Source organism: Gallinula chloropus (assembly GCF_964237585.1).
Source record: "Gallinula chloropus genome assembly, chromosome: 2".
Taxonomy (NCBI): domain Eukaryota; kingdom Metazoa; phylum Chordata; class Aves; order Gruiformes; family Rallidae; genus Gallinula; species Gallinula chloropus.
The window spans coordinates 62385457-62457545 of NC_140086.1; the positions used below are offsets into that span (position 1 = coordinate 62385457).

The window sequence follows — 72089 nt, forward strand, 5'->3', positions numbered from 1 at the left end:
TACGCTGCTCGTGCTGTTAAGGAAGAATTATTCTCTTGTGGTGTGATGCTTAAAAACACCTGTGGCCCCTAATAGCCTCCAGCTTCCTCCTCATTTAACATACTTTTGTCTCCCCTCCATAAGCAAAACTCAGCACACATACTCAACCTCTGATTCTCCTGACTGCCTTGAGTATTCCTCCTGTATTTTTGCCAGCTCTGCTGGCGACGACGCGATTGTACGCACGGCAGTCTGGATCTCATCATCACCCCTGTCAAACCAAGTATCTCCGTTCCAAGTTTCAGGGTTCGTACTACACGTTAATCTAGGAACCTGCCTGACTGGAGCAGAAGGTTGCACCTTATCTATCAGCCCGTTCACCCTTTCCAACAGCTATTTAAGATGATAATTATCACTCACAATTTTTTATCAACTCGGACTCCTAGTTTTTCTCCCATCTCCCTCTGAAAGGCCAACCATGATTTCAACACTTCATTTTCCAATTTCAAAGCTGCATATCCTACATCAGAAACTCATCTGGGAGGAGGGGCTTCCTTAGCTTCTTGCTGCACATGAGATAAACAGGCTCCTAAAACTGCAAAAATGACACCTTTACCTTTTCCCACTCTGACCCTTTGCAAAGCCTGACACTGCTCATCACATTCCACCATTTTCTCCTATTCCTTCTTGACTTTTGAGCCCATTCCTTCCCAGCCTGGGAATGGGCATGTTTTGGGTTTTGCAGGAGTTTATCCATGGCAATCCTATCTGTGATGGCAATTTTTCTGTTGCGTTAAAGGGTAAAGAAGCTTGTCAGAAACTAAGCCCCTTACATTCCAGCTTGTCCTCAGATGTCAGAGGGGCTGGGGGCGGCTGGGCTTTGATCCTGGGTGATTCCCAATTTGTCAGTCTAAGTCTGGTCATGTTCAATATCCTGAACTATCACAATTACAGATGCGTGAGTACTACGAGGCACCTTCAGTCCCGTCACTTTGAACCAACTCACACGGACAAACTGAAGGAATTTGGGTCACATTCAATGGGAGCTCTCACAACTAGATTAATGAATTGGTGCAACAGCAGCACATGTTCTTAGGGATAGACAGTGATAAATACATTGCAGAACACCTGCAAGTACCACAAATATGAATACCAGAGCTGACTGCAAATGTATTAACTCATGAAACAACTCTGTCGAGATTTTGAAGTTTCCCAGGGAGGCGCTCGGTATAGGTGAGTGCTTGAACCTCACCCAAGAGGCATTCCTATGGGGGAAAGAGAGGTTCAGACCACTGACTGATCCCAGAAGTCAGCCATGGCATTCTGATTTGTCTGTGATGGTATCTTCCCTAGCATCCCCCCGTTATTAAGCCTTTTTTATACTATTTTCTTACTTTCAGGTGGAGTTTGAGTGACCCTAGTCACACATACCTTTGTTATGACTGGTGTAAGATTTTCCCTCTTCACTTTTGAAGTTATAGACTTAAAAACAGCATATAGACAGCACAGGCTCAGTGAGGGGTGGCCACACCTTGAAGCCAGGTAGCCTTTGGGATTTGGGTGTGTTTTGGAATGAGCAAAGTTCACCCAGAGGACATGATTTTGACAGAAAATGAAAGAACTGCTGTTTCAGGGCTGGCTCAGCATAACAACTATGCAGTTTATCACTTCCATAATGCCATTGGTACTATCAAGTTCCTGTCCCTGTGGAGTTATCACAGAGCCCGGCCATAGTGTCTACACTCCACCCCACCCTCTGTGCTGCTTCTCTCAGAGTCAGTATATCAAGTCCCCCCATCCAGTGCCTGCTAAATAGATTGCAGGTTCTGTTGTCTATGGAACAGATTACTTGCAGATCCACCCTGGATGTTTCCTCAATGCTGTGCTTTCCCTTAAGATGTGGATATAACTTCAGTCTCAATAAGCCACCTCCAGTAATAATTCCTCAGGAGAGAGAGGTAGAGAAGAAAAGAAAGGACTACACACTTTGCATACAGAAGAGGAGGTTTGCAAGCTCTTTTTTTGTCATTTTGTTTACACTGTTGTCTTACAGAATCACAGAATCATAGGGGTTGGAAGGGACCTCAGGAGATCATCGGGTCCAACCCCCCTGCCAAAGCAGGTTCCCTAGGACAGGCTGCCCGGGGAGATGTGCAGATGGGTCTTGAATATCTCCAGAGAAACAGAATCGACTTAAATCAACCGAAGTAATATTTTCTGTCTCATGGACTGCATGAGCTCCACATTCCTATGCTCCCTCCCTCCTTTAAAGAGAGTAAAAAAAAGAGTATTGACTTTTACCCATCCAACACTGTGTCATAACTGATCTCTCCCGTGCTGTGGAGCAATATTCAGTACTGACAGCCACGGAAGACTTACGAAACCTCAGGGTGAAATCTCAGGTATTTGTTATGACAATGAAATTCTGAAAAGTGCAAAAAAGGCAGTCAGAATGTGGGAAGCCTCCCATAAATTAAAATTATATCTAATTCTGCTCTTAAATCCTTGTTTCTGGCTGCTCTCCAAGACCAGAAAACAAGCAGCAGTTTGTAAGAGTGGGAGCCAATCTGAATAACCATGGGTGACTGACACATACAGTCCAAACAAATCCATTTACCACTCAATAAATGAGACTAATAATTAATTCTTCCTAGAAAGTGAACATCTGGTATTTCCAGAAATCACATTAGATTTTTCCCTAGTCATTAATTCGTATTTACACCTGGTTCCTCTGACAAACACTTATATAATCAAAGGAAAACATTGATCCATTTTATTAGGCACGAGAAGCATTTAATTTTATGCTGCATGCAAGGGCAAATGTAAACATTTTGAAACAGTGGGGTTTAAAATATTTACTCTGAATAAAGAATAGTAGCAAGCTGCGAATACATAATTGAATCAAAGTAACAGTATGTTATCCTACTAATCTGGAAATAAACTTTACTCCCATCAAACACCATCGCTCGTTTAAACCACTTTCATTGCCTAGTGTTTTCCTTGTACCTTTTTCCTTTATGATGCCACTGTTTTCCTATTTTAAGTCAAACTGGGGTTTGTGCGACTGTAAGAAACCAGAGAGTACAAGACCAAGAAAAAACCCAAAGAAAATCAAGACCAACATGAAAACCTACAAACTTTCTAGTAAGCTACCTGAAGGATTTTTAATCGAAGGATCAACAGAGGGGAGTGTGATTTTTTTTGCTAACAATTTTTTAAAATTAATTTTTAAATTTCATTTTTAAAAATTTAAATTTTAAAAAATTTTAAAAGATTGAAACTCAGTGAGAAAAAAAGACTGCAAGAGGTAGTTTATTTTTTAAAAAATGTTAAAGAAAAACTAAACTGTTCTGCTTTTGAAATTCATACACTGTAGTTTGGACTTGTAGCTGCAGTGACTACCTTTAACTATTTCACCCAGGTACTTGTGAAAAAGGAGTCAAATCCAGTAACAAAGTCCCACACAAATCTGAAGATACAGACTACAGAAAATAAGAGTTAGGAAAACTCAAGTTTACAGAAACCTGAATCCCTAAAGCATTTTTCCAAATTTACTAAACCAGAAAGTTTTTCTAACCCATTCACTATGGAAATGGGAGGAAAAATACCCCAAACAATCACAAACCAAAGCAAAAACATGGGTTTGTGTCCAGAAGTTTTAGAACCACGTACCATAGGAACACTACTTTGATCTTGGCATGCTACAGCAAAGAAAACAAGCTCAATCTGTAGGCAGTAAGTCAGAATTATGAGATAGATGTTTCTTCTCATTTGTGCTAACTGCGGATCTCAGTCATATACTTGAGAAACATGTTCAGGTGTTGCTCTGCTGCCATGGCGCTATGTAAGAGCAATAAACATCTCTACTTGGAACTCTTAATTATAGATGACAAACTATAAATCATTAGCTTGTTGCAGCAGCAGAAGCCTCAAGATGTGATCCATCATGTCTACATCTCAAGAAATAAATTAATCCCTCCGTTTTCTTTAGCAGAAGGCATAGATTTATTACATGTGTTTATGAGCATGATAACTTTGGCAAGAAACAATTAGGGCTACGTTTGCCTTGAATATCACTTTCATCCATTCTTCTGCCATTGCCTATGCCGTTTTGCACTGATACCATTTGATACCCATGTTATGCAAGCATAAAACCACACAAGATGCAAAGGAGTGGAGAAGCAAGCACTGTGTCTCAATACAGAGTGATATATCACAGGGGTGTTTGCTCAGACAAAGAACAATCTTATTCATGAATTTCCAAAAAAAGTTCACAATATAATCCAGGTACATGAGACTGGTAAATGTGCACTGAAAAGCATCAACTAATTAGAGCAGAGTGCATGTGTGTGTATCTGTATGTATCAGAGAATCACAGAACTGCTTGGGTTGGAAGTGCCCTCAGAGATCATCTAGTTCCACCCCCCCTGCCATGGGCAGGGACACATGTATGTAGTCCATATCACCAGCTACTGTAATTGAGGCAGAAGCAGCTCTTTAGAGGTTCACACCCTCAGACGTTACAAACAAGCCTGAAAAGCATTTGGAAATTTAACAGCCCCAAATGAACAATGGCAATCGATCTTCAGCGACGGTAAGACAACAATCGTAATTTGACAGGGGAAAAAAAATCTGACAGTTGAAATCAGTTTAAATCCTCAGGTACTGCAAAAGGGTTTCCCACAAGTATTGTATTTCACCATCCTCTAGACTCACTGACGTCGTTTTACAATATACTGGTAAAGGTCGGGCATGCAGGCAGGAACTTCCCAATGGAAGGAAAAAACTGCCTGGGCTGAGGAGCTGCTCTGCCAGGAAGAACAGCAGGTGAACTTGTGCCTCACCAGGTACTGTATCCACAGCAGGGCTGCACTGCTCTTCAGCAACAAACCTCCTGGACCAACCTTAGTGTGATCACCAACACGAAGCTACACGCCGTTACCAACGGTTACAAACAGAGGCCTTTATAGTCCAGCTGAGCAGAAAACCCTCAAATTGCAGACTGAGCCTATGCATACTAAAAAGGCAATGAAAACGGCTTTGCTGTTTCCAACAAGAGAGGCATTTGATACAAAGAGCATTCAGGGGGACGTTTTGTCTCTCCTTTTTCGGAAGGTTTTAATTGCCAATTGCATGCAGTGACATCCCCGACAGCACAGAGCTGTGGGTTCGTGACAGGCCAAAAGTCACACAAACAGAGGCACGGGTGTATTCTGCCATGCTAGTAGCAACTGGCCAGAAAAAAAACCCCAAACCAAATAAATCCTGCTACTTGACACAAAAACATCCCACGAGCATGGCATACCCGAACAAAGCTGTCACAGCACAGGACAACTGAGAAGAGCAATCGACAGTAATACCACAGCTGCTCAAAAACCAACCAACCAACCAGCTTTCCAGTCCGGAACATGATGCACATTCTCACAGGAAGCCTGATATTGCTGCTGGTGATGGAGGATCTCCACTGAAAAGGATCAATGAGATTGTGTAATTTAGATTAATCCTCCATAGATTTCCAGGAAGGGGCTGTGCTTTCTCATACGTTTTGTGAAGAAATAAGCTCCTGACTTAAGTGAGTTTATAATCCCACGCTAATTAAATTATAAGGTGTGAGTTGTGCCTTGCTGCAGCAGATCAGATATTTCCAATATGAGGCTCAGGTCACTAATGCCATAAATCCAAGACTGACAAAAACCCCCAACAGTTTAGTAACATTTACCTTCCCTCCCCAGCCCTCAGAGAACCAGAGCCTACTGAGTAGCTCAATGGATATGTGAGAGGGTCCTGGGCATCCTGGTGGACAGCAGGGTGACCATGAGCCAGCAATGTGCCCTTGTGGCTAAGAAGGCCAAGGGCATCCTGGGGTGCATTACAAGGGGTGTGGTTAGTAGGTCAAAAGAGGTCCTTCTCCCCCTCTACTCTGCCCTAGCGAGACCGTATCTGGAATATTTTGCCCACTTCTGAGCCCCTCAGTTCAAGAAGGACATAGAATTCCTTGAAAGAGTCCAGCATGGGGCCACCAAGATGATTAAAGAAGTGGAACACTACCCTTATGAGGACAGGCTGATGGAGCTGGGCCTCTTTAGCTTGGAGAAGAGGAGACTGAGGGGTCACCTTATTAATGTTTATAAATAAACGGTGAGAGTCAGGAGGATGGAGTCAGGCTCTTCTCAGTGATGGCCAGCAGTAGGACAAGGGGCAACTGGTGCAACCTGGAGCATAGGAAGTTCCATGTGAATACAGAGAGAAACTTTTTCAGTGAGGGTGATGGAGCAATGGAACAGGCTGCCCAGAGAGGCAGCCTTCTCTAGAGACATTCAAAACCCCCCTGGCTGCCTTCCTGTGTAATTTAGTCTAGGTGATCCTTCCAACTCCTAAAGTTCTGTGATTCTGTGATAAATATTGACAGTTCTGTTGTATCTACATCCAGTTGCACCAGACTGGTGTTACCAGTCTGAGCCTGCTCTGTCCAGCCCAAGGGCAGCAGCAGACCCAGCTCTCTTCATTACACACACAAGCTCTGCCAGTTGTAGGTTTAGTGCCACAGAAGACACAAACACCTTTGCGTTGATCCTTGCGGCAAAGCAAAGAAGACTTGGATGGATACAAGGCCTAACACAATCTTCAAAAGTCATCAGCAGCTTATCCACCGCATTAAACTCTGTGTAAACAGCCAACCTGCTAAAAAGCTGGATTAAGTTTCCTCACATTCTCTGCACAATTGATCCATAATCATCTCAGTGCGTAGTGAAGCTTGGTATCCTACTTTTTCCCCCTGACTGCAAATTGCCTGTTCAGTTCCCTAACCTGTGTTTCAGCCAACTTTGTGCTCCATGGAAAAGGCTGTTTGCAGTGTCTAGCTACCCCAGAAACAAGAATGCAATCATGCACGGTATGCTGCGACTGCACTTGAATCCTTTGAGAGGTATCCTTGTTCTTTTCTTTCAGCCTTTGGGGGATACATAAATGGAGAGCTTAAACTGAGCCCATGTCATAGGTTCCCAAACATCTGTAGGAGATACCAGGGGAGCTCAAAAAGCTATTTGAAACAAGCTTTCTAAACTCACCACAATTAAATGTCCATGTACAAGTGTTAACATCAAAAGATCCTCATCCAACTTGGAAATAATTGGCAAATCAGCTGCCAAACTTTCTAAAGAAGCTATGAGTGGGAAGGCCAAAGACCCAACTACCTTCTCCTCCAAAGAGCGGCCACAGTGTCCATGCTTTCTCTATTAGTCTGTAGGACTAATTAGTTAATTCAGTTTCTAGAACTGCCATATACTTTTTCTTTAGAAGGCAAGAAAGAAAGTAGTGCAAGTAAGTAATAAAATTCTGATGAAGAGTATACTGAGGTATATCCCAGTTTCATGGGGTTGTCTTTTTTTCTACTTCAGTATACTCTATATACATATAGTTGTGCTTAAATTGCTTCTAGCAGAAAAGTGTCATGAAATTCTGAGATTAATTAAGCTTAAAAATATAGCACCATCTTTAAAACAATGTACCTGCACTTCTCCTGCTTCCTTCCTCCATCTCTCTCAGCTTGTTCTTTAAGGCTCAGAAAATCCTGTGGTCCAAAACGACAGGAATACTTGTAAACTATTGCTAACTTGTAAGTGAAGTTATTATCTACAGCTGCTTTCAAAAGATGCCAGGTACTTTTAAAGTTCTCTCTCTTCCTACTTTACACTTTTTGCAGGGAAGATTTCCATTTTGTTGTCTAACCCTGATGATACACAGGGCCTTGCATCCATCGCTGCACAGATGCCAGACTGTGGCTGTCCCTCTTAGCCCACACCACTTTCCAGATTTCACTGAGCAGAAAGACAGAGGCTACTGTCCAACCAGCCAGCAAAGAACATCCACGTAACTGCAGAAAATGAGCAGTGCCATTAACTTTGACAGCCTGAGTGCTTAGGCATAGGCACACATCTGTTGTAAAATCAGATCACTAGACTGCTCCTATCAGTTAAACCTTTATAAGCATCCTCTCAAGGCTAAGAGCAGAAAAAAACCCACACTGCAGTAGTGAAGAAGTGTATGGTACTTATTACTTGGGAAAAATGGCAGACTTCAGTACCAAAGAAAGTGACATGCCTGTCCACCTGCCTAAAGAAAAGTATTCTTGACTTTCTTTTTCCTCCAGAAACAGAAGTTCAGTACCTGAACACAGGGTTCATGCTCCTTGAAAACGCACACAAAGGTAAGCTGAGTATTTCAGCCTCGCTCCATCTGCCTGTGCCCACAATCACCCACTGCAATCCAGAATGGAAGAACATCAACAGGATCAGCTACCGTGCTGCACGCACAGCATAATTTATTGTTGCCATCTCCATTCCCCAGAAAGATGCTTTTGAGCATGTTTATTGTTTTCTCTTCCTTTGCATCCATTCCTAAATGCACCGGTACCGGAGGACTTGCAAAGGAGGCTTTAAATATCAGAGGAAATCAGGTTGGCATCTTCCCCTTCAGGGAAACCCTGAAAGCAGAGGTGGTGGTAAGTGCTGCTTGAGCAATTCCTCACAGGTTGCACTACAGCAAGAGACCCAAAGAAATCTGCAGCAGAAGGCACAATAACGAAAGGTACCTTCCTAGATATGTTGCTCGTAAACAGAGAAGGTCTCGTAGGGGAAGTGAAGGTAGGTGGCCGTCTTGGCCTTAGTGACCATAAAGTAGTGGAATTTAGTGTCTTTGGCAAAATGAGGAAAAGTGCCTCCAGCAGATTTTGGGCTGCTTGGGGAACCATTTGGTAAGGTCCTCTGGGAAACTGCTTTTGAAAGCATCAGAGTCCATCAATACTGGTCACTTTTTAAGTACCATGGGAACAGGCAACCCCAAAATGTCAGAAATCAAACAGGCCAGTCAGGAGGCCGACTTGGCTGAACAGGGACCTTCTTCTAGAGCTCAGGTGGAAAAAGAAAGTTTACAGCCAATGGAAGCAAGGTCAGGCAACGTGGGGAGATTACAGGGATGCTGTTTGCCTTTGTAGGGAGAAAATTTCTGCAGCCAAAGCTCAGTTAGAGCTGAGGCTGGCCAATACTGTGGCAGACAATAAAAAGGGAGTTTTCAAATACATTAACAACAAGAGGAGGACCAGAGAGATCATTGTTCTGTTACTTGATGAGAACAGACACCTTACTAACAGGGACACAGACAAAGCAGAGTCTTTTAATGCATTCTTTGCCTCTGTCTTCAACATAGTCAATGGGCTCTGGGACTCCACATGTCTCAAGTTAGAGGACCGTGACTGCAGTAATGATAAACTCCTAGTGAACCCTGAACTTGTGGGCCATTTGCTGCTCCGTCTGGATCCATATAAATCCATGGGCCCTGATGAGATTTATCCCAGGGTACTCAGGGAGCTGGCTGATGTCATTGTGAGACCTCTCAATTATTTTTCAATGGTCTTGGGAAGCTGGAGAGGTCCCAGTTGACTAGAAGCTGGCAAGCGTTGTCCCAGTTTTCAAGAAGGGTAAGAAAGAAGACCCAGGTAATTACGGGCTTGTCAGTCTCACCTCAGTGCCTGGTAAAATTATGGAGAAAAATCATACTGGGACAATGCAGTCACTGGTCACAGCCAACATGGGTTCAGATTACAAGTTCATCCAGGTGGTTGACCAAGGGAAACCAGTTGTTGGTTGTTTTTTGTGGGGGGCGGGGGGAGGTTTAGTAAGGCTTTTAGTATGGTGTCTCACAGTGTCTTGCTGGACAAAATGTCCAGCATACAATTAGACAAAGCCATAATGTGCTAGGTGGGCAATTGGCTGAAAGGTCGAGCCCAGAGAGTGACAGTAAATGGGGTTACATCTGGCTGGTGGCCAGTGTCTAGTGGGGTTCCCCAGAGTTCCATTTGAGGTCCAGTTCTTTTTAACATTTTCATAAATGACCTGGACTCAGGACTAGAGGGTGTCTTATGTAAATTTGCAGATGACACCAAATTGGGAGGAGCTGTTGACTCTGCTGAGGGTGGAGAAGCCTTACAGAGAGACCTGGGCAGATCAGAGAGCTGGGCAATCACCAGCCCCAGGAAGTTTAACAAGGGCAAGTGCTGGATTCCGCACCTGAGAAGGGGCAACCTTAGATGCACACACAGACTAGGGGATCAGACACTGGAGGACAGCCATACTGAGAGGGATTTTGGGGATCTTGGTCAACAGCAAGTTAAACATGAGCCATCAGCGTGCCCAAGCAGCCAGGAGGGCCAACCGTATCCTGGGGTGCATCAAGCATGGCACTGCCAGCTGGTCCAGTTTATTAGGAGACCAGCAAGTTAGCTCAAATGCATGAACATTAACAACAAGATCCTAAATTTGAAATACTGCATAAAGGATTTTTGCCTTAAACTGTTCTAAAAATGCACTAGACTCTTCAAGTTTGCACCAACTGATGGAAAAAACCGATCTGACCAGGAAAGGAATAAAAGTAAGAAGCAGCAATGCAATTCACACAGGTCTCTCAGAAACCATCGGAAAACAAGCATTTACGGGTTCTAAGCACTACAGGCTTTAAAATAAGTATTTATGGGCTCTAAGATAAGAGTTTACAGGCTCTAAGATCAGGACAGACTCAGACTAAAATTCAGCCCAAAGCCAAGGTTTTGCAGTGAAGATCTGCCCTTCCAAAGCCAGGATTTATTGGCGAAAGCAGCAAAAAGAGCTATATAAACAGCATTTCCATGCTTCTCTTCCACCTGTAAAGGAATTCCCACCACACCATCAAAACCAGCCCCAGAGCTATCCGTACATCTGCTTACACGTCCCCTTCCCTCGCTCCGTTCTCTTGCAGCTGAGCAGTGCTCGAGGATCGCAGCGAGAGCATTACAAGGGCAGCAGGAGGTAGTGATTCAGGATACGCAGGGCCATTAATTGATTATTTTACATTTAGCTCCAGTAGGCAATCATAGCAGCTACATGCTGAGCCATGGCATTTACTTTCTAAGCAAAGACTTTCTTAAGTGAATGCTTCTGTACTTCCAAGACAGCCTTGCCTTTTTTCTTTTTTTTTTTTAAATAATCTTTTAAAAGGAAAAACATATCCTGCAGAAAATTGTTCCTTGTTCAAAAACTACTTCCAACTGTGAGGAAGTACTGTAATTTCACTGGTACAGCTACAGCACACAAACCAACCTGTATATATTCATTCCATTCATGTTTTAAACTCTGTTACCAGCGTCTCTGTAGATGCCTCCACCTTGCTGCCTGCTCTCCCATTCCATAACACTAACACAGATTCACAAGACAAGTATTTTGTGTTATGAAAAAAACTTCATCCTGCTTATAAGCCTAAGTCCAGCCTTCTCTTCACAGACCAGTGTGCTGCAGAGGGCCAGCATTTTTCCAAATTCTTTTAACTTACAAGGCGTGTAATGCCACGGTCCTTTGCCATCTTAGAAGTTTCAAATAAACTCTCACAATACAGACATTCACCTCATACAGAACAGAAACATTTCACAGAATTACTGAACCAATCAAGGTTTTTCAAACAAACATATCTGGAAAGTTTTACTATTTCCTAATGCTAAAAAACGTGGATCACCCCAATTACCGGGGGTGGGGGAAAGAATCTCATTGTAAAGAGAGATTATTCCAACCAAATTAATAAATACTTAAATGGCAACTATGGTATATTGCTTTGATCAAGATTTTATACAAAACAAAAAGCCTGTGAGAAAGCCCAGGTCTGATATTTTCCCCATTTAAAAATCAGAGTTCTCTCCATTTTTCTGGCAGTAAAGCCTAGTTTGTTCTTGAGGGAGCACGGCATTTGTCTCCCACCCCCACTTCATTAATTAACCTTAGCTAGTAAGTCCAAATAAAGCACCTGTAGCTTCCATAGTATCAGCTGAGACTGGACCATGTAGCTTACAGCACCTAATTCTGCAGGAAAGTGAGTATCAGGATGTTGCACAGCCAGGTTTCAGTACAGTTGTTTGTTTGTTTTAAATCCTGCCTAAGCATTCTTTGTGATGTTTCATACCAGCTCTTCTGAAAACTACAAAACACCCTTCACATGAGATCAAGTGCATTGTTTCAGCAATGCAGAATAAAAACAAGGACATGAACAAGCAGCTTTCCACACAGGAGACGCTTTGAAATGTGCTATAAATGCAGATTAGCAGCAACAAACACTCATTTAGGAGGGTCGGCAATCTTCTGCCCTATTGCATTGTTTTAATTAGGGAAGGAGGTGACAAAAGGAGGGGGTGCTGGAAAAGAGAGATGGATTAAGCATGCAAAGTTTTAGTGGAGCGTGTAGCTGAGAAATACGAGAAGTGTGCATAGTCCAGGGGTGGGCTCAAACCTCAAAAGTTCACCTGAATCCTCAGTAGGTATTTTTGCTTTGCCTCAGTGAGTCACTGTGCCAGTACCATGAACTTGAACTTTCTATTTGTTCATGGGAATGGGAGTTTTCTTATCTTTCCCTAGGCAAGTAGGGGAAAACAAGCAGGTGGACAAAGAAGATCCAGCTGATACAGTCTACTCAGATTGCTAAAGGCACTTCAGAAGACTTTGAGAAGAAAATAAACAGCCATTGGTAGACTGTCACCTGGTTTAAATAAAGGGAATAATAAATTATTATTAAATGCTTAAAGAGAGAAAAGTATCTATTTGTTTGCCTACTCTAATACCCCAGTGGAGGCAAAATACCTTGCAGTTCCATATATTCAAAAGCAACCTGAGAAAAAAGAAAAGGTACAAATAAGGTATACAACAAAGTTTGCTAGCAATATTGTCTTAAACTGGGAAGGTAAGGGGAAGTGCCAACAGGAAGGAATTTCAAAAATATCTCCTATTATTATGTGAGCAAGCAGTACAACAGCAGACATGAACCAACACAATGATGCAATCATTTAGGTTGGAAACAATCTCTGGACATCAACTCTAGGTCAACTACATCAGTATGGTCAGGGACTTGCCCAGCTTAGTTTGGCAGATTTTGAAAGTACTCTTCCATGTAAGACCATGTGCTCCAGTCTCCAACCATCTTCATGGTCTTTGCTGGGCTTGCTTCAATATGTCACTGTCTGTTTCATATCACAGAACTCATCGCTGGACACCGTACTGCAGAAGCAGTCTCACGAGTGCTAAATAATAGAAGGGCTTCATCACTTCCCTTGATCTGCTGGCCACAGTCTTGCAAAGAAACCACAGCACATGGTTCAACCTTCCTCACCAGGAAGGCATGCTACTGGCACAGTGTACTCACTCAACACCAGGTGAGGCACATAAAACCCCCAAGTTGCATACGTAGTTGGGAGCTGCAAACCAATGATCACGGGAAACAGCAGAGTTCGTGTTCTCTATGAAAGTATCAGCCCACTCCTTTTGGTCAGTAAAAAAAGCAGTGAGGTGTTGGCTACCATCTGAGGGGGACCTGAGAGATGCCTATAAAATTTTCAAGCCTCTCCAAGGCAGCAGTTACAGGCATTAAATGAAACTAGAAGATGCCAAGCGCTACGACAAATAAAGGAGATACCAATTCACACATCGTGTGATGCAGCTGAGGAGCTTCTTGCCACTAGTTATCATGAAAACTAAAAAATTGTGGTCAAAAATAGGGCAGACAAACTCATGGAGGTGGGGGGGAGGTATATCCAGGTTGGATTACTAAATATAAAAACATCTGTATCTCGAGACATATTTGTTTCAAGATGAGACAAATCACAGGAACTTAGAAGACTTCTTGACAAAAAGTATGCTCACGTACTTGCCTTAGACTTAAAAAATCTTACCTAGGCATCTGCTAAAAACAGTCTCAGACCGAGAAAAGGACAGATGAAACTGGTCTCATCTACCACACTGTTCCACTTACAAGTGGATGTATCACACATAGGTTATGTAAGAACTGAGGTACAGCTGAATCTGCCAGTTCACAAGCACAGATAGGGTTTAAACACACACAAAAGGGAAACACGAAAGGCTGGGGTGGAGCTAAATGCACAATCTCTTATACCCAAAAACAGCCTAAGACAACCCTACACAACTGGGATGTGTTCCAGTTTTGTTAAATTTAGTTCAATAACCTATAAGCATTTGAATTCTGACTAAGACACACCACAGAAAAATTTGAGGAAGAGAGGACATTGTGGAGGGAGGACACAGATGAAGAAAAAATTTCGATCCACATGTTCAGTGAAAAAAGTGGCTGTGAAAGTAAAGTCTGAAACCAGGAAAGAGCAGTTGTCTCTCTCTCTAAACAGGAGAGACCTTTTCAGTGCTGGAATAACAAGGAAGAAAGAAACTAGGAACGGATGGGAGAGCCACAAAACAAGGGACAGAAAACATGACACCAAACTAAAAGGAACAAGAATACAACAAAGGCTTCCTTTAGCTCTCACATTTCCTAACTGAGACTACAAATCTTCATTTGCATCCAAGAAAGCAACCAAGAAAGACGGGGCGAGTTCTTATACCCGAGAGATATGAGACTGTAGGAAACAGTACTGTCAGGAGAGAGATGAACAGCAGGCTGAGGAAAGAGAGGGAAATCAAGCAGGGAGAAGAACAGCACAATACAACAATCATCACAACATTTTTCTTCATTCTGTAAGTTCATGAAAAACACATTTTTCACAGACTGGGGCTCCAGTGAACTTCCAGTCCAGGTAAAAGCCTACAGCCATTTCTGTAAGTATTTGAAAAGGGAACAATACAACACAGACAAGTATCTGGAGCACTCGCTCTATGAATGGTGCAGATCATAGCTGTAATTTGGGTCTGAAGGGTAATTTAGTACATGTAGTATCAGTCCTTTTGTGCAGTATATAAACTCAAGAATTCAATGACCTTGCACTTCATTTTCACAGAATCACAGAAGCACTAGGTTGCAAAAGACCTTTGAGATGATTGCGTCCAGCCATACCTGTCCTCTACTAAACCATATCCCTGAGCATCTCATCTACCCATCTTTTAAACACATCCAGGATGTGTTTAAAACCACCTCCCTGGGCAGCCTGTTCCAGTGCCCAATAATCCTTTCAGTGAAGAACTTTTTCCTAATGTCTAATCTGAACCTGTCCTGGCGCAGAGCATGATACGTTGAGTTATGTAACATTATGAAATGTTTTTTGCACTCTTCATCAGTATAATCTACATTGCCTTAAGTAATGATCAAACAGTGCCCTCTTACATCTTTCATAGGCAAACTATTCTATTCTGTTAATTAGCATAATCTAAGAATTATGGATGGGAAAAGTCATGTTGCATAAATAATAAACCTGCTCAGAAATCCTGACTTCTAGAGTTAGAACAGCAGGTTTAGAACAAATTCTGCTGTGCAATGGAAGAATTTGAGCCCTAAACTAATTTGTCTTGTTAAAGAGGTAACTTCCAGAAGACCTTCGCTTCTTCCTGATACTTAGCGAGAAGTTTTGCTTGTTAAACATCAAATCTTCTGTAGATCTTGGTGGGGTGAGTGAGCTGAGTAATATCATCAGAAATTGAAACAACTGGGGAGAAAAAACCCACCACAACCTCCAAACTGAAAACCAGTACCTACTAATAGTACTGAAAGAAAATTCATAATATAATAAGATAATGCAGGGACATGTTTCAATAGAGAGCAAACTTCTAATTCTGCAGGAAAATCCTCCTGAAACAATAACATCTGACTAAAAAAGTCAGAGTTTTAATGAAATAAAAAGCTTTCAAGATGGAAATAATAAATAATCCAGTTTTATACTTTATTATGTAAGTGCAAACGGAGAGTAACAAATACAATCAGTAAGAAAAGATTATGTCATCTACATAATCTTTTCTATCTACTAGACATAGATGATGTAATAGATTATTTCTCTCCGCCCCCCCAAGTCAGGCTCCTTAGAATCAATCTTACTAGGTCAGTTTTTAACAGCTGAACTATTCAAAAGCCTTAATTAAGTTGATCTACTTTTATCAAAGTAATTTTTTGTTCTGGCCACCCACATCTTATGGCTCTATACACTACGGATTTTCAAAATATCAAGAAGTACTGGCTTGACAATGGCTTTATTCTTTAGGATGGGTGAGGGAGTAATTATTTCAGTCATTTTATTGTAAAGCACTTTGCAGAAAAACAAAAAAAAAAGGGTTGAAAAATGTTAAATGAAACTCTGCAATTTAAATGTCTTGACATTTCAAAAAACGGTAAATTTTAAAAAGCAGTAACCATACTCTTTACAAAGCTACTAATGAAAAAGACTTATGATATCTCAGTGTTTTATAGAGAGACAGTAGAACTTTTTGAAGGCATCAGGAGGACTGTAACAGGGGAAGAGTTGAGCCTGCAACAGAGCCTGGCCACTTGACACAGCGACCAGATCTGATACCGCAGCTATCAGGGCTTGAACCAGTTGCTTTCTAGAACCACGCATTACCAGCTTCTTTGGAGTTCACTTCAGATACTCCTTTATAAACTGACTTTGTCATCTCTGGTTTCACCTTTCCTCTCAGAGGGATTCTTTCCTCCTATGGGTCCCAGAACAGGTTGCTGGCAAGGGGCAAAATGAGATGTTACTTGCACTCAATGTGTGAGGTAACAGCACATCTGCTCTTCTCTCAGAGGCAAACACTACTAAACACAGGTACTTACAGAAATAAAGCCCTCCAAAAAGTGGAAATGGGATACTATTAGTGTAAAAGAAAGCAGCAGTTCCTCTTCCTCCCTCTAGTTTTTGCCAGGTGGGAAAAAGACTACAAAGGACACTGAGGAATATATACTAAGCATTCTAAAGAAACACAAAGACTGCACAAAAGACTTGCATTATTAGATTACCCCCTTTATAGCAGTCATTTTGATTGACAGACGATTATATTTCCACCGAGTCTTCCCCTAATCCCCGATGCAATGTTTTGTTCTCTGCACGCACACCTTTGCCCTGTTGGCCAAAGACAATCTGCTTTATGCTGCAGTGTTGTCTTTATTCCCATGTGCTCCAGTGCCTGATGATGGGGCTTCGAGACATTATTGTTTACGGTGCCCCACGTAGAGCTGATAATTATGTGCGTTTGCACGAGTCCGCGTGGTCCCTATCTACGCCTTTATTCAAAGACACGCCAAACCAGCAGGGTGCACCACAGAGATCCCACCGAGTCTACAACAGGAACCTCGCTCTACCTCCCCTAGAAGGAGCATCTACTGCTGTGAGCAATTCAAAGCCTTTAAATGGCATCAGCATGCAAGAAAATGGAAAATCACATCTCGACGTGTACCACAGGCTCAAGTGTGTTTTCCAGCTGCTAAAATAAATTTCTCTCCCGTGCACGACAGAGAGCACTGGAAACAAATCACACCATGCAAATGCCCGATTAAAACCACCTCCACTGAGTGCAGTATACAGCACGCAACGAGCCCCTAACAGTAGAGCATCGAATGTGTCCTCTTTGGGAAGCACCGAGTCCAAAGCATTACCGTCATTTCCTAATAACACCATCAACAACAGTTTATAAGCTGTTCAGCAACCACAATTTCTTCCCTAACACCATAATGAATTATGCTCAGCTTCCAGTCTTCTATTGGAGTTTGCTGTTACAATGCAGGTGTTGTATGTAGTTCTTGCTACCTGCTGGGATCACCTTTCAGCTGTCACTGTGGTGTTGCATCCTACGTAAGGCGGGTCTACTGACTGCAAACAGCAGCCTTCTCATTCTCAGTAGGGAACAGAAATTCCAGGTCAACATTTAGGTGTAAAAGCACCCCCAACATTAAGCACAAAAACCAACTCTTTGACAGTGATGGCACAGCAATCTCAATAAGGTGCAATAGGGTTTTGGAAATTAACCAGGAAAAATGCAAAACAGAACAAAAAGGCAATAAACACTCTTAAATGGGATCATGCTTCTGTTTTAACAGCAACAGTGGTAGGAAGATTTATGACTTAGCTATATTCTTCACAATTCACAAAAGACAAACAATCCAGTCTCCTCAAATATATACTGTCGCTTCTCCTTTCCATGTGACAGTTTAGGATTTGGGGGGGATTGTTGCTTGTCGGATGGGTGCTGGCTGGTGATCCAGTTCTTGCTTTAGTTCCAAATAAAATGTTACTACCCAGGAATGGGTGACTCAGCATAAAACACCAGCTCAGTATGACAGGTATTAAATGATGTATTTTGGACACTTTTACAAACCACAGGAAAATTTAAGAGTCATTCAACTTGTGCTCTCCTACCTGCTTTCACCAGCGTGAAGTCAGATACTTGGGAGAGGTGGGGGGACAGTAAGAAACCACCTTGGCAAAGGTGGCACTCCCAGAGGCATAACAAAAATTATCAGATCATCCAAACAATGTAAGAAAAATAATACTTAGGATTACTCCTTCAAATTTATGCTTTTGGAGGTTTTTAGAGTTTCTGAGTCTACCCAACTTCACACTCTGCAGAAAACTGAGCAGTTCCAAGGGAGAACTTAGACAAGAAATGGTATCAAAGACAAATATAGAAGTCATCTGCAGAGCATGGGCAGTGAAGATTTTAAAAATCTATAAAATCTATTCTCAGTTCATTGATCAAAAATTTGCTAGCATAAAAATAATTTCAAAGCAACCTCTTGCTTCAGCCTGAGATGAACAGTAATGCTTCAACCATACAAATTAACTATGAGGCCGTGAGATGTACCCCATTTTTTTATGCAAACCTTAGCAGCAAATTCCAACTCTGACCCTACTTGCACATTTTACAGTGGAACCATCCTGACTCTCCATATAACCTATAGAAATGAATGCAGCAGGATACAGAAACACTGGGATTGACCCAGGCATAATGAAATCAAGGAGCCTGGCATAGAATTCACAGGGGGACAGGAGCTGCTAGATGGTAGTGAGAAGTCTAATGAAAAAACATCACTCAAGGCAAAACGTACAGAAGCCCAAAGGTCACGGTGAGTGCGAACTAGAGCTGCACACACAGTAACTAGTTCTTCAGTCAGTGACTCTAGGGCAGTGATAAGCAAGCACATAAAATCAAATGAATCCTGACTTCCAAAGCCAAGATTGCTCGGCCGTGTAGCCACATGGGGAGAGCAGTTACTAGGAAAGGGTATTTGCATGACCACTCCTACGTTTACTGCTGCAGTTGCAAGATATGCTGCCTGGAAGGCAAGAAGGGAAAACAACATGAACTTCATCTTTCTCAGCCCAGCAAAACTAGCCCCAGCTACTTTTCAGAGTTCTCTTCAAGCACTCATTTCCAATTGCCAACCTTCACTTCTCAGAAAAAAAAAAAAAAGGGGAGGGGGGTGTTTCTACAGAGACCTTACCAAATTATCTCTCTGATAGTAACCCTATTAGGAGCCATTACAAGGAGATGCATTTTACCCTTACATGATGTGACTGCAGGTCTTTCAACACAAGCCCAGTGTTTTCTATCTAACGCTAGAAAGACATTTTTTTTCAATAAGCACAGGAATAAACTTCCTCATAAAGGTAATAAGGGAAATGTGAATACCGAAAGCAAATTATGTATCAACAGAACCTTAGACCTTTCAAATACATACTTGTGTTTAAAATGCTTCTCATGTACATCTTGCTGGCATCACAACCTTGTCCACAGATATGCTTCTGTCAATATTCTCAGTGAAAAAAACTGGGAGTATGGGAGAAGAAGGTGGTGATTATTTTTTTTCCCAAAAAGTCAAACTACACATTTGCATAGATACTCAAGGTGAGATTTTGAAGTAGACAGTACCTTTCAAGCCACCAGTTAAAATAGAGTCAAAGAGATTCAATGTGGCCTTCTTTCATTATCAGATATTCTACCTTGGTTATTTCAAAGCAGCAGGACAAGATCAGCCACATAACTGAAAAGCAGGTTATAAACTGCTTGCATGTCAAAACTGATGTCTCCCCACAGTTAAGTGAAGACTGTAACCCAACTGCAGGTTTATGCTACTGCAGGATGGAATTTCTGGAAAAGGATGATGAGGCTAGCTTGCTGCATCACCTTTAGTAGCTCTAGAGGCAGCAAAGCTGAAAGGACATGACTGCTGAGCTATTTGTGTATGCCTGGAGGTGACATTCTCAGGGCGAAGATGCTGACAAACCACAGAGCCATCCATGTTGCACCATTCTTGATCAATTTAGAACATCTCTGCCTGAAGGAAGCACTTTCCACAGTCTTAAATTAACTTAAAATGCAAACTAGGAAAAGCATTGCCTATAATACCAACAGGAGGTTTTTTTTAACTCAATGAATAAGATTAACCAATTTCAGTGCCAATTACAAAATTCCTTTTAGTTTAAACTCATTAAACTCCCTTATGCCTTAACATTCTTAGGGCTACATGATCAGTATGCAATTTCTTCTACTGAACCAATCAGCTGCAACAGAACTTCAGCTAAACATTTTCACAAGAGGACCCCCTCCCTTCTCCCCACGCCTTATTTCACAGGCTGAAAATTCTACTTGCTGAGACACATCTCACTTGCCTGTGTGACTTCTCTCGCTGTCTGTCATGAAGTTATAGGAGTGCAATGTGAAAACAAGCATTAGTGAAAGGAGGCAGGAAAAATGCTGGCTTATGATTTATGGCTAGGTGCCTAGGAAGTTCACAAAGTCCCTGTTGCCCCATTGCAGCTACTGTAAGTATTAAATTCATGCATCAGTTCACATTTTCCTTACCAATGGCTGAAACCTGTTCTATAAACTGTCCAGTTCTGCCAACAGGAAGCAGATGCCACCAGTGGGACATGTTTTGCCTAAACTTTTCCAGTTTACAAGTTTATATGATACTGGAATCTTCTGTCCTGTTGCTTTAGTCTGCTAGGCAGCTGTTTTCACTAAGGACATCAGGAACCACCCCACACCTCTGTAAGGTATTGTTATAGTTTTGTGTAGCTGGGTTCTGGTGAAAGAGTGGGGATGCAGAGATGGAACCTGCAAGAAGCAGCTAGAAGCTCTCTGAGGGCCCCACAGAACAACCACCAGCTGGCTCAAGGCAGGAGTCGTGGCTGACCAAGGCCGAGCCCATCAACGATGGTCACAGCACCTCTGGGGATCACATTTAGGAGAAAAAAACCCACGAGTAGCCGCTTTTTCCCACCAGCAAAGAGAGTGAGATATAAGAAACTGTGCAGACACCAAGGTCAGTGAAGAAGGGGGGAAAGAAGATGCTCCAGGTGCTGGGGAGAAAGATGCCCCTGCAGCCCATGGAGAAACCCCATGGTAGAGCGGGTGTCCCACCACAGCTCATGGAAGAGGATGGGGAGCAGAGACACCACCTGCAGCCTGTGGAGAAGCTCCACACTGGAGCAGGTTGAGACATACAGAGAACACTGTGACCCGTGTTGGAGCAAACCCCTGCCAGCACTTGCAGCCTGTGAAGAGAGACAGAGACACAGACATGAGCGAGGGAGAGAAATCTGCGCCGGAGCAAGTTTGCTGGGGGATTTGTGACCCATGGGGGAGCAGACTGAGGCAGTCTCAGCCTGAGAGACTGAGACATTCTATGATTTATGACAGCTCACCATATCAGTGACCCAGGCTGGGGCAGCTGGTGAAGAGCTGAAGCACCACGGGAAAGGACTCATGTTGGCAGAAGTTTGGGAGGAACTGCCTCCTGTGGGTGGGACCCCACGGTGCAGCAGGGGAAGGGTGTGAGAGATGCCACACCCCACACCCCCCCACCTTCCCAGCTAAGAAGGAAAACAGCTTGTGAGGAACTGACTGAAAGCCCCATTCCCCCAGTCCCTGTCCCTGCCCCTCCCCATGCCACAAAGGATGCAGGGGAGGGGGACGTCGGAAAGGGAGGAAATCATGACTAAAGTGAAGTCTGCTAAGAAGGGAGGGGTGTGGGAAGGTGCTTTAAGATCTGGTCACACTTCTCATTATCTGACTCTGGTGTCACTGGTTGTGCAGTGCAGTGTAATAAATTAGATCATTTTCTTTCCTATATTCTGTGCTGAGTCTGTTTGCTCCACGATGCTGATTGCAGAATGATCTCTCCCTGTCCTTATCTCAATTCCTACGTCTCTCAATATATATTTTCTCCCCCATCCAGCTGAAAAGAGGAGTGGTGGAGCAGCTTTGGTAGGCACCTGGCTTCCAGACAGGGCTAAACCATCACAGATACTCAGTTCCTCAGTTTCATACTTGTGGGAAGAGATGAAACAAGATTTATTGTAGTTACTCTGTGGCCAGACCATTCCTGACACTAATGAAGATTAAAAAAAGTCTTGGCAGCTCCCAGAAGCAAACCTGCCAAACAGCAGACAAATGAACAAGGGACATCCCCAATCCCCTCTATGGATACCGTTTGGATTAAGATAAAATAGAGGCAGAACCTAATGTAAAAAAACATGGGAAGAAACAAGTGAAGAAGCAAAAGCAATAGGAAACAAGTAAGAAAAGGAAAGAGAGGTTGAAACCTGAAGTACAGAACCTTTTTCCACCTTCAGCTGCAATCCTCACATGTGCCATTGCTACAGTGACCTTTTGCTTGTGTTCTCCTGCTGCAGTTTCCAAGAAAAAGCTGTGAAGATTCCCATTTGTTTGCTGCATTCGTTGTACCAGCCTCACATTGCATTGCCCCAACCCTCAACAGAGGTCCACCGCGCAGGAGACTACCAGTTACCATCAGTAACACAATTAAACCACAGAAGTTCTATTCCAAAACTCCAGTAAATTACTGCCCAGTAAATTGCCCAGCTTATGGTAAATTTTGCATTCTGAAAGACAGAAATTATCCTGGAAATAAAAATACACCTCTGCATAAGGATTGCAACAAACCAGTGGGTTCCATGGGGCAGCCACACTGACTTTGTGCTTCAACCCAAACTCCCATCTCACTCCTGGGACTCATCTCATGACAAGCATTTTGAGGTCTTCATTCTACCTTGGTGCAAGAAGGTTCGTGGACTCAAAAGCCTTCCATGTCTCTCACCTGCCTCTAAGCACCTTAATGGCAAGGCAGGAATCCTGTTACTACAGTCTTGCACTACCTTCATGGGAAAGTAAGAGCTACATGGGAGAAGACGAGGGGGGGAAGGATTCATTTTCTGCTAAGGCAGCAGAATTTGTGCTGCTCTCCATGGGAAACACTGGCAGTGACCAGTGCCTAAAGGTTACCAGCTGTCACCTGTACTATACCCCCCCTCAGTAGTAGAGAAGTTTTTGCTTCTTCCCACAAACACCTCTACAAGAGGTAGAGCAGGAGAGGGAAGGAGAGAGCCGGTAAGCATATGCCACACGAAACCACTCACTGAGAACAAATAACAAGGACAGCCAGCTACTTTGGTGCCTCGAGAAGCAGCACTCTGACAGTAGAAAAAAATGAATCTTAACTGCAGGTGACCTTGCAGAGATGCCAGCTGCTGCCAATGGGAAAAATAAAGAATGGACTGTCATGGGCCATCTCCACAGTATTTTGTGTGCAAGTTAGCGTGTGTTATTTTATATATCAGGTCAAAACAAGCAAAGGAAACGAATGAGACTGTTTTACACAGGAGCTGCCTCAAATGCCAAATGCACAAGGTTAGTAAAACATGCTGGATACTTCCATAGGGCTAGAAAAAGAATCAGAATCAGTAAAAGGAGTAAAATGAGAAAGTGCTCTGACTGAAGTTTATTGCAATGATGCGACATAGGCTGCTGGGAAAGGTGGGGATAAAAAAAAATGGGGGGGGGGGAATTGCAGATTTAAGAGAGGCAGCAAGTTATTGACAGCTACAGAACGTATGATTACCTGGAGCTGTAAGTAAGTTTTCACACAAAGATAGGTAGAGAGTACATATTTAAGTATGTCTACTCTATAAGAACATAAATGTAATGAATTCAGCAAAAATTATTAATGCAGGACAAAAGGGGTGAATAAACTTCTGTTATTCTTGTCTCTGAAAGAGAAGAAATCACTTTTTCAGAGAACAATCCTGGAGGAACAAGTAGCTGCTACAACAGCCAAACCATGTGCACTATTTACTGTTGGATCAACCAGTCATAGATTCAGGGCAGTCTGATAATGTCTGAGAATTACTTTCTATATAAATTCTGGCCAAAAAAAAAACCCACCCAAAAAAAAAATAAAATCAAGACTGGCTTTACACTAATGCCCATGTATTTCCTGGGAATGAGTGATTTGCTTAAATCAGATTTTTAATAGTCAAAGCAAAGCTATCGATACAAATCAGGAAACTTAAATAATCCTCCTCCTACTGAACGTAATTCTACCCAGTTTCACTGCTAGAGAATTTATTTCAGCTCTGACAGAGATATGGGCTTATAAAGGACATCTATACTGGAAGTCCGTACTGCTGAATTAGTAGGAATAAACATAAAGTCTTGAGCTAAAGCCCCGACTGAAACTCCAATTTTAATAAATCCTGGAATAAATGTCCCATGTAGCACAAATATGGATGCACAGTTGGATTTGCAGATGGGCATCTCTTTAGACTTCAAAATTTGCAGACATCTTCCTCTCTGCACTGCAATGTTACTGTAGGCAATTTGCAGAAAATTACTGTGGGTGCAGAATGAGGGACCAAGGCAAATATATATATATGTGTGTGTGTGTATTTAGCAACCTCAATGGAAGGCCCCAAGTACATTAGAGGTTACACTGTACTGTACTTAGTCATTGTGGAGAGATGCCAGGAAAAAAGCCCCTGTCTCTCAGAAGCGATAAGCTCTGGGGCACTGTTGGGTTTCTTCCCAGTCTGATGAGAATGAGGCGATGTAGGAACGTACCCATCAGCAACAGCCACAGTTCTGAGTTCATGTTTTTGAGAAGGAGCTCACTGTTACAGCTGCCTTCCAATGGAACAGAGCTGCATAAAACAACACCAACCTTCTCATATACAACAACGACAGACAGAACTAACACTTAAGTTCTAAAGAGTATCTTAAACTAACCCACATGTAGAGGCCTCCAGCTGCATAAAGCTGGAGTCCAATACACCAGTGTTGGTCCTTCAGGAACACCAAGTAAATTGGGCAAGAATCCCAGTGTTCCATAAATTCATCCACTGAAATCAGTGAAAACTGACAACCTTTTGATCATGATTTGTACATAACAAAGTCTGTTTATGTTAATTTACCTCTGGAAAGCTAACTACTACTATGTCAGTCCACCCCAGCCCCACACCTTGCTTGATTTGTTATGCTATCCTTAACTCAAGCTTCACTTCCAGCAGTCTCACACTGGTCACCAGACCAATTTCCAAGTAGCTGAACCAGTCATTTCACATCAGACGAATCTTTACCCTGCAAAGTGTGGAAAATCTTTAATTGGGCTTGGGACTTTGAAAATATGTACATAATTGATTTCTTCAGGATGCCACAAAGGAAGAAGTGAAGCAGAAAATGGATTCTTAAGACTAGAATATCACCTGCTTAAAGCACAGCAGGAAGTAGAATTCAGACATAAATCTTCTGATCCCAGAACAAAACATAGATCACGTTCAGTAACTTCATGGCTTGTCCATGCAAGCACATTTGTGCCATTGTTTTTCTTTTAAGAGTATATATAGGCTGCAAAACTGAAATGCTGAGATTGGGGGGGGAAAAAAAAAAAAAAAAAAAAAAAAAAAAGAGCAGCATGTCAATTACCAAGTAGTAAAGATCCAATCCAGTCTTCACTGAATGTCCTACAACATGTAAAAGCAGACACAAAACTTGAAATAAAAAAATTACTAATCATATTATTCCATTATTTACTCATTAAATGTCTTTTCATGATGACATGTCATTAGCAATACAAAACTGTCTTTTCTCAGGTACAAATATTCCACTCTTACAAATCTACAAGAGAATCAAAGCTGAAAATTTAAGATCCTTACATATGTATGTAAAAATCAGCACCAAACACGGTGGACATGTGGTATAATTACCATGACTTCCCCCCCCAGAAACATTCTTATATTTACCATATCATGTAGAAAGAAAACCTGCAATAGAAAGTTTTAGTTTCAGAGTACCTTACCTCTCTTGTAAAGTTTTGGTTAAATGTTTTAACTAGGTACACAGAGACACCTCTCCTTGCACATTTCTCACAAAAAAAAAGAAAGCAAAAGTTGTAAATCAACATGTCATAAAAAACATGAGAGAACAATGAACAAAGAACCATTGATGATCACAAGAACAGTGACATGGTTTTTCCAGATTTTTTTCCAGAAGTTGAGTTTTCACTACATTTCTAAATATGCAATTTTTATCTTTGCTCATTATTTCCAGATTTTTCTGACCATCAAGAGGGATTTTTCCAGCATATTTGTAAAAATCTATTTTTTGTCCTTGATAAGGAAGAAGTATTGACGATGCTGAACCCTGATAAGCTACATGTTTGCCTTAGCTCAAGGCGTTTGCTGATGATGGACTTTTGTTTAAATACTTTCCAATCCCTGCAGACTAAACTGATTCATGGTATTTCAGTGCTTAAACAGGATATTACATAACTGTTACACATTCTTCCCTACCTTGCATTTTTTTGGGGTAAGATTTCATCAAGACAGCTGAATTTAACTTTGTGCATGACTGATTTGGGAGAGAAACAAAATATTAACATGCATTCCAAGTGGTCTGTATGCCAAACAAAAGCAGTTCTACCTACTAACACTCGACCAGTATCTGAGTCCTAAGTGCATTTCTCTTCAAAAGGTTCATTTCTCTTTCAAAGGTGGCAACAAACCTCAGAAGAGTAACTCCCATTTCAGTTTTCTTTGGTGTATTTAAAAGCCTTGCAGTTTTCAACTTTATGAATAAACTTCTGCAACTGAAGTAGCATTGACACAAAGTAACGTTATTCCTTTTTCTTTCTTTTTGAAAGGTCCCTGAAAGACTCCTAAATGGTTTAAAATTTTAAGCAAGACAGAATAAGCAATGCTTTGACTTTCAGTACAACAAACTTTTTCTCACCACACAAAGCTCACTAGTTTGCTTTGCTGCACCATTTCCAGTTCTGCTTTACAGTGGAAGCAAGAGACAGAAAGCAACAACAAAAATTAACTTTCCATATTAATGCCCTTCTAACTCACTACACACAAGCAGGGATTAGAGCCCACTGCTTGTTCTCATTTTAATTTCTCTGTGCAGTTTCTAATGCGGTTGTATTTGTGCTCAGATTCAGTTATTACAGCGTAGTGGAGTCACAGCATATGACCTGAGTTGCAGTAGTATGTCAGGCAGGGGGGCAAACACTTTCACCTAAATCTCCACCCAACTGTTTGAATGTGCTGGAACACCTGGTATATAGGAGGGAGGCTGTAAACATGGATGAGTTACTGTCCAGCAACAGTAAGACATACAGCCAGATCACTGGTCTGGATTCTTCATCTGAAACTGTATTAATCCGTTTCATCTCATGGTATCCTTATGCCATGCATGTATTATTGCCAAAAACACAACCACTAGGATCAGACAGCCACACAGCAGAACTTAAAAAAAAAATTAGAACCTGACAGTTCTTGTCTCATAAAGCAAGCACACAACAGCAGTTCCAGCACAATCAAGACCGTATCTAAATATCTAAGGGAGGAATGCAAATCAAAACATGCCTGCTAAATTGGGAAGGAGAGGCCAGGCAGGTAAAACAAATTTTAAAAAGAAGCATCTGTGATGAGGTTTTCCAGCATAGAGCTGTTTTCTGTATTGACCTGCACGCATCACGTGCGCACTGGAACAGGCACGCGTCACGAGAGTGGAGCTATTTCTCCAATGGCAGCTGCAGAAAGATGGGAAGAAAAACCAAAACAACTGAAATGCCATTTTGAAGGAAAGAAAGTCATGATTACTAGCCTACACTACAAAGACTTCAGAAATGCATAGGTGCTGTTTGTTTCCCCCTAAAGAAAGTCAACTACAGTAAAGAGCAATGACCCCAGAGTGGCAGTGTTATATTAAGGACAATTCTTCCACTGATACAAACAAACACAGTTCCAGCTTGTATCAATGGAAGACCACATTAATTCCCAAGAATATTAATGAATTGCTCACTGAAGACATTTTCCATTTACATGTACCTCTGCACTTAGGTACACAGCAGACATCTGGCAAAACAATGACAAATGTCAGGATTAACATTTAGATGTAGTTCTATTAAAAAGGACAACTGCTCCACCGTTGGAATAATCTCATAAAAGCCCTGTCTTTAAATCACTCTTTCATACTAACAGATTCCTTTTCAATGCAATTTAAACTCATTATGTTAAATGAGAACTATTATATTTGCAATAAAACAAACATAAGTACTGGTTTTATGCCTGCCTACGAGGTAAATCACCCTTTAAAAAATACCAGAACTCTATTTATTGCAGAGTACTTAAACACACACCTTGAAGAGTTGCTGGTAGTTACTCTCTTTTTACTTGGATGAGTTGGCCCTTGAAGTGCACACAGATGCAAGTAAAATCTTTAACTTCTTAATTTTTTTTCTCCATTTACAAGTGCTTATACTTCCTCTCAGAGAAACTATCCTACTACTTTGATCAATGATGCAATTACAACAAAGACATTGGCCTGTCTTCCGTATGGAATGCTAACAAAATCATTAAAAGCAGTTGCAAGAAATCCTGATGCATTAAGAAAAAAACTGTGGTGTTAAGGCTTAGTGTCATGACCAGTTGTGTCTTTTAAGGAGCAGATTTCCCCTGGTGTCTCCATTCTCCCTGTCTGTCCCAGCAATTGTCTTTTATTCCACAAGAATCTTCTACCACAGACAGGGACATGCAACTCATCCTACCACCTGTATGTCAAGAATGGACTTGGCAGAAGAGTAGCTGAAGATGAAAACTACCTTTTTTTGAACAGGTGATATTTTCTGTCATGAAAAGGACCAGCACAGTTCCCTAAGGTCATTGTTCTTCTTTGTGGAGGTTCAGCATATGTCCTCTCTCACACAAAGGAAGACAGGAGCTGAAGAAATGGAATCTTGAATGAAGAACACATAACTTTCCAGGCTTGATCATGCAGGTAGTAGCTACTGAATTTGTTTCTGCTGTGTAAATTAAAAGCAACTGTCAGATGAAATTAAAGCGCAGTTGGCAGAATACTACAGCAGGTTTAGGTCAATCTCAGGCCTATCTGAAGGGGTAAAATTGGATATGTAGTCTTTATATCTTCAAAAAAAGAGAAGATCATGGTCCTGTTAATTCAGTGAAGATACACAACAGCTCTGCAACAGTTATGCCCATTTTTTGTGATCTCAGAACCACCATTTGCTTGGATCTGCTGCATATACACATTCGTGTTTATGAATGTCAGAAGTTAGCAATAGCCTGAGGAAACTCTGCTATGCCTTGCATCATGTTTTAGGTTGACTGTGCTGCTAAAAACTTACCCTCTTCCTCATTAATTCGGTTAGTAAAGTTTCAGGCTTCTAGACTGGAGTACGATAAGGGTAGGGTCAGCATACTCACTTGTTCATTTCCAACAGCAACACCACGATTCTCTATGTAACATTCAATTACAGACAAATGCCTTTAGAAACTGAAATTAAGATTTTAAAGAAAAGGAAGGGGTTTTTGTTTGTTTGTTTGTTAAAGACACATTGGAGATGCAACAAAAATTGAGCTAGAATGAGCAGTGACAGAACTCTTACCATTTTACTGCTGCCGGGTGCCCACTGACTTTGGCAGCTTCCCAGCAGGTCAAAGAGCACACTTGCACATTTCAAAGGATCAATGCAGCCAGACTAATTGTACATCTTTGTTTACAGGCTTAGCAGTGAGGGCAATGACTGACAGGACTCTGGGGCTGAGCTACCATTTCCTTGTTAAAGGTGGTCCCTCGAAGTCTTACTTCAGACTAAGTTAAATCTTGACTGACTACCCACTCATCTGAGCAGCATGTATTTCAGCATCTATCTGTTGTTCTGGTATTCATCACTCAGTCCACTTGTCAAAACATTTATATTAGTTCAAGGGATCCTAACCATTAGCAGCAGCCAATAAGAAAGCAGGCAGAACGCAGCTGATCATGCTTTTTACACTGGCTAACCACCAAACTTAGAAATATTTCCATTTCTTCATTAGGCAAGGTTATAAAAGTCAAATTAGAACTCTATCAGCCTTAACTTCATCATCTTTGAAAGTTACATTAAGAAACAACCCTTCTCTGTAGTATAGATCTCCCTCCTAATTTCTTTGTAGTGTAGAGCACAAGTGTTCTCCCATTCAAATATTGCTTGCATGGAACAGTTAATATACAGAAGTGAATAGAGAAATTACTTTTAAGGAAATCCCTACCATAATAGAGTCATAGAAGTCAAAACTACAGTTGTGCTTTTTTCTTAAAAGAGTTCTGTGAAGCTACACAAATTTGCTGTAGCACACAATATTATCTGTTGGTGACACACTGTGTTGCCATTTAATTTTTTTCCTACAGGGACTAGAAGATTTGGTGCTAAAGTTACCTCAAGGGGTCTGAAAGATCAGGCAAATGCATTCCATTTTTATATGGATATTTATTGTTAGATAAACTGTATCAGATACACATTGTTTCCAAAACAACTGAACCTTACACAAGTTCATTAAGAGCAGACACCAGCTCAGCTGTGCCTGTAATTGGGATACTTATTCACAGACCAATACATGAGGCAAGTATCTAGGCGCAGATCAGAGAGAAGATTAGGACGTGGGAAAACAAAACAGACAGGAATTAAATTTCATAATAAGTAATAAAAGTGATTTTCTTAATAAATGCCTTAACTGCCATGCCTTTCAGACCTGTGACTTCCTGTCTACCTTTCAAATGTATTCTAGCAGAGGTTTTAAGTGAAGTACGTTGTGGAAACAAAAAACCCTATTGCTGCATTTAACAAAACCTGTTAAAACCTGTTATTTACCAACAGCATTCTAACAAATCTGAAGGGAACAGCACACATGCTGGTTTACTACTAGCCATAAAAGTCAATGCTCTCAAAACCAGTGTAGCTTATATAAGGTAAGGCATCTCCACAGGATGGCTCTCGCGAGCAGCAATTCATTAACCCCAGTAACGAGTATCGATAAAAAGAAATATTCTTAAAAATAATTTCACTATACCCAGTAACAGACTAACCACACAGTGTTCATCAGGGAAGAAAAGCATCGATTTATATCAACATGCCTCTTCAATCCCTCCAATGTCAATTAAGAAAAAAACATCATGCAACTGCAGTCGTTACTGAACAACGGAAAGGCACAGAACCTGCAGGAACAGTCTTGCTCACTGCTGTCAACTGTAAATACCAAAAGTTTAACATGTTTTTTTGCTTTTTGGATTTTTTTAAAGCAAGAAAATTAGTGACCCAGTTAAGTCAGTAATTTGTCCCATACCAGTTATTTACCTTTTTGGTGCTTATGTAAAGCACCAAATTGACTATTAAATACTCCTTGGTTTCTTCCAACCACACCAACTCAACACAGATTTTACCCTCTGTATCTGCATAGTCTGTGGTATAGACAGGACCCATGTAGTCATAAAGGCTGGATGCCTGGGAAGTCAGTTCCATGTGGACTGGGGCACTGAAACACCAGAAGGGCTTTCCAGTTTCATCCAAAAGAGTAACATCCATCACAAAGCAGTCCTACAAGCAACAAGCAGAAGAGATTATTTCCCTATGCCGTGGCACAATAAGTAGATCTGTCCCTGATTTTAGGAGAAATATCAAGGGTTCAGAGAGCAATTTTTGGTATGAAGACTGAAAAATAAAAATTTAATTGATAGTGCTCCACTAACTGCTGTAAAGCAACAAGTACTTATTTAGAAGTTTCCCACAGAAATCAAATTGCAACATACAGACATCACAAACTGCTGAAGAGGTTGCGCTGCATACCCAAATCAGATGTTATTTCTTGAACATTTTTTAAGCCTTTACCTTCTGTGCTTCTCAATAATTAGTTACCTTACCATGCAAATAAAGGTAGTCATTTTCAACATAAGAAAGAAACCTACATTTAAACTGATGCTAAACTTGTGTGGATGCAGCAATGTTTGCAAACATACTCAAAGAGACCACCCCTGAGGCAGTGCACGCACACAAAAAACACCTTTTACATGCCAGCTATAAATGAAAGCCATGCAGCCCTTTTTGAATGGCTGGAAGCTTCCATTCCCAAAAAGGTAGTAGTATTAATATATCTTTCTATGCATTGAAGAAATCTTCCTTTTTAAAAGTCTTGAAAGCATTTCATTACAACCCTACTGAATTACATCATTTTATAATGCTAAAGTCAGGATGCCAGTTCTTGGGCAGTTACAAACTGATGGGTTTCAGAGGTGCCATAAAAGCATATGGGTTGTGTGTCGTTGTTAATATCAGCTGTTACCCCTTCTCATGAGTTCTGAATCACTACGTGAATCAGATTAGCTTCATCATGCTGTATATATGCATCACTTCCAGGAATATAATATACTCCAAAAGCATAAACAAATCAACGTTGCATGTTCCATGCCAAAGTAAACCAGTTTGGAATGCTTCCTTTCACTGTGCTACATTTTGCACTGCTGTGGCTCTAACATTTCTTTTGCTATTGCTGTATCTCAATCCAACAATGCAGAGCAGGTAGCACAGACACAAGAGGCAATGTGACACATACAGTTTTCATAGGTTTGTTACTGTAGACTATGTTGAAAATACAAAACTCAAACCAAGTAACTTATATGAGCTACAACTTAACTTGAAATAAGAAAGAATTACTATTTTATGGTCTAGTATCTTACATATCAAAGGACAATTATAATAAGTAAAGCAGGGTGTCCTTGAGCATTGGGGGGTTTTCTCTTTGCAAGTAATACCCACTATCTGTACTTCAGTGATTACTTTTTCTTATAAAAAATACCCCAAAGTGCCAAAAAAATCCCCTTTTTTTTCTTTAGAGGATTGGACAAAATCCAAATAAATTTGATGTAATGGCATGTTCTGCTGCTGTGGTTGATTTTCTTTGGCCTTCACATATTTTAAGTGTGAAAATTTTATCTTAAAAGCCAAAGATTTCCTACCTCCTGCTGTATGCTTTTCAAGGAAATGAAGCATATTCTGTATTTATGTGCTAAAACTCCACTAACCTTAAGCATGCAAATAATTCTAATCAAATGGGATACACCATAAAATTTAAATTTAAAAAAAATTGAAATCTTAAATTTTTTGGTAGCCTCAAAGGAGCACCAATTCTGCATTACAGTTCTCAATTAACATTCATGGTAATTAAAGAAAGATGGCAAACAACTGCCTTAAAACTATTTTCCTGTTAGCATGAATACCTTTAAATGACCAACATAGAATATTTTTATTAACACACACAGTGGAAGGATTTGTTGTTCTTTTGATAGCAAACATCCAATTCAAAAAGGCTTAGTAGGAACTAAGAAATGCACATGAACAAGCTTGTCACTATGTAAACAGGGAATTTGAAGGAAATAAATTGCCATGAGCAACTAGAGAAGGAGGACTGAATAGATACTGTAATCCATGCTCAACTGTAGCTGATATTCCCAACACAAAATTACAAGGTTGGAAAAGACATTTAAGATCATCAAGTCCAATGGTTCCTGTCTTATGCTAAACTCTTAAGTACCTGATCTACCCTTTCTTTAAACACATCCAGGGATGGAGACTCAACCACCTCCCTGGGCAGCCTGTTCCAGGCCCCAACAACTCTTTCAGTAAAGAACTTTTTCCTAACATCCAATCTCAACCTGTCCTGGCACAGCTTTGTGACATTTCCCCTTGTCCTATCTCCTGTCACCTGGCTGAAGAGACCATTGCCCACCTCTCTACAACCTCCCTTCAGGTAGTTGTAGGCAGTGATAAGGTCTCCCCTCAGCCTCCTCTTCTCCAGGCTAAACATCCCCAGCTCCCTCAGCCACTCCTCATAGGATTTGCCATCCAGCCCCTTCACCAGCCTGGTTGCCCTTCTCTGGACTCGCTCAAGGATCTCAATGTCCTTCTTATGGTGAGGAGCCCAGAAATGGACACAGTACTTGAGGTGCGGCCTCACCAATGCCGAGTACAGGGGCACAATCACTTCCCTAGACCTAATGGCCACACTACTTTTGATACAAGCCAGGATGTCATTGGCCTTCTTGGCCACCTGGTCACACTGCTGACTCACATTCAGCCTTCAGTCAACCAACACCCCCAGGTCCTTCTCTTCCTGACAGCTCTCCAGCCAGTCTCCCCCAGCCTGTAGCACTGCATGGGGTTATGTCCCATGTGCAGCACTCTACACTTGGCCATGTTAAACTTCATCCCGTTAGTCTCAGCCCATCAGTCCAGTCTGTTCAGATCTCTCTGAAGAGCCTCCCTACCCTCAGGCAGATCAACACTTCCTCCTAGTTTAGTGTCATCTGCAAACTTACTGAGAGAGCATTCAATCCCTTCATCGAGGTCATTGATAAAGATGTTGAACAAAACTGTACCCAGGACTGAGCCCTGGGGGACGCTACTCGTGACCGGCCTCCAGCTGGATTTGGCTCCCTTCACCACCACCCTTTGGGCCCGGCCATCCAGCCAGTTTTTAACCCAGCTGAGGGTCCACCTGTCCAGGCCAGTGGCAGCCAGTTTCTCAGTCAGAATGCTGTGAGAAACTGTGTCAAAGGCTTTACTGAAGTCCAGGTAGACCACATGCACAGCCTTCCCCTTGTCCATTAAGCAGGTCACCTTGTCATAGAAGATGATCAAGTTAGTTTGACAGGATATACCTTTGGTAAACCCATTTTTGTAAACAGACACTAGTAGATTAACAAGAAAATTAAGACCAGTATTTGTCATTGCTTAGGTAAGCTGGATGACACTGTAACCTATAAAACAACCATGTCTGATCAAAATATTACATTACCAAACAGAACTCCATTCTGCACTTATGTGGAATTAACAGAAATGAGTTTCACTCATTTTTACTTTTTTCAAAGTAAGTGCCAAAAATCATAATCAAGGCTTGAACCAGATAATTCTTCTGTAGTGCTTAAGTTAATTTATCAGGATTTTTGGTACCATATTCACGCAGCTGAAGTACATTTAAAAATATGTGCCTTCACTACTATGCAAAATCTACAGGACTACTATCAAACTTACATTAAAATAATTTTTCTAGGAATTACAGGAGAACAACTGACGATTCCCCTAAAGTACACAACCGGTAATCCAGCTGACTCAGGTACATGAGTGAAGAGCTAGCTGCTGACTGCAGGAGTGCAGGCTGTAGTTTGTGTCCATCAGCATTTTACCGTTCTCCAACAGTTTCTACCTCTCACTGTGCATACATGCTACAACACAACCACAAGAGTATTTCCCCAGAGGTTCAAGACTTATTACCTGAAAAAAAAAAATCCAACAAAACCAACAAACCAACCCCCCACAGATGTACTGCACATCTGCAGTACATTTTTTGCCCAGCATTTCCAAGCAGCGTTGGTCATTCACTGCATCTTTGGTGAGTAACAAGCACTGCAGTCACCACACATGCAAATGGGTCTATCAATCTAGATTCTTAAGACAGAAAGGATGAAACATTTTCCTCAAAATTCACATAATTTTGGCAATATTCTAATTGAGCTTTTTCCTAGTTACAGAAAACTTCTACAAATAAAACTATTTTTTAAAAAATAGCATATTTAGGATACATAAGCATAATTCTGTTTTGAGATAAGCATTTCAAGAAACAAAAAGTATTCCTGACTGACCTTTACGCTGCCTTTAAACACATCTGTTTCCCAGGATAAGCCAACTGTCCCAATAAGAGGCAAGTGCTTTCTATTATCCTTTAAGGTTACAACTGTGAGCCTCAAATATCCATCTTCAATGTCACCTGAAAATATTAATAATATATGAAATTATACTACTACAAATCAAACCAAGCCCAAGTACACCGTAAATGTTCTCTCTGCTTCTCTCCATGCCTTCAGATTCCTCCCACTCAACAATCAAGAGCCCTGACACACACCAACAGCTAGATATCAAGCACATTATAGAGAATTCAAGTAGAAGCAGCAGCTAAAAAAAAAAAAAAGTGGAGTAATTTAGTATGAACATCTAAATGTCACCTAAAGGCATTATGCAAGGATGGAAGGAACGGAAGGAGTAAATTCCAAGTTCGGTATTTCAACTTCATGCCATCAGTGCTGCCTTCACTGCCCACTCCCCAAAAGTCAAGCTCAGCATGTAAAACATGAAATAACATGAAATAACAGCCCCCACAGACCCCAACCATTTTTTAAAAATCTCTCTGATCTGCCTAGTAACTCAACCCTATACAACAGGGTATAACAATAACTAGATCTCAATCTTCTCTGGAAAGGATATTTTATCAATTAAACTGAAAAGCATTATGCCTTTATTAGAATCCAGTGTTTAAATCATGGGTTTTTTCACTTCTTAAATACCTCTCCAAAGGCTTACTTGCATTGGTTTTTTTAACAGAATTACTAGGATTTCTTTGTGATTTTTTTTTAATTACTACACATAACCATATTAAGTCTCCCTCTCCCCCCAGAAGAGATCAATCTTTCTAAAACTGCTCTTTTTCCCTTGTTATTGGAGGGGGAAAGTCAACCAGGGAGTCCAACATTCTAATTATAATTTGAGGCACGTCATAACAAACAAGATCTCTGGCTGAAAAAAAGACACAAAGTAACTTCTTAGTAGGACATGGCTTAAACAAATTGAACAAGAGACATTCACTTAAAAGAGCAAACGAAAGCACTTGAGACATCAAAGGAAAGAAAGTATCTAGCACTTACAAGAGACAGACAGGAAAGAAGAGAAGGAATACTGCTTGTTAGGATCCAGTGGCAGGCCCTGGATAGTGGATGATAAGCAAAGGGGGCTTGCAGAGGTTTAAGATGCAAGTTGCAAAAGGGAAAAAAAGAGAGGGAAGTGTTTTGCCTGTTCTCCTTCAATCAAGCACAAGCAGCAGCTCGAGGCAGAAGAAGAGCAAAGGAGTATCAGACAGGCTGGCTTTGAGTTGGGAAGCTAAAGTCTGTGTGAAGGAGCAGCAAAACCCTCTGCCTGGTGGCTGTTTAAGGCAGACAGATGGAGGCAAAGGGAGAAAGAGCCCACAGGTTCCCACATAAGCTTCGCTGAATTGGTACTATGGGACCAAGCAACTCCCAAGAGACACCTGGCCACAAACCAATGCTGGAAAGACATGGCTCACCAAGAATCCTTACTGTGTGGAGAAAGCAGCACAATACATGAAAAAACTGCTGCTCCTGTTCTCTGTCAGTACAGACACTGTCTGGAATAGGAAGGTAAATACAGTGGCACCAGCATGACTATGCCCAGAAAATATTTTGGATAGTTGAAGGAAAATGCATTACTCCAGACAGTGATACCCACTGTCCTTGCATTGAAATCCCAGAGAACTCAGTGAGGAAAGCATAGCATAATTCACTTTCAGGATACACCTCAAAGTACCAAAAAAAGGTCATTAAGTTCATCCCTACCACCCAAATGGTTCAGCTCAAAACCTCAGTAAATTAAATCCAATTACATGATTTCAGGTAAGAGAAAAAACATTTTATAGTCAAGCTTTACTGAGTGAACACTGAAAACCTGCAGTTAAAGTTGAGCTTTTATACAGGAGACTTTAAACAACACCAGTCAACAAGCATTTCTTCCAAAAGACTATTCTGTTATCTGCAGTTCAGACTTAAATTAAGCTGCTAGTCCTACCATTCATTCAAAACAAATGAAAATTTTAATGAAATAAAAAGAGATTGAAAAAAGCAGACTGCTAATAAAATAATGAAGTCCAGGACATGACTACTATTGCATGACATTAATAACACAAACCACTGCACGGCTAGCTGGGTCACTTAGCTAAGGTGTAACTTTAAGCCAGAATGGAAAGAGGCGACACAGACCAGGAGTCTGAAGGCTAATTATTCATGGCTAAGTTAATTCAATAGTTATAACTTCTTTTTTTAATATTATTATTATAAAAGCTCCACTGCAATCCTCATATCCAGAAGAAAGAAACAAGTATGCCTATAAGTTATCATGAAGCTGAAGCGCTCTGAAATCTCCCCTTCCTCATCCCCAACAAATAGGAAAAAGGAAATTAAAGGGCAGAGCAAGCTACGTTAAGCATACTATGGGAAGCATGAAGGAAGCAAATTGGACAGGGCTTTCTTCAGCCTGATCTAGAATTCATTTAATTGTCCCCTTGTAATATTTACAGCCCAGAGTTTATGCAAGACATGTACAGCAGCAAAGCAGCCCTTTAATCAGTATAGATCACAAGAAACAAGTATTTCAAAATAAAGGGCATACCAATACAGAACATATATCATGCAGACAAATCTCAGGGGAAAGAAACAAATAGCACAATAGCTCAAAGGCACCGACTTCAGCTAAAAGCCAAGTGAGTTTCTTTTGCTAACCAAGCCTTTGTTGAAAGTTGTAATTTGATTGTTATTGTCACAGGGAAGGCTGTGCTTAACACTAATTCTGGTGGCAACTTCCAGCCTTATTGTGCTGAAATGGTCATTTAAACTTGCAAATCAATCTTCAAGATGAAGCAAAAACAACTCAAATATATGATGTGGTATTTTACAAACAAATCTTAAAAGCTCTCTAAACACAAAACACAATCACCCCATCAAATCTTGCAAGCACAACACATCAACGTACATCAACAAGGACTAACATTGAAAAGCCAAACCTCAAGACTGCCATATGGCTATAAAACTATACTTTAAAAGTTTAAAACCTAGATAAATACATGTCAAGAATGTTTATTTAAAAGCTAGATGTAGTATTCATGGCTTCTGTGAGTCATATGAAAAGCCTGTCAGAGCTTCCTGAAGACAAGGAAAGTTTTCTAATAGATTCACATCAATTTGAAAGTATTTAGCATATTCACCCTACAGTATCTGTCAAGAAGACCATATTACCAATTCTGTTTAAATTGCAGGAAGCATAAAATAAAATGCTAAACCAGAGCCAAAACAGGGTGTCAAGACAGCTAGTTACTGTGGTGCAAGTATTAATAACAAAAAAAAAAGTCTGAAGCCATATATACTCCATCCACTTGGTTCAATGAAGCATGACACAACTTTTTTAATGCCAATTTGCAGGAAGAAGTGAAAACAGAGCAGCACAATGAAGCCCAACATTCATGAGCACTAACAAAAAGTAGACAAAAACAAAACCAAATGTGAACAAATGAATCGGTTATTCTGCAGAACAGCAAACGAGCCCTCCCTGGTAGCCTATGAGTGTCAACAACTTCCTAACAGAAATAAATAAGTAAAACCTCAGGATAACAGCTGACAACTGATGTGTGTCTCAGGTTGTGGGAACTGCCATTGGCACATCACATCCATAATTCAAAATAGATCTGGATTGGGTGAAGAATTCTAAGGAACTGACAGACTTCTCACTATGTCACAGACCTCCATGCTTTAGAGCCCTCCCACAGAAAGGGACAAAGAGCATCATTAGAAGGGAGACAAAAAACAAAGTGTAAACCATCAAATACAAACCTACACAGCTGGCCACACTCAGAAACACCATGTATACCAGAAAGAGCAAAATGAACAACAAACTGCTGTGAAGGTATGTGACAGCAGACAGCCATAAGCTGCCTCACCACATCATTTTTTTATCAGAAATTATGGAGGAAATCAAGCATTTTCCAAAAGGAATTACTGTGCAAGTACATGAAGGGACTAAATGACAAATGAGCTTATTGCCTGCAGAACCATTTAGCTGGGTGATGTCCTGTGTGAGCAGAATCCAGTGGTTATCACACAGCTAAAGGCCACAAAACCAAAACAGTTCAGAAAACATTCATGTTCATAACACAGATTCTCTAACTAGCAAAGTGAGATGGCACTACAACCATTGCTTCTGGACATTGCCTACAATCTGCATAACCATTAGCTTAATTTTTAACAGAAGTAGCTTCTAAGCAGCACATGATACCCACAAAGAAAAGTGGGCCACATATTCCTTTCTCTGGGACAGCTGTATTGCTAGGAGCATAAAAATCTCATTTTGAAAAACAAAACATGACATTTACCTTATTCACCAACCCTCTGGTTGGTGGGGCCGGGGGGGTGAGGTGGGTGGTGGATAAAGAGGACTTCTGTATTGTACAGCACCTCAGGAGAAACTACTATTGCTACATGGACAGAATTTCACTCAATTTTTACCCTTGTAAGTATTCCTCTTTCATGCTTGAAGCTTTTTGGGAATCTGAAAACACAGTGCTTCAAATTCAAAGGACTACAACACAGTGTGCACAAGCCTACAGACTAAATGACAGTTCTTGGAGTCATCAAATACAAATTTTAAAAGAGAAAAAGTCAAGGGGAAGTCTGTGCCAACACTGTAAAACACTCAAGCCTGATAACAGTGCCCTCTACTGTCTTCATCAAAAATACCATTTTCTGAAATCAACAGAAGGCTCATTAGTACCTACCAGAAAAACAGTGGGAGGCAATAATTAATTTACAGTGTTTAATTTTTATTTTAATATGTCTCTGCTGACAGAAAGACAGCTGTGTAGCTGTAGGCAGGGTTGTGTTGAAGTTAAGTCAAAAGAGAGATCACCCGTATATTTTGCAAAACCCTGGTAGAATTATTAAATTGGGCTGTACATGAACATCAAGGATGGGTAATTATGCAGCATTAAAAGAAAGGCTAAGACCAAAGAAAAAAAAAAAAAAAAAGAGGAGTACAGTTAAAAACAATTACTGCTTTTTTTCATTAGTGAGTGAAAAGGTGGCAGAATAGGCAACCTTAAGTTGAGCTAAACAAAAGCTACACATCTGTCAATGCACCTAAAGTATCCTTCAGAAGACTTCTACAGAAATAAGTCACTCAAATACTTAAGGACAAACTCACTCTCCACATCCAAAGATGTAGAACTGTTGGAGAGGGTTCAGAGGAGGGCCAAAGATGATTAGAGGGCTGGAGCACCTTCCCTATGAAAAGAGGCTGAGGGAGTTGGGCTTGTTCAGCCTAGAGAAGAGAAGGCTGAGGAGGACCTCATTGCAGCCTTCCAGTACCTGAAGGGAACATACAAACAGGAGGGGAATCAACTTTTTAAAAGTGCAGACAATGGCAGGACAAGGGGGAATGGATTGAAGCTAAAGGAGGGAAGGTTTAGATTAGATACTAGAGGGAAGTTCTTTACAGACAAGGTGGTGAGGTGCTGGAACAGCGTGCACAGAGAGGTGGTGGCTACCCCATCCCTGGAGGTGTTCAAGGCCAGGTTAGATGGGGCCCTGGGCAACCTTGTGTAGATCCAGGCCTGGAGGCTGGTGGCCATGCCTGTGTCAGGGGGTTGGAGCTCTATGATCCCTGGGCTCCCTTCCAACCCATGCCATTCTATGATTCTATAGTATACAAGTGTAAGGAACATCAACCTGCACCAAAACTGGTGCCACTTCATCAGTGACTCAGCACTGAATCAAATGAAAACATCCTGACAACCTGCAGAACTTCTATCTCAGGCCTGACACTATGTCAATGTAAAAGCAGGTAGACTTCACATAGCACAATCTTACACCATCACACAGCTCACCATGCAGATATAAAGAAATCACACATGGCCAGCTGCACAGCTTACTCTGCAAAATCCATTTCAGTTTCTTCCCTTAAAACAGAGATATTGGACAGAAGAGGTACAATGTAACAGCAGGGATCATTTCAAAACAGACATTAATGTTGTGCCAACTCTACCTTTTCTGCAGAAGAGTTTCCTGAACGTTCCACACAGGTAGGCGCAGTTGAAACCATGCATATCAAGATGCAGAGTGTAGTAATGCAGCCCATATTCTGGGTCAACATCATCCAGTATAGGTTTATTGGGTGGAAGATCATATTGACTTTAAAAAAAAAAAAAAACAAAAAAACCCAATAATACTGGAATTAAGCAAGGGGAAATTCCTTACTAGAAAGAGATATTGTAAATCGCTCTACACTGAGACTATCACTTTAGGAGAGACTAAGAGTGGAAAAAGTTATTAGAAGATTATAATGTTCTTCTTTATGGATGCTTTTGAAAAATAACACATCTTTGGTTTATCATGCTTCTTTTAAGCTGTCTAGCACAGTGTCTAACACTTCTAGTCAGCTGTCCAGCCTAGCCAAAGGCAGAAAATGTGGCAGTCAACTTATAAAAGAGCAAGCATTGGTTTAACTACAAATCTAAAAGCCAACTAATGCAGATGACTCTAGAATGGCATTTATGGAATAATTTTGTCTGTGCCTAACCTAAAAGAGAAACTACTGCACACAAGTGACCAGAAGAGCCTAAATCCCAGAGCTAACTGAGCAGCTCCTACATAGGATCCTAATTAGAAGAAAGGGAAACAGTATTAGGTCTTACCTTCTGTGTGAAAAGCAGGAACATAAAACTACCAATAGATACAAGAATATCTAAGCAGAAAGCTAAGGGCATAAGTCTCAAAAATCATCATCTAAAGCTAAAAAGAATCCATCTTTTTAAACAGTGTATAAACAGGTATTATGCACTGCAATAAATACACATACACAAAGACTTCATAGGAAATCCAGCTAGTTTTTCATTGGGATTGAAAGATAAATGCAGGAATCTTAAGAGTTTACTGTATTTTTTTTCTCCACTCTTACACAGCTAAAGATTATTTTCCTACTTTCTAAAATGTCTCCCTCTTTTCTAGGTCTTTCAGATAGGAAGAAGAAATAAAATGATTTCTTGTGAAAGAGGAGAAAGCATGGGCAGTGTATTTCTAACTTTCTCAATACAGCAAGTACTAATACACTTGTGTGACTAAATTATCTCCTTAACAGTATAACAATGGCAACATTTTAGTATGGAAATACTTCTACAGCTTTGCATGTAGTTACCATAACTGTTGTTTGTATTAAACTAGAATGGTTAATTACTGCCTAAATATAAACCTCTTAACAGCAGCCAATTTTAACTGTAAAACTCAAACCCTTTTTCAAAAGGTTATCTTTATTGCCCACAAAGGAGAAACCAATACTTACACAGTAGCAGAACCCAAAGCACTTCTCTCAACAAGTTGATGATAATGAAGACTCACCATAACAAAAGCAATTTCATTTTTCTCCTGAAAAGTTAATTAAAGTAGATGTATTTTCATCTGGAAATACTTTTTCTCCACAAGGTCTTCCTGAGCATTAAAATTCATAGATAAATGCTGCTGCATATTACTCTGCCAGTTACTGTAATAATGTTAACAATGGCTTGCTTTAACACTTAAGACTCCTATAACCACAACTGTCTTTTCACAAGAGTACAGAATGTACATAAAAGATCACAGCATTTCTATGTTATGAGGAAAGCTATGCCAGGGCAAAAGTTAGCAGCAGCCATCCATCAACTGTACTTCTCTAGCTTCTACTTACCACTTCAAACAGGCCTTAATACTAAATACCTAAGCACCGAGCTTATTTTTGTATGTAAGGAACTATTTGCAAAGAGGGCTAACATCAGTGAGGAATACAGAGCTATTCAACAGAAATACTGAATTTCAAAGTAAAAACCCAGATGTCTTCACCAGATTACTAGCTCCTGGGAAAACAGTAAAACATACCTTCTACAGGCCTACAGAGCTCAAAGAAAACTTCAGAGCTCAATGTGAGAGCTAAACAGAGCCAAAGGTATCTATTCCCTTCAAGAATACAGACTGCTAAGATTTCAGCTTTTCTTAAAAAAAAAAAAATTGCATTTTTAAATCCTATATATACAGTGGTCAACACTTAACAGTGGCAAAATTATTCACTGCCAGTATCTTTTCCTGTCCTGAAAAGTGGGCACCTCAGGGTCACCAAAGAGAAAATGGCATCCCCTGGCATCCCCTATTCAAACCTACCTTTCTGGGCTTGTTTTTTTTTTTTTTTTCAGCTACTCCAGAACTTTTGTAGTACAAAATTATGGCTATACAACATACAATGACAGAGATTTATCAATGACACAGCCTCTCAGTCTTTGTCTATCCAAATGCCTGAAGGCCCACATAACCTGTCCTCAACTGCCAAAACTACCAGCACCAGCACTTTCCATTACACAGCTAAGCTACATGTAAAAAACCAAGATGTGTGGCATTTATGATTATTACACCCATCTACAGTTAAAGCACCTTATGCTACTCTGCCCACGAAGAGAGTAAGAACAGCTGTTCAGGAGAGTAAGCAGGAAAAGCATACACTAAGGTGAGAGGCCCGATGCTTAACAACTGTGTGGAACTTCACTATGATAGAACCATTTCCAGGTGTGAAAAGCAACAGGGAAGGGGTAACATGCTAGCAAGACCACAGGGACACAAATCTATTTAACTTCTGAAGATACAAAAGAAACAGCTGTTCATTTATTGGAGCTTTCCACAGATTGAGTCAACCCATAATAGGCTCCCACAGGTCAGCCAGTCTCAAGTTTCCTAGGAAAGGGACACCTTTAAATAAGAGTGAAACATATATTCCTTCTGTGGTTTTAAACAGTTCCTCTAGTGATTGTGCAGATTGGAGGTAGCAAGAGTTTGCAGCTGAAAATGAGACAGTTTAGAGCAGCAGGCTCCCTGAGGAAAGTTCCTTGCCAATCCCAAATAATATTAAGTTTACCTCAATACCATGGCAGGGGGGAAGAAATAGCTGCCAACCTCTGAATTCAGTCCAAGAGCAGAACCCCTGAGATAGTGCTTTCATAGCACCTAACTAAACAACTTCAGGCAGACACTGAGGTCCCAGTGTATTCAGTCTAGTTCTCTGGAGTAGATGTCTACTTTAGATGTTCTGCCCTACTCTCCAAAGACATCCACCTCTACACACAGCCTACAGAGACTCTTAAACTCAGACACAATACCAAGAACTGAATATCCCCAAACAGGCACAACCTACACTGTTCCTACTGCTGGAGCAGGCTATGACTATCTAGTGATGTAGATTGAAGTAAACAACTAGCAAAGCTGCTTTGTTGGAATTCATCCCTTTGAGTGCTGGGGACAGGGAAGAAGCACATCTCTCCACAAACTTTTCTCTTTAATATGCCTTTAGGATATCAAAGTTTGGCACGTGAAGACTGCATTATCTAACTGTGGTTTTGCATGGCAGGGTTCTGGTGGAGGAGGTGGGGGCTGCAGGGGTGGCTCCTGCAAGAAGCAGCGAGCAGGGTCAAACCACCACACTAATATACTATGATATGTAACTGTTCTTTTAAGTTAGAGGTGGTTGGGTATTTTTTAAAAGGACAGACACTCCTATGACAACTCTTCAGAATACATCAACTAGCTGTCCCTGCCTCTATTTTCTTCTTTTAGTTTTGACAAGATCTTTCAAAATCCAAAGAAAAAAAGAAGATTTTTAAAAAAATAAAAAGCAAAAACCCACCTCACACAAAAATCCAAATCCCAAACGACAAGGCAAACAAATACGTTTCTTCAAATCATAATAAATTATTGAAACTAAATGTTATCTTACCTTCCAAAGTCCTACTAAGAGTCCTGGATGCAAACCGAAGAGTTGGACCAGCTTATCAGCACCGAGTGCCACGCTGCTTTCAGTCAGATGAGCAAGATTGTATTCAGCAATTAAGGAACGTCGACGAGGTCTTTGAACAAAACAGACAAAACACAGCAACAAGACTATATCTTCTTATTTATGTAGAAGTTCAGAGTTAAAAATGAAATTAGGGTGAAGTCTGACAAACAGCACAGGATGAAAACTGTTTTGAAAGCATTCAGCATACACAACCATCAACTTCACTTCTGAACAAATACAGCACACCAGCAGGTAATAAGCCACCGTGAGATGGCCCAGAATACTACTTAAATGAGGAAAAGCTTCCATTCTTGCCCAATATTTCAAAACAGTTACAGAATTACTTTCTTTCTAATAGCATGTGGTCACCAGATGGAATCACTGAATATTTACCCATATCAAGCAAGCTACTAAGAAGCTACATCCTTCCTCTACAGAACCAAAATTCCAAGGAAAACATCAAACTGTACACATAATAAACCAAAAGCTGCTGTGAGATGAAGATTTCTTTTTGGGAAAAATTATTTACAGATTTTGCCTGTAATTAAAGCTATTTAGCTCCATAACACCCTTTAACTAAACTTCATGCTTCACAGGTGTCCCTATTAGCTAATGACCTATAAAACAGCAGAAACTGGAGGCTGCGTTACCTATTCAGAATGGACAACTAATGCCTTCTCAAATGCTTGCAGATGTAGGCTCTCACTATATTCAAAACTGTTTCTAGACTTCCCAGTAGTATCCCAATACTATCACTTGCCACTAGACACTGCTAGGAAAACAGCAGCCAACATGAACTTCATCACATCACCTCGAACTGTAATTTAGGGCTGGGACAGGACACCAACCCCTTCCATCTTTAAGTCAATCAGGCTGGTATAAATAGGAGGATTTTCCCTGAAGTCCCTGCACCAGCTCCTCATAGTCTTAACATTCTTAATAACATCCTGATGTGAATCATCGTGAAATCATTACCTTTACGAGCATTCAGAAGCTCTAAAAACTTGTAGTTCAGTGAAATAAATACACTAAATGCCTGAAAGTTTTATTATTTTCTATGTATGAATCATCATCCTGGTAGGAACAACTACACCCCCCACATAATTTGACTGCAAGACTCGTAGCCTGCGCTGTTCAGTTGACTTTATACAAGGGAGTTCTCTTTCTTCATTTTTTTAGGCTGCTTCTTGAGGAACCTTGTGGTTTTTGGGGGTGAATGACAATACTCTCTTTTCAGAGCTTTACTGCTAGGGGTTTTATGTAAGAAGCATGTAGGTGATACAGCACATACTAAAACCATGCACACATGTGGAAAACTACTTGATAGTAACCAACAAATATACACATATATACCTCAAATATACAATTTTAAACTTCTCTGAATGCCAGAAAAATACTGTACACACTTCAGATACAAAACAACACCTATCCCACATTGTGCTGTGGACTATTTTTATTTATATGCCTGTACTAATATTCTACATGCAGCCAAACACCAGCTTCCCTAAAATCACATACATGCCTATCAGAGAAAAAGAAAACCAATGTTAGAAACATTGATTACGTGATTGTTGCCACATAAACATTATGAACTGTCCCAATCTACATGTCTCACATTAAATTCTCCTAAATTTACATGTTTGTTTCATGCTCATTTGTATCTACAGTGTCAGTTTCAGCTTTTCAGGGCAGGATCTATTAACCTGCATCTTGTAGGCTTTAGCACGCCAGTAGCTGCATGAACCTATGAATTAATGTCACAGCTTGCTGGATTACATCTATCTCTTGCTAAAAAGCTCCACCAATGAAGAGAAGGCCACAGCCTTTGGAAGAAATGCTACAGAGAGGATTTCTAAGAAAGAATTATCTTGTTAAGTCAAACCTAGATCAGATGGCTCCTACAGACACTTTATCAATGGTTACATTAAAAAAAGACCCTCAAAAATCCTATGTTAAAACTTACCCATTCTTGCTGAGAGCTTTGCTTTGGTTAGGAAGCAATGGCATAACTCCAAATAGTTTTAGGGTTGACAGGATGTCTAGGCATGGCCAACTCACACTCTTCCAAAGTATAGTAACAGATGTTTCCTTAAATGACAGTTTGGCCTTCTCCATTACATGCTCCTTTCCATTTTTGTCCTTTAGAACAATTATCCAACTCAAGCCAGAGGCTCTGTTATTTAGGAATTGAGAGGGAAGAAGGGTATTTAAAAAAGTAATTCTGAAAATGACAAAACTTAAACAATGTTTTCAACAGAGTTTTTAGATTTCTACTGACTGCTACTTATCTTTCTCAGGCTGTCATTTATAGGCTATCATTGTATCTTCCCATTCTGATATACATTTTACAGCCCTATTTCCACCTCATCCCCACCCAGCATTTCCAAAGCCATTAATATTCTGTGCATTGTTCTTCAATAAATGTCTTCTGTGACAAGGCATTGCTTACTTCATAGCTTCTTTGTTTTTATATGGAAGACCTGTATAAACATCTACAGGTTTAACAAGTCGCATGACTCTAGCTTTGACAGCAGCTATTTGTTTCAAGATGTATTCTTTCTTCCAGTACCCAGGCTTTCTATCGCGTAGAGCACCATGGTCCAAGGAAACGGTTTCTGTTTGCTCAGATTTCATTGTCCAAAGCGTCCTTTTTGGCTGAAAACAACTGGAATAAATTTTCAGCCAGATCTCACTGAAAATAAAAACAGAATAAAGAGGAAAACCGTGTACATTTCAAGAAGAGTTACCTAATTATTCTTATACGCAGGTCTCGGTTATCACTGAGCAACATAAAGCCCTGGATTATGCACAAACTGTGTGACCTAAATCCAAGCGTATGGAAGCCCAGAAACTCCAGCCTCCCAGGAGCTAGTCAAGAAAATGCAAAGTCACCCTTGTGCATGTTTCCTCGTTTTGACCTTCCACCAGGTCCTATCAGGTTGGTTTCCCAGGTGCAAACATGAGGGCTGAGGAACCAAAACATGGTAGATGTCAGTATTTTTTATGGGGTTTTTATGTTATTTCAAAGAATACAGAATCGGTGAACACATTTAATGTCCTGCATCTTACTTACCAAATGATGCATTTATGACTTTTTGCAACAAAAACAACAAAAAAAAACCCCATACACAAAACAGGCAAGTTATCCAGTTAATTCTTACAACATGCCATTGAGTAGTACTCTAGAAAGTAGGATCATTGGATATTGGGAACTTCCCACTGTCTTATACCTCTCAATACAACCGCAGTGTATCTGGTTTTCAAAAAGCCTTCCTTCCCCTTATGCTGATACTTCTTTCACAGACTATCCCTTACACTGAAGCAGATTTAAAAAAACAAACAAAATCCCCCCACACCTAACCCACACCAGTACACATCTGAGAGAATGGTATCATGAGAAAACAAAAAAAAAAATGTAAGCCTTGCCTGTATTCTTGGAAATAAATTACTTTTTAAAAATCCACTCCAAAACAATGATGTATCCTTCTCACACAAAATTAGCTAGTGCACAAAAAAAAAGTGTTTCAATACATCTTGCTCAACGAAGACAATTTGGACCCCTCAATTTTCTCATGCAGATCCAGCTGAAAGCAAGGTGGAGGAGGATAATTAGAATCACCTATGTTTGGTGGTGACACCACCATCACATCAGTCCCTTCTGCACTCTCTTTTGAAAAGCTCAGCAAAGAGAAGTCTTTTTGAAGAGATCAAAGAACCATGCAACAGGAGTGAGTCAGGTTTGGCTCTTTCCTGTCAGGAAAAGATATGAGGTCGCATTTCTGCTCTCCACACCCCCAGTATCTCTAGGACAGTACAGGGAATATTGAGTACAAGAAACTACAAGAATTGAAACAACCACTGGTGAGTAAAGGTTTCAAGTAAGTTTTCTAATTTTAAATTGCTAGCCACACCGTCTACATAACCACACTAAAGAAAATTAATAGCAACAGAAACTAAATCTCAAGAGAAATTCTCTGCCATTCATCAGCAAGATTACCTTTATCAGCCCTCTCTTATCCCCAGGCAAACTTACACCAACGTGCTTTGTAACGCATTTCCCCCCCTCCTTAAAGCATTAAAGCATTCAAAGACTGAATGCATCCCACACTGCCTCCTACCCATGAAAACCACTCTTGCTTCATCAACTGCTGAGAATAAATCCCCACATGCTGAGAGCCAGGCTCTTCCTTATTGATGCAAATGTCCCCAGGAATTTTGCAAAACCCTTCCTCCAGCCGGCTGCTCTGCAGATATATGTACAATCTCCCACTGCCATTATGTGAGTCAAAGCTGCTTAAAACGCAGAGACCCATAAGCTTCTATGACTGGTAAAAGGGGGTTCACAGCCAACATAAGCTTCCAACTTTCCTTTCCCAGAATCCGGAGGCGGGGGGGGGGGCGGGCAGGGGGAGGTGTGAAGAAAAATCTGGTACGTAAAACAAACATTTAAGATACTTCCATTTTCAGATCAGTAAAGACAACCCAGATACCAGACACTATAAAACATTTCTGATGGGAGTGAAGATATTTTTATTTAACTCCAAAGCAGCTCAGAATTGCAGGAGGATGAAAACAGGAGAGAGGTCCTTGAGACACTTCATCTGGGGAAACTGAGCTGCGTATCATACAACTTATTCAGCCTAAAATGTCCACTAAGATGTCCACCTGTAACTCTTTACTTTAAAGCCCCTCCCAAGACAGAGATCCTTTCTTTCATGGGGAGAGATGCTCAGCATCTGGCTGCATGATGCTGAAGAGGCAGGGGTTAGTAGTTGGCATTGGCTGCATTTTGAAGGTAGTGTCTGTCAGTATGAGCTGAACGACGACCGACTTGCCACCAGTACCTACCACCCTTCTCCTCACTATCTGTTACATGATGATTCTTCCTTTCCCAAAGCAACATGGTGCAGGCATATGAGAAATCACTTCAAGCAGCTCAAAATTTCAGCAAGAGCAAGGAGGTGAAGAAGAGAAAAGGGGGACTTGGAATCACAAGTGTTTAGGGAGGTATCACTGCCCCTTCATCCTCAACTTCATAAGAATTCAAGGTAGACAAATGAAAAAGGCATCCAACAGAGAAGCATGAGTTTGCCTCTTTCACAGTAGGACATATAGCACTTTTAATTATAATATTCATCTTAAGGCCTCTTACTGGACATTGTTACACGCCAACCTAACCTCTTACAGCTAACTCAAAGGCCAGAATCACAGATGCACTGATGTCAGTCATCACTTAGGCACAATGGCAAAAAGACCTGGGCAAGGACAAAAGATCTTTCCCTGTGTTCTGGTTTCTCCTTCCCTCTTATACAAGCACTTTGTGCTGGTGATCAAAATCCTCAGGCTTTCAGACAGACCATCTATCCGAGCTTCTCAGGCAGCATGAAAGGCCAGAATAATGCCACATGCTCGGGCAGCAGGGTCCAGAAACATAGGCAGCACAGATGTATCCACAATGAAACACTGATTGTTCTGCTGCATCAAGAACAGCATCCCTTACACCCAGGGCAGCAGAAATATCCTCAAAACCACAGTCTGCCTAAAAGCCAAGATCTCAGAGACACACAGGGACTTCAGTTAAAACTTCTGTTAGTTCACCAAAAGATTCAGGGACTTAAGAAGGTCCACGGAAATCCAGCAGGAAGAAATGACCTGGTCCCACTGGACTAGTCAGCCTCCTAGATAAGGGAGAGTATCTCCTCAAATCCCATTTGTGCACATACAGTTATCTCTGTCTGGATTAGAAAACAGAAGAAGACATCGTTGAGGTGGAGACAAATGAATCAGCTTCCCTTGAACAGCCACAATGATTTTATCCCACCTTACTATCCTGAAGTGGAAAACACTTATTAAGATATAGAATTCCTGTCAACTATGCACCTATATGCATCTGCTGGCAGCCTCAAAAAATAAATTTGGATTATGGCCTTCCTTCTGAATTCACCAGTTCTAAAGGTATCAACGCTAGTGTTAAGCAATTCACTGCACAAGTTTTCATAGACAAGTGAGAAACGGATGAATATCAGATGCAGCACTTCCTACATAGAAAGATATTTTCACATTTGAATACCAATAATACACCAGTATCCTAGGAAAAAGGTTATGCACAGGTGTCCTTGTTATCACATACAACCCAGGTTCTCTTCTCTTGATCCTTTCACAAAGTTATCATGATACTAGCAGGAGCAAATTATGAACTCTGTATAAGCCATCACTTACAAAAAACTGTGTCAGTATTTAACTGTGTCTCTTTTGTTTTCATTTAGAAGTCACCAAGATTTGACAGAAAGAGCAACAGATAAAACCTACTAATGGATCACTTGACTAAATGCAACTCTCTACCAAAAAAAAAAAAAAAAGCTAAATAAGCAGGATTTCAAAATTATAAAATCTGGAACAATTCTACTGGCTACACACAACTAAGGATAGCCAGAACAAAAATGCCTGTACAGGTGCATCTGGATGCAAACACTTAGGTGCAAATTTTACAACAAAACAATAAATGCTAACAGCAACATTACAAAACAGCGTATTTTGTTTCTGCCTTGTGACTCCCACTGAAGTTCACAGGGCTTGCACAGCCAGAATGCCACACAACACGTGGTGCTGTGAGCTGTGCAGCTCGTTTTCAGCAGAGTAACTGGCAGTAGGTACGTCTATCAGTGCTCTAGCATCAGCGAAACTAAATTAGACAGACTTACAACTCAGGTAAACTCAACTCCACCACAATTAAGACTAGTACTTGTGCTTCCCTCTTCCTTACTTGTCGTTGGCCAGATGATAGAAGTTCTTATTCACACAACCAACACACAACAGCGACCCAGCATCCAAATAGCTAAGTATTTTTATCAGCATTTCTGGTGGCATGCTGGAAAACAAGAGAAACACCATTAGACTTGGCTGTAAACTCCAGAAATGACAAAGGGAAAATGACAATTTTAATTCAAACCAGAGCAAAACAAAGATGTGGAAACTACCAGTTTCTAAATGCAGAAATCAAAACTCACCTGAAGAGTCAATGGCAAAGTTTGGGTTCTGATTTGTCTAAAACATTTGCTCACAACAATTCACCACAACCTATTCAAGTGGCACAGCACAATTATGTGAAAAGTTATAGATCTGTGCTCAGGGGTCCCATAGGGTTTTCATTTATGGCAACAGAGATAGTGAACTTCAGAATAAGAGCTGAGTGGCATCTTGAGAACATTCATGTCTCTGTGAATCTGAAAGGCTGCCTGAAATGCAGCTGCCAGTCTAAGTAGGTGTGCCTAACACCACAACACAACCTGGAGACAAGGCACCAAGATTTCTGTATTAACAGACAGAAAACTCAGACTCTTCAAGTAACATGTAGTAACTCCTCAGAGTATTTAAAAAGACATATTTTATACTCTTAACTTTTTTGAGCATTATAGTATGGTAACATCAAAACCATCATTGCAAATACAAGCTGCTGTAAAAGTCAACACCTCAATTGTGTCTCTTGTGAGACAATAATAATGATAATACATGTTTTTACGTGGAAGCCTAACAGATTTTCAAAACAAGTATACTGAAAGTGCCCTTTCACTGTCAAAACTGTCAAAAGGGAGGGAAGCATTTACCTTGCAGCAAATATGCAGCAGCCACTTTACTCCTTCCCCCCTCATGCCATTCAACCATCCTAAGCCCCTCCAGACAAAGAAACAAGCATCAAGAGAAACATCAGAAGTTTTAATTCCAAACTGTTTTTTACTGAAGTAATACAGTAGCAATTCATATTCTCAGGGAACACGACAGCCCGTGATTTGCAAAGGAGTTGCTAAAGGCTTTGTATGACTCAGAAAACTCACATGCTTCAGAGGAGTTTAAATAAGGAGGGAAAACCATGCTTGAAAACACTGTAAGGTCAACAAAGTAGGAAAGCAAATATTTTCAACTCAGACTGTCTGGCATGGAAATCTCCAAAGCATAAACATCATAACTGTAAGCAGCCAAAAGATGGTTTAATGGTGTGCACACTCACTCCTAAACTAAAGGCATACTCACCTCTCAATGCACAAACTAGGTTTTGGTTTCATGGAAGGCATCAAATACAGACTTTTCATTCCAGCAGTTACAGTTTCAGAATATTCCCCAGGCCTGGCAGCAAAGCTTCCTGGGCTATTTCTAAAAATAGAAAGCTGTTAGGAGTCACATCATCACAAAATGAAGAAATATGCCCACTGTGCAGACCTAGACACCACATCTCTACTGAGATTCAGGGAATACATCACCTGGTAACTCATTATTACCGGTTCACACATTTGAAGAATTATCATGAAATTAAATACCTGACTTCAAAAAGATGCCAGATTTAAACTCCTAGATGTCTCTCCTATGATTAATTGCTCACAGCATTCAGAATGGAATAGGGCTGCACCACAAAACCAGTTTCAATCCGACATAGATTACTGTTACGGTTACACCACTGAGGCCCCCATAATCAAGATCCAGACAGGCCCCTGCAGCAGGTCAAAATCACTGATGAATCTTCTGTTGTGCAATATTACTCTAGAGACATTTTCAAGCAATTCAAATTCCCTAGGCTATTAAAAGATATCAAATAAAACAGTACCTTGAAACTCTCAAAAACTGACAAGGCTCAAAAATACTGTGCAACAGAACCATGTTTGAAAGACATTTTTAGTCTTGTTTCAAATTTTCCCCTGCTAAGCCACTAGAAACTCTGCAGGAAAGTGTTCAGTTACCAGGCAAGATGTGTATCAATGCTTTTATTAATATAGAACCACAGAATGGTTTGGGTTGGGAGGGACCTCAAAGCCCATCTCCTTCCAATCCCCTGCCATAAGCAGGGACACTCTCCGCTAGACCAGGTTGCCCAAAGCCCCATCCAACCTGGCCGTGAACACTGCCAGTGAGGGGGCAACCACAGCTTCTCTGAGCAGCCTGTGCCAATGCCACACCATCCTCACAGGGAAGTTCTTCCTCATAGCTAATCTAAATCTGCCCTCCTTCAGGTTAAAACTATTATTCTTTGTCCTTGTAAACAGCCCCTCTCCATCTTTCCTGTAGGCCCCCTTTAGGCACTAGAAGGTTGCAGCAAGGTCTCACTGGAGCCTTCTCCTCTCCATGCTGAACTGTGCCCTAAATTGTCAACTGTGCTACGTAAAAAAAATAAAAAAATATAAAAAATCCCTGGCGTTTCACTGGGAATTATTGTCGGCATAACACAAAGAGACAGGCACATTTCAGCTTGGGTGTCTATCTGTAATAGACTAACAAAATTAACAACTGCAAAAAAAGTAATTGTGTATCAAATACACCTTGAAGGTCAAGCAAATGTTTTATTCTCCAGAACTTCCATTAAATTATAAGATAAGGTTGTAACCCATGAGTTTTGAAAAACACAGTCCTGTTCAACAGCAGCGGAACAGCTACTTCTGCACCCTTCTGCTTAGCACGTCCCAGGGTATTCTGCCCTACATCTATACTGAAAGCAAAAGGATACCTAGTTTGGGCGTACCCTATGGTGACATGCTTACACAGGCACCAAGTACAGGAGCAATTCAGATCAGGAGCTGGATCCTGGATTTTGCAAGACACTTTACCCAGTACGTAACCTGTATTCATCCTATCGCTCTCCTTTCAACTGCTCCTCGCATCCCTTTCTTTTTCACCCCAGGAATGAATTTCTGAAGTAAAAGAAATGTTGCCTACACACACCTTGAAAACTTCTACTTTTAATAGACTGATATTTTGTAAGCTTCATTTAAAAAAAAAAAAACCCAAAAAAAACCCCAAACACATAATGTCTACATCTTCCAAACAAAAAAACCCCACCATTCTCAAGGTCTGAAGACACAAGAGCAAGTCCATTGCATTGGCTATTTTTTAAGTATTGTGTGTGGTAAGATTTGAAATTATTACTAACAAAACACTTTTACACCCATGGACAAAAACCTGCATGCCCAAGGTAAAAATCAAAAGCAGCTGTTACTCCCCCTCTTCAGAGGCTTCTAATCGCAACTGAGATGCTCTGGCTTTGAGACACAAGCACCTCAATTTCCATTCCATTAGCTTTCAGTTTGTGGGAGTCATTTTGTATTATTTTCACTTTCATGCCCTGTAGCACTTGCGAAGTGACTGCTGGCTTTTTGCTGGTCAGGGAACGAATCTATTTCAAGGAACATATAGAAAGTTTTAAGTAATGACAAAAGCTGTCTCCTTCTCCAAATGTTAAAACATATGTGGGAATAAAAAGAAATTTCGATGTTAACATCTGGTTGTTGGGTTTCTTACCCCCTCAGCTAACAATTCCAAAGTCTCTTAAAAAGAGGGTATTACCAATCCCATTTACAAGCCAAAAAAAAAAAAGGGGGGAGGGGGGGAGGCAGGGAATGAAACAGCTGTGAAAACCAAGGTTGTAGAAATGACTTAGCAGAAAATCTTGCTTCCTCAACATTGCTTCTAAGACTGGTACTTCAAATTTTTGGAAGCTGAACCTGTAAGGATTAAGGTTAACCAGGCCTTCCACAATGAAATCCTCCCGTTTATTACAAAAGCATAACTAAGCTGGACATAACATCAGCCACTGGGCCAGGCAGACGGGCTACCGCTTAGCGACACTGCGTCCTCCCAACTGAAGCACATACCCAAGGTAAAGCCCCACCACCCAAACAGAAAGCAGCATGTCAGGTCTTTGTAAAGCCAGAAATGCCTGTGCATCGCAAAAGCACACTACTTCTACTAAGACATCCCCTTCCACAGGGCCAGGGGGAGGGAGGGGAGGCCACCACAGCCACGAGGGAGCACCCCAAGCTGTGGCAAACGCCGAACTGGAAACCAGGGCCATGAAGGGGGGCTGCTGTGGTTCCCCGGAGCTGCAATGGGAACTACAAGGCAAGAAGCCACCCCCGCGGACAAGGTGTCACAGGATGAGCAAGCAGCCCTGGGGCTGCAGAGCTCCGCTCCCCACTCGATGTTCCCCCCGGCGGCCTCTCCTCAGGCCGTGCAGGGAGACCGTTACCTGGGCCCGACGGCCCGGCCGAGCCGAGGGGCGGCGGCGACAGCAGTGGAGAAGGTAAAAGGCCGCGGCGGCCGGACCTGGGCGGCACGGGGGTAAGTCACCGCGTCGGCTGCCGGTGCCGCGCCGCAGCTGTACCGCCACAGGGCCCTGCCGCGGCCCGTCGCCAAGGGGAGCGTCGCCATGGCACAGCGGCTTCGCACCGCGCTGAACGGGGCGGTGCCGCCACCTTCCACGTGACGCTACGGTGCCAGCCCGGAAGGGCTGACCCGGGGGAGTAGGCGGGCGCCTGGGGCGAGGGCTGACCCCTCCTCTGCCGAGGGAGAGGGAACCTGCGGGGCTCGCGTTCGCACCTAAGCGCTTTAGCTGGAGACAAAGGACACCGCCTCCTCCGAGTGCTTCCAGCGTGCGTCGCTGCAGGCGCCGAAAGCACCAGCGAGGCGGATCTGGGCTAGGACGGCCGCGGGGCGGGGCAGCACCGGCTGCCCACGGCGGCCCTGGGGCAGTGAGCCGAGCCCTGCTGTCTGCGGTGGCGTTGGGCTCCCAAGCAGTTCAGTGTGCGGCACACGGAAAACGCAATCGCACCGAGGAACCGCAGCGAGTGCCGCCGCCAGCCCATATCGGTACTTGGGGGCAAGCGTCCCGTCAGCTTCCCCCTTCCCTGGCCCAGCGTGAGCCCCGTGTGCTGTTCCTTGGGGAGCACGGGTCTTCTCGGGTAGCCTGAGAAGGGAGACAAACTGGATGGTGCTGACGAGAGCCAGGGAGGTGCCCGCTGCAAAGTTGAAGCGAGTGGTCTCAGGGAAATGGGACGTGTCGATCTCTATGTTCCCAGACGGACGCGGAAGCGCCAACTGCATCGCTTTTACGCACCTCTGTGTTCAAGACCCAAACCCGATATATTTTTAAAATAACGATACACTTAAAAAAACCCCAAACACACAAAACGTCCCAGGAGCCAGCGGCGCCCCACCCCGTGAGGGCGGGATGCGGCGGCGGCGCTCGGCATGGCGGGCGCTGTAGTGACCTTGCTGAGAGCCGTTGGGAGCGGTGGGCGCAAGAGGGAGCCCGTTCAAACTACCGCTCCCAGGGCCCGTCGCTCCTTCCCTCCCCGCCACCCCGAGGTTTCCGCCGGAGCAGGGTCGAGAGGCGGCTGCCGGCGGGTAAAGGGTAATGGAGGTTTCTGACCCGAAGTACCGGCGGCAGAGCCGCGCTCAGGGCAGGAGGCTGCCCTGATTATCGCCCGAGGGTTCCCCCCTGGAGAACGAGCGGCAGAAACTTTCCGCTTAGCTCAGCTGCCTCCGCCGTGTTTCCTTGAGGGCCCCTTGGGAGCCGTGGCCCGGCATGCTGCCCGCTTCCCTTGCCCGGGCGGGGCAGCGCGGCGAGCAGGTGCGGGTCTCCCTGGGGAGGTGGCTGCTCGCTCCCGCCGGCCGGGCGCTGCTGCGGCCGGGGCTCTGCCTCTGCCTGAGGTGGCGGTACCAGCCCGCCCGCGGGGAGCCCGCCCCGCTGCTCCGGGCCGCCGGGCGCAGCGTCGGGACGCGGGCGGGGGGGCTAAGAGCTGGAAAAGGTAGCGAGAGTAGCAAGCACGTGTCTGTGCCAAGGGATCGGAAAGAGGAAACGCTGCTGTCGGCCGCTCAGAAAGGTAAGGCGGGCTGTGGCCACTCGTGAGCGGGAATGCCGGGCGCTGCTCAAAGGGAGAAGGTTACTGCTGCGCCTCAGGTGTTGTAGCCTCAAAGCTCCGGGGTTAAAAAAAAATAAGGAGGCCTCGGGAAACAGACGATCCCGTTTCTTCACCTGGTACCGTTTGCCGTACTTGGTACGTCTCGCCCTGTGGTTTGCACAAGCAGAACAAAACCGGTGTGACTTCTTCCAGGCGGTGTGTTGATTTCGTGTGTCCTGCTCTACTCTGCCCTGGTCAGGCCCCACCTGGAGTACTGTGTCCAGTTCTGGGCTCCCTGGTGTAGAAAAGACAGGGATCTTCTGGAGAGAGTCCAGCAGAGGGCTATGAAGACGATTAAGGGCCTGGAGCATCTCCCCTACGAGGAAAGGCTGAATGAACTGGGGCTGTTCAGCCTGGAGAAAAGAAGACTTGCAAGTCTTATAAAGAAGATATTTAAATATCTCAAGTGTGGGACACGGGGGAAATAGCCAGCCCCTTTTCAGTAGTCTGTAGGGATAGGACAAGGGGCAATGGCTGCAATTTGGAGCACAGAAAGTTCCGCACCAACATGCAGAAGAACTTTTTCCCAGTGAGGGTGACAGAGCCCTGGCACAGGCTGCCCAGGGGGGTTGTGGAGTCTCCATCTCTGGAGATATTCAAGACCCATCTGGACGCCTCCCTGTGTGATATGACCTAAGGAACCTGCTTTGGCAGGGGGGTTGGACCCAGCAATCTCTTGAGGTCCCTTCCAACCCCTAGAGTTCTGTGATTTACATCCCGTCGGGGTGAGATGTAGTAGCACTTGATTTCCCGTTTCTAAAGGAGACCTATCACACACAACCTGTCTCCGTGCTGTTAACACAAGTTTAAGTCCAGCAGAGTTGTCAAAGCTCTACCTGTGGTGCTGGTGTCTGTATAGGATGGGATGGTTGCCCCTTTGGTGGGTCTTGCTCATTTCACTGGAAAGTGGTTACTTTGTAATTGGCCTCAAAACTTCCAAGTGGTTTGAAAAGGTTTGTGAAAAAAGTCTCCAACTGATTGGAAGGCTGCAGGGGAAAGTGGTTATTAAAGTTTCCTTGGTAACTTGTACTGAACTGAAAGGCATACCCTATCACGTAAAACAGATTTGTAGCCTCTTTCCAAATTTTTAAAAAAATAATTTGTAACAGAGAATCTCATATGACGCTTCTGGAATGTAGAACTGTCACTTGCACATCACATCAAAACTAATAGATAAAAACTTATCTGGTAAGATGCAATTGATGGTCTCAATAAAATACATTTTGGGGACTAATATACCTCCTTTTTACTCCTCACTTGATCGACAAGTCATAAAATCGCAGTGCTAAATACCCCATTAGTTCTTAAAGAAACTACCTCTCATGCTATGTGAAAAGTAATAATAAGTGCTATTCTGGGCCTTTAAAATACCTAGGAGGAAAACAGAAAGTAACAAAGTGTAATACAGAGCTATAAATATGGCATAAGAGACATTCCATGGTCTCTTTCTGGAAGCTTATACTGGAATTTTTTTCTTATGCCAAAATGCTATTTGAGTTGCAGACTAATAGAAGAGCATTTATTTAAGCAAGCTATAAAAGTCTATCTCTCCAAGATTATAACTCCTGTGTTGCTTTCTATTTCAGTGAAAGAAGCTGGAAGAGACTTTACCTATTTCATTGTGGTGCTTGTTGGAATTGGTGTAACAGGTTATTTTTTTTAATTATTTTATCAGCAGATGTTTTTCATTAATTCCACCTGGTTTCATTAGTTTTCATTCCATTTGCTGTTGTTTCTGTTACAGGTGGTTTGTTCTATGTGATTTTTAAAGAGCTATTCTCTTCTTCTAGTCCAAGTAAGATCTATGGAGATGCCTTGGAGAAATGCAGATCTCACCCTGAGGTTGGTTTTTTAACCTTAAATATAAGCTTAAGTTTCTCAGTAGTTACTGTCTCTCTTTCAGTCAAAACTTTGCATAGGGAATCTCACAAGCAAAGGAATACTCTCACGGTGCTTAGCACCAGCAGATCTGCCTAGGCTTTTGGCTAGCCAGAAGTAGGTCAGCTCCAAATTTGAACCTATATTAGAACAAGCCAGTGCAAGCACTGAGTGAATTACTCTGCATAAAGCCAAGTGAAGTGAGTGTACTGTGGCACAATAACTGATGTAACTTACAGCATCAGCCTCTTCAGAGCACTTGTGCCTCCATACAGAAGGTCTTATAGACATACCTGAGTGTCTACTAAATGTAGTACTTAAGCAGTTGTGCAGTCAGGGAAGGAACTGCTCCTGCTTAAGTTTTGTAGATGGATCCTGCTGCTTTTTCTTCAGCACGTTTATTCTGTTGTGACACTTCATTAGGGTCCTGTCATCCCACAAAGCACTGTATAAGTATTGAGGAGTTTAAACTGCGTTTCAAACACAGGTAAGCATTCCAGTGGCTAACAGGAAAAGAGAACAGCTGTGTGATCACATGGCCACATAAGACAGCTAGATGTAAACAAAAATTAATCTAAAACTAGATTCTAAAATCCACAATTGGAGGCAAAACAAGAAATGCATAGAATAGCTTTCAAATGAGGTTACCACAGATGCCAGCGAGGATAACCTAGAAGTGACAAGTTTTCACTAGAATAAAAATGAAGATTGCTTTGGAACAAGTTTGTAGAATTAAAATTTCTCTCTAGGACTTATGGTAAAAATCACCCTTCCTTTCTAACCAACTTTAAAACTAGCTTCGTTTGGTTTGCTTTTATAGATCTGAAAAAAAATTTAATTCTGAAATGGTAGTAGTTTTTAGATGATGTGAAGGGGAGTGCATTTGCATTTGAAACATTGCAAAATATTATCTTGGAGGAGACATGAGAAAATATTTAATGCCTTTTTTTTTCTTTTTACACAAAATGTCAGTGAAGTATAAAATACACAGTAAGAAGAGAGATTAAAATGTCATAATCTCAGAGGACGGTACATATGGAAGATACCAGTAGGATGTATTTTAGACAATACATGACTATAAAGAAAAGTACTGAAATACAGAGGAATCTTCCTTACGCTGTTTTCTTTCATAAACTGTTCTGTTCTTGACATATCAGACTCACAAGGGGCATTTTGCTGAAAGAAAATACGTTCACAGCAGGGGCACGAACTGATACTGGAATATCTGTTAGAATGTGATACCTTCTGACAACTCAAACCTCTCTTCTCTTGTAGGTAATCGGTGTTTTCGGTGAGTCTATTAAAGGCTATGGGGAGTCAACAAGAAGAGGAAGGCGACAGTTTGTCAGGTGCTCTTTGGTGTTATTTACCCCATACAGACCCTAGTTTTTGCACAGCAAAGACGTTTTGGGTCACGTTGTAGCAAGTGACCCTGTCGCTAGTGAGTGAGAATGAAATCAGAGGTTTTGCAGTACCGTTGGTGTGGCACATGCTACATAAAACACTGATTCTGGGTGCCCCAAACAAGCCATGGTCAGCACGGTAAACAAAGACTTGGTCTCTCACCTTTGAAGAGCGTAGTGCAGGGGCCTCAGCATGCATCCAGGGAGCAGACACCTGACTGAAGTTGACTGTTTGAATCCCCCATATAGACTGAAATTTTTCTTTGAAAAATTGTTCTTTGAGAGTTTTTCTTCTGTTGCAGCTGTAGTCCTTGGCAGGCCAGAAAGAGCAAGAGGTAATAAGAGTGAGACTTTGAAGAATCCAGCGTGCTCCGTATAAAGCTAGGCTGGGTCTGATTGTACAGGTCGTAGTCACCAGGATGGTGTTGTCCCCAGCTGATGTGCAGTATAGCCTGCCCATTTCTTAGGGTGCTTTTTTAATACTTCAGGCTACATCTGTGTGTATGTAACAGAACATTTATCACCAAAACCTTTCACGAGCATATCTATTTATTATTCTCCTTTTGAGGGAAACAACAGAACTAATTCTTAGAAAACACAAGTCCTCACTGTACTATAACCCAATAGGGGCTTCATCTTTAGTGGTTTTTCATATAGGATGGGATACATGAGCCCAGATACACAACTTGAACCATGAAATTGAGATTATTTATTTCCCAGAGGAAGGTGACTTTTACTGGTGGAAGTTTATCTTTTCGCCAGACTCTGAGAAAGTATTTAAAGCAGAGATGCTAAATCAAAAGCATGTGCACAAACATTTTAAGCATCTCTCTGTAAAACAAACTATGCAAATAACTAAATGTACTACCAGCTTTCCATTATTTTGAAAATCTAGTATTTAAAATAATTTTTTGAGCTGAGGACTTTGTCATGTTTATATATGCAGAATGACCTTAAATGTCTCCAAAATGTACAGGGGTTTTTTTGTGTATGAATACCTTGAATGTGAATGTACTGCTGTAAGGCTCTTCATTCATCTTTGTTCCCTGTAACCCATCGTATCACCTTAAACTGTATTGGAAGCTAAATTCACAGTGTGCATCTAGGCATGACTGATGGAAATAAGAGCTTGGTAGCTTGCAGCAGTCAGTCATTTCAGTAGGAAACATAAACTGGCACCAGAATTCTAGTTTGGCCATTAGTTTTTGGAAGTGGTTGCCTTGATGTGACCTTTCTATTTAATATTTGAGTATAACCTAACTCCAGTCTAAATATCAGCAATTAGGTTGGTTATATCGGTGCCAAAGTTACACAACTTCAGTAGAACAAAATTATTGCCAAAATAAATAAGCATAGAGTAAACTGTTTTGATGTGACTTAACCAACCTGATTATTAAGTTGACAAAACACCCTTTGCGTGTTTTGGCTTGGTAATTTAGCGTAAGTGCCTAAAAAAGTGTCTTGGTGATGTAGGTGTTCCTTGCCACATGTCAGGCTTTGAGTCTGGGCGTTCACTAAAATGAATAGAAGGAGATTCCAGGATCTTCAGCCGTTGGATTGCTGTTGAGTTTTATGGGGAGGACTGAAGCAAGGATATTTAAGCCCTTCATCTGTTAATCCTAAACTGCTAATTAGTTCTTTCTTCTAACTCTGCTGCTCCTTATACTCTTGCAGTAAAGCTTGGGAAGAGCAGTAGAGAAAGGAGCTTATGGTAGCTTAAGGACTGCATCAGAACACGCTTTCTCACAAAACAGTTAAGCAGCTCCTCTAAAAAGTTTAAATGTGAAGTTTTAATTATCCTCTAACATGTATCCTTGCTGGGTGGGTTGGTGTTTTGTTTTCCTGGTTTTAGTCACGTTGAATACATAAAGGATGGACTGAAACATATGCGTTTGAAGTTCTATATTGAGGGCTCTGAACCAGGGAAGCGGGGCACAGTCCATGTGGAAGTCAAAGAGGTACGTACAATTGCTTGCTATAGCTGACAAGCTTAATCAAGTTTCATTTAAACTACCGAAGAGAAAAAGAAACAGATGTTGAAATTCATTTTCCTTACAGAATCCTGAGTCAGGAAGACTTGAGGTCCGCTACATATTTGTGGATGTTGAGACCTACCCTAGAAGAACCATTGTCATAGAAGACAACAGATAGCCAAGGATCAAAGTTGCCGCCTCATCTCATTGAGTATTGGATGATACTGGTGTAACCAGTTTACTCATGAATTGTTTGGTGGTGTTGATCGTATCTGACAGCTTTGGGGCTGTGATCAGGATGTAGCCTCTCCAAGCCTCCATTAAGGTCTTTAATAGTAACAAATACAGGATTTGAATTGAAGCCAATGAAAAACTGTAGAGCCACTTACAGCAAATGCTTTTGAGACAGAAAAATAATGGCTGAGGATGAACTAAGAGTTTATTGCTGGATAATGCTTCTACATACCAAAAAACCTGAGTCTTCCAAGATTTTAGGTTTGGATGGGGAACTTTTTGTCTTCATTTGCTTGTATTTCCCAGTAGAACCACAATAAAGCAATATTTTAAGTGTAGACAAACTCTGATTTCATTCTGGATGCCTTCATGTGGATAAAGGAGGTAAAAGAAGAATGTGTGTTAGTGATACAAAGGGGATCTAGCCCAAAGGCACATAAGAATATGGATAGTGCATGCACACATCCATGGCAAATGGCTGAAGATAAAGACTTCAATATTGGTATCTTTTAAATAGATTACAGCACGCAGAACTCATTACTGTCTGTTTCTTCCAATATTTGCTGTCCTGCTCCTCTAAATAATGACAGTTCTGTAGCTACTCGGCCCTGCCCAGTCTTTCTGTTTAATTTTACTGATCTAAGTCTTCTGGGAATCAGATTCATACAGGTTTACCCAGACTGAAAAGCTCAACTCATGACCAAATTTCCCGCTTGGATTTCTTCCTCAGTGCAATGTGGCATAGCCTCATCTTAATAATCAGACTCAGTTGTGCCTATCTGTCCAACAGCCCCAACCAAAAGATTTCGAGCTTCTTACATTTAAACACTTGCTTAAACACCAACTAATGCATTTTTCTGTAGTCACCCATATATGTTACTATGCTTTTGGTTCACTAGCTAGTTATCCCTACATTAAGCATGCACTGATGTTATCAGCCCTTATTACAGGTGCATTTAGGGATACATTTGGGCTGCTCTAAAGTTCATGCAATATTCCATCATATGATACCACAAATACCAGATACAGACCTTCAGTAATGCTTAACTGGACTTCAGTCATCCTGTCCATCTGTCTCCAGGTAATCTTTGCACAATCTGAACAACTAAACATAATAGTTTGTTAGACCTGGATAACTTTGCTTTACATTAATTAAGCTCTTCAATCCTGACTTCAATCAGGTACTCATGTTTTTGGAAAGTATTCAGTGAAGAGGTATCATGCATTCATTCGTCCTTGTGTGTGACCAGAGCAAAGTAACCCCCAGTTGCATCTGTGTTAAACTGCAAGGCACTTGGGAGTTTCTGCACCATATACAATACAGTTGACTTCTGTGCAGGCCAAAGGGATGTTTACACAACCTGGAACCGCAGTTGAGATACTGCCCAGAGTGATTTCATATCCATTAGTTTCAGCAGAGTTAGGAATTTGCTTGCTTTCCTCCCTCAGTGAGTGCTTTTCAAGACCAACAAGCCCACTACTTTATGCACAGTCAAAAGCTGTGGAAGTCCACGTTGGTGGCTCTCTATTGTAAGTATGAGAAATGGTCGTGGTGCTTGATATATCACAATGAAGTAAGTTCAATAAACTTATTTTTACCTACAGGTAATGACATCGTTAATGTCCACCTGGAAAAGCGTCTTTAAATAATGAAAGCAAATGACTCCTGTTACTTTCTCTGTTATTTTCATGAAAGCACCAGAATTGGTAACACTTTTGACTTATGTTTATAAGTCTTCCCAATTCTTAGCATTAAGCTTGCTAAAGCTTGTGTTTCAGAAGACATTTTCCAACCAACCTACTTGACTTACAACCCAGTAAAAAGAAAGAACAAAATAGCTGAGGCCCTGATTGTTTCATTGCAACCTGCTGCAGTCCTGGCTGGAAGCATCACACACCACGTTTACCTGCCGAGGCTTACGTCTGCTCGCTGTGTGTCACACCGTGGCGGTTACTGAAAAACACCTCTGCCAGAGTTTTCTGAATGCAAGGTGGAGCACATCAGAAATACTGCAAGCTATATACATTTATAATCTAATACTAAGATTACTAGCCTATCGTGGTTTCACCCGGCTGAGGGCCAAGATCCACGCAGCTGCCTGCTCCTTTAAGGAAAAGAGCAGGTTAAAGGAAAGGGGAGGGGGGGGTGAGAAGTAAGGGAAGGGAAAAGGAAGAGAAAGGGGCAAATAACCCCAAGATCAAGAAATTAAGAGGCCCGTGGGTTGGGATAAGGATAGTTTACTAAGATAACAGAAAGATACAATGTAACAATACTAACAGGACTTCAAAGCAAAATATATGAAGCTGTTGATACACAATACAGTTTCTCACCAAACCACACAACTCAGGCCGTGCCACCCAGAGCCGTCCCAGAACCCGACCGTCCCCCAAGAACCGCGTGTCCCGGAGCCGCCCCAGGCCTTCCTCCCATCAGCCCCCGATATCCTGGGCAGGATGTAACTGGCGTGGAATACTCTCTTTGGTCAGCTCGGTCACCTGTCCTGGCTTCGCCCCTCCTTTCTCATGAAGAGCTGAGAAAGTCCTTGACTGTCTGACAGCAACTAGAAACATCAGGGGGTTATCAGCAGTACTCCCATTTTACTCTCAAACACAGCATTCATCTGCTGTTACAAATGAAATTAACTCCATCCTGACCAAAACCAGGACATAGCCCTAAGCCCACAGTATACCTTGATAAAAATGTAATCATTCACCTTTTAAAAGCAAGACCATATAGAAATATGCGGTTTAAACTAGAAAATGTGATGCTATTTTTGCCCTTCTTTCATGAGTTTCTACCATAGCAAGCTGCCTGCAAGCCATTGTAAACCTCCATGTCAATAACAGAACTGACAGCCTAGGGTTTTTCCCTGTAAATCTCTATCCCAGCTGTGTTTTCTTATTAGTCCAGCTGTGGCTTCTTTTCAGAAAAGAGCCCTTCCTAGAACAAGATGCCAAAACCCTTTTTTTTATAGTAAACATTGTATCTACAGCAAAGGAAGGCCAGCCATTAGATTTACTTTTGTTTTAGAGCCTTGTTTGCACTGAATAAACTGTCAGGACTAGAAACTTTCTGGGAACAAAAAGATGCTGGCCTCGCATCATGATGTTTGTCCAGCAGTGCAGGTACATGCAATTGTATGTCAGGCTTGTGGTGAAACAGCAAGAATTGGCCATTGGGGTTAATTCATATGTTTGGCTCTGGCTTGGGAAAACAGACTAAAAATTTGATTATTTACAACCAGATTTATTTACAGGGTTTTAGTAGTCAGGACTTCCTCAGCTAGACAAATACAGTGTATTTCAAGGCTTGCGTGAAAGACCTGTATTTCAGAATTGGACCTCTGGTTGATTGGTCCCTTGGAGACATGAAAACATTTTTTGAAGTTGTCTGTAAAGCTGTCACTACCTTAGTTTTTGCACTAAGTGCCCTTGTCATACTTTGGCAATTGTGTCAGGCCTCAATATTGTGCTCCCTAGCTGGGAATAAGGGCTACAATTACAGGTGTAAGAAGTCCCAGCAAAGTCAGTGTAACGATTCTGTCTGGCCCTTTGGCAATCATTCCAGACCTCTGTGAGAGAAATGAAGACAGACCAAAATGGGCTATAAGGAAGTGACGTGAGTGTAATTGAAAAGTCACAGATGGATGTGGAATTGTCCACGGTGCAGCTGACCTTCACAATTTCTCCTTCATGCTATGAATATATAAAACCAAAGTACAAACCTCTGGTTTATCCATTGCATTTCAAGAAACTGGAGAATCCAGAGAAACAAGTCAGGGGATGACTTTCAAACTGATATTTGTTTAGGGTAGCCCCAGTATGACAGGGCTATAAATAAAATGTTTCTCATTCTGTGCTTACATGGAGTGCATCATTTTCATTTTCACAACTCATCATTCCCCTGTGGAGTTGGAAGGAAGCAGGTGGGTGAGCACGCTGGCTCAGAGCAGCGGGATGCACCGCCGTCGTGGCACCCTGCATGTACTTCATAGCAAACAAAACACCTCACAGTCTGCAGAGAAGCTGCAGCGGAGGAGTGTGTGTAAATCAACTTTGTATATCACCCTGCTTTGTAAATAAATGGCAGGAGACTAGAGAGCCAGGATCCTATTTTGCTTCTTAAAAGTAGAAAAATAAAATTGCCATTATAAAATGTAAAATTGGCATTATCTCCATGAGCTGCTAATTGCTGTTACCTAACTAAAGCTTAACCTGCTTTTATTTTGTTGGGAGTCCAAGGAACGTAGCAAGTCATCAGTCTGTCCCCTTTGGGCAGGGGTACAGAGACCTTTCAGTGTGCCTTGGCTCATCCACTTTGCTCCAGCTACATTACACACCTTACTGTGGTTAGGGCTAGAAGATACTCACAGACTCGGAGACCTCTAACACTTGAGCTGTTCCTCTTGGCCACCTTCCCCATCATCATCACCCCAACAGAAAAGGGAGAAAGAACTTGGTAGCTGTAACTACCTTCTGACACTTACATAGTCTCATCAGTGACATGGGCAGTGCCCCAGGATGAATTGTATAACACAGGTGGCGTTTTTAGCATGCAGTGCTGGTTACTCTCCTGTTTGCAAAAGGCCACATAAACAGGATTTTTAGCTCTACAAATGCTATCCTCTAATGTTAGGAGAACAGTTGGTATTTCCTTTAAAGCTGCCTTTGCTGTGGAATAACTAAAGTGCCCATAAAATAGGGTAGTCCACCAGGCTTTCCAGCCCTGATAGCAAAACACTAGCTAAATGCAACAGTAAGAAAGATGGGCATACACACACACACAAAATGTTCAGGGAGCCAAATGGTAATGAGATCTTCACTGGTGTCTCTCTAAGAAAACAATCTTACCTTAAACGGTCTTACCTTCAAAACATACTGAAAATCACTGTATTCCATTTAAACTTCTTCCCATCTTGTCTTTATTTAGAAATAGTATTTACCAGCATCCTCAGTCCATAAAGTGCATGAAGTGATCCTTGTGATTTTTTAAATGATTTTTTTACTGCCTGAATCGCCTCTCTAGCTAAGCAGAAATGCAAGGGTATTTTTCTTTATACTTCTAGAATGGGGGAACACAACTCCAAAGGAAATCACTTTTCCTACTTTGTGAAAAAGTTTACGACATACCTGAAAAAAGTTAAGGTGAAATAAAAGAAGTAGCAGGAGAATTCCACTTTTACCTGGGCTTTAGATACATTAGCATTCTTGTGGGCAAATAAGAAATACAAGGCTCACATGGTTTCAAATCTCAGTGGAGGAAAGGTTTTGTGAATCCTTTTTCTAGTAAAATCTCTTCAGAGGAAAAATATAAAAAGGAACTTCATAGCTTGATTTATCATCCTCCTAGCTAGATACGTATTGCCAGTGAGACCATTTAAGCCTCATGAGATTTCAAGAGTATTAAAGGTTTATAACTATGTAGTCTGGCTGAAAAAAATAAGTTAGACTCTTGCTAACATAGAAGTTTTGTGGGAACTACTTGATTCTTTCCATATGCCTTGTGAGGCTGAAGCTGTGTGGGACGCATGTTTAAAAAAGTATTTTCTTAAAGCCTGTTTAAAGCAAGAAATTATATTGCACTCCTGTTGTATTTTGAAGGCTGTTAGACTAGATTACTCCTTAAAAAGCTGTCCCAGTTTCACCAGATCATTGTGCTACCAGTAAGCCATGGAGAGCTCCTGTGTGGTAAGCAGCTCAGAGGTTCTCCATCCTCTCCCTGGCTGATGCTTGGCTGGGGAGTAACCAAAAGGTTAAAAACTGTGTAAAACTGTCATGTTATTGTTACTAAAGCTGTGGGGAAAAATATCTGCCAGGAAGTCAGAGCCAAAGCAATGACATTTTCATGGAAATTAAACACATTTTCCACAGTTAAGTTTTGATCACAGCAGAATTATTAAATATATATATTCCCAAAACCCTGATCATTAGCAAATGAAAAAATGTCACTCGTCAGTGAACTACAGTTTTGCCAGAAACATTGTATAGCAGACTGCTCAAAATATATTTGAGGAACTGTGCAAGTGCTCTTAACTTTCCAAATCTCTGCCCTCATTTTTGTGGATGCCAAATCTTGTGTATATTGAATAAGCTGCCAACATCCTTGCAGTTAGTTTGTGGGAACAATAATAATGTTACTCCATCATTTACATGACCTCTATTTGAGTGTAGGTCCTGTGTATACTTGCTGTATTGTAACAAGAAGAAGTATACCTTCAGGAAATTATTTTGTGAAAACTTCAAAATATCAAAAATGACTACTCCTTTACTAAGCTTCAGTAAACAGAAGGTCATGCAAAGAAAATAGGGTTTTAGAGTGGGATGGGAAAAAGTTGTGCATGACTGATTGAGTTTAAAAATGACCTCAATACGTAAATAATTCCAGCATGGAAATCAAATTTCAACAACTGATTTAGGCACTGGAGTCATGATCTGGGAAACAGTTGCAAATAAATGCATATCTGACACAAGAAACTTCAGCAAACTCACTTAACAAGCAGAGGAGACAGGAATATGAATAAGGCAGTTGTTGTATCACATGCCAACTGCAGAAATAAAAAAGACAAAGAAGTTGTGCTGGGGGTTCTCACAGTTCGTTTCAGCTCAATTTGTTCTCAGTCTCATTGTAGTGTCACAAGGGGTTCCATCCATCCTAATACTCATGAGATTATTCCACAGTGTAAATTACCAGCAACCTGACCTGTTAAAAATTAGGTCCAAAAACCCACTAGAGGGACATTTTGGGTCAAAGACCACTTTTAGGATACATTGCAGCCTGTAAGATGATGGAAATACATAAGGAAAGCACAAAGATGAAAGATGGGGAGAAAAAAAATTCAAAGGTTTAAAGGTTTCAAGGAACAAGTTTAAAGATAACAGTGAGACCTCGTAACTGGCCTCTTTATACTGCACTGTAAATCCTGCTTGCAGATTCACAGCATAGCTGGCATTGGAAAAACAGATATATTTGAAAGCAAAAAGATCTCATGACATTTTTTTGTTTTGTTTTGGGGGATGAGAAGGGAAGGCTTAGTCCCTAGAGAGATTTTCACTTTCTCAGGATAAATAATAAAACTCCAGTGCATTCTCCTTAAGTAGCTGGAAATATGTATCATTATGATATAGTATACCAAGGATTATGAAACAATGATTCCAAATTGTAGTGTAAATAATTGAACAGCAGAAGTGTTTGATAGTTTTTCTTAGTAAATTCTTGGGGAATTTTTTTTCTCTATGCTATGTAAAATAATTTATAGGAATTATAGAAGATTATGAATTAATACCATCATGAATTCAAATTGAGTATATTTAGATTTTCTTAATAATGATACATAGTTAAAAGTTGAAAATGCAGCAAAAATATTTTGCAAGTTAAAGGAAAGAAAAGGAAAATTTTAATTTAATTTAATTTAATTTAATTTAAAAACTTGTTTTGAAGTCCTGTAGTTGTTGTAGGAACAATACATTTGATTCTTTCCATCTCATTCAGGTCACCAAGGAACATTTGTAATTCCACAGATAGCTTCAGTAGGCAGTGCGGTTTGGAAAGCCCCTGTTTGCTCTGGATCAGATAAAGTTTCATATCCTCTCAGTGCTCAGCATCGAGCTACTGCATTTCAGCATCCACATTAAAACTAATGCCAGTTATGGGAAAAAACTGTACTAAGCAAGCTGACAATTACCCACATCAAGGATGACACAGTATGTCCAAAAGAAAGTACCAGGGACTTTAAACTAATGGAAAATGCCAGATTTATTTTTTCTGTATGGCAAATACAAATATTTACCCATCTATTCTATATAGCAGTTTGCTGTATGTATTTTGGTACAGGCTTTGCCTGAGGTGGTGGGGTGGGGAGAGCACATCCACCCCTGACCCCTGGATGAGAGTGGGATGCGATGCCCTCACCTTCTCCAGCCCAGAGCCATGCTGCAGCAGGTCAGCCTTGGCCAGCACCCAGACTCCCACCCTGCTGCTCCCCACCCCCAGCAGCCTGGAGGTGCAAAAAGGGAACAGCAGGGAAATGAAGACAGGGAGATCATTTACCAATTAAAGCCACAAGCAAATTAGGCTTCAAAATGAACTCCATTTATTGCCAGTTACTGCCACTGCGGCCTGTGTTGCCACACGGGACGGCCGTGCGGGCAACCTGCCGCAGCAGTGGAGCACCGAGGGAGTCTGGCGGCAGCGGCACCTCTACTTCCAGATCACGTACACGCATCTGCCTCTGCATCTTAAAACCTCTCACTACTGTTCTGGGAAACCTTTCCAGGATAATCATGTTTATCCAACCTCCATTTAATTACAATTCCCTTTTATCCGAATCACAATTATGTTTTCTAGCATGAATTGCCTTCTTGTATTACTCACCACAATTAACTCTATTAACCTTCAATTATCCAAGTGCATTTTCACTTTTTATAGGAACAGGGTTGTTTTGCAATTTCAATCCTAATTTTTTTTTCCTACTAAAAGCATAACTATCTCAGCCATAACAATGTCTTATTACAGCCGTTTTAAA

The 72089-nt window shown here is 41.4% G+C and overlaps 2 protein-coding genes across 2 annotated transcripts; one reads left to right on the plus strand and one right to left on the minus strand.

Moving 5' to 3' along the window:
* Positions 1-31179: 31179 nt before the first annotated feature.
* FBXO15 (F-box protein 15) lies at positions 31180-53483 on the minus strand (the record flags this gene model as incomplete). The annotated part of the gene is made up of 9 exons (XM_084279883.1): positions 53386-53483; positions 52121-52225; positions 47807-48049; positions 47321-47530; positions 45298-45427; positions 42850-42932; positions 41557-41702; positions 35547-35671; positions 31180-31449 (listed from the first exon to the last, which is right to left on the minus strand). The coding sequence occupies exons 1-9, from the start codon at positions 53442-53444 to the stop codon at positions 31180-31182; spliced, it is 1371 nt and encodes a 456-aa protein (XP_084136009.1). The 5' UTR covers positions 53445-53483.
* Positions 53484-57510: 4027 nt separating this feature from the next.
* Positions 57511-63901, plus strand: TIMM21 (translocase of inner mitochondrial membrane 21). The gene is made up of 6 exons (XM_084280102.1): positions 57511-58001; positions 59666-59728; positions 59824-59921; positions 61233-61306; positions 63213-63318; positions 63419-63901. Exons 1-6 carry the CDS (start codon positions 57704-57706, stop codon positions 63509-63511), a joined length of 732 nt encoding a protein of 243 aa, XP_084136228.1. The 5' UTR covers positions 57511-57703; the 3' UTR covers positions 63512-63901.
* The last annotated feature ends 8188 nt before the right edge of the window (positions 63902-72089 follow it).

What these genes read in the sequence shown, in the direction of transcription:
- TIMM21 (XM_084280102.1), top strand. Translation starts at nt 57,704, where the DNA reads ATGCTGCCCGCTTCCCTTGCCCGGGCGGGGCAGCGCGGCGAGCAGGTG. An exon ending in GCTGTCGGCCGCTCAGAAAG is followed by an intron (nt 58,002 to 59,665) that starts GTAAGGCGGGCT and finishes TTTCTATTTCAG; the next exon opens with TGAAAGAAGCTGGAAGAGAC. An exon ending in TCCATGTGGAAGTCAAAGAG is followed by an intron (nt 63,319 to 63,418) that starts GTACGTACAATT and finishes TTTTCCTTACAG; the next exon opens with AATCCTGAGTCAGGAAGACT.